Source organism: Pongo pygmaeus, chromosome 3, assembly GCF_028885625.2.
Source record: "Pongo pygmaeus isolate AG05252 chromosome 3, NHGRI_mPonPyg2-v2.0_pri, whole genome shotgun sequence".
Taxonomy (NCBI): Eukaryota; Metazoa; Chordata; class Mammalia; order Primates; family Hominidae; genus Pongo; species Pongo pygmaeus.
Genome location: NC_072376.2, coordinates 121,407,652 through 121,479,740, shown reverse-complemented (window position 1 = coordinate 121,479,740; position 72,089 = coordinate 121,407,652). Strand labels below are relative to the sequence as shown.

Below are 72,089 nucleotides of genomic sequence, written 5' to 3'. Positions count from 1 at the left end.
GTGGAGCGAGGTATTGAGGATAGGAGAGCATATGGGTTTGGCACCATGGGGTGGATAGGCAAAACAATTTGGTTGATAAGGAATAGATCCTGAACTAACTTGTAAGGCTTGTCTGGTTTTAGGACAGGTAAAATGGGGGAATTGTAAGGAGAGTTTATAGGCTTTAAAAGGCCATGCTGTAGCAGGCGAATTATAGCAGGCTTTAATCCTTTCAAAGCATGCTGTGGGATGGAATATTGGCATTGAGCGGGGTAAGGGTGATTAGGTTTCAATGAGATGGTAAGGGGTGCATGATCGGTCGCCAAGAAGGGAGTAGAGGTATCTTATAGTTGTGGGTTAAGGTGGGGGAATGCAAGAGGAGGACGCAAAGGAGGCTTTGGATTGGGAAGAAGGGCAGCAATGAGATGTAGCTGTAATCCAGGAATAGTCAGGGAAGCAGATAATTTAGTTAAAGTGTCTCGGCCTAATAAGGGAACTGGGCAGGTGGGGATAACTAAAAGGAGTGCTTAAAAGAGTATTGTCTAAGTTGGCAGCAATGAGATTCGGCTGTATTCCAGGAATAGTCAGGGAAGCAGATAATTTGGTTAAAATATCTTGGCCTAATAAGGGAACTGGGCAGGTGGGGATAACTAAAAAAGAGTGCATAAAAGAGTATTGTCTAAGTTGGCACCACAGTTGGGGAGTTTTAAGAGGTTTAGAAGCCTGGCTGTCAATACCCACAACAGTTATGGAGGCAAGGGACACAGTCCCTTGAAAAGAAGGTAATGTGGAGTGGGTAGCCTCCGTATTGATTAAGATGGGGACGGACTTACCCTCCACTGTGAGAGTTACCTAAAGCTTGGCGTCCGTGATGGTCTACGGGGCTTCCGAGGCAATCGGGCAGCGTTAGTCTTCAGCCACTAAGCCGAGAAGGAGGAGTCAGTCAGAGAGCCTTGGGCCAGAGTTCCAGGGGCTCTGGGAGTGGCTGCCAGGTGCGTTGAACAGTCCAATTTCCAGTGGGGTCCCACACAGATGGGACATGGCTTAGGAGGAATCCTGGGCTGCAGGTGTTCCTTGGCCTGGTGGTCAGATTTCTGGCATTTGTAGCAAGCTCCTGGGGGAGGAGGTTCTGGAGGAATACCTGGCTGCTGTGGTTCAGGCATTTGGAAGTTCTTGTGCGCTGGAGATGTGGCTGGGATTTGTCTCACAGTGAAGGCAAGGAATCGCAACTTTTTTCTATTATTGTACATCTTGAAGGTGAGGTTAATTAAATCCTGTTGTGGGGTTTGAGGGCCAGAATTTAATTTTTGGAGTTTAATGTCGGGAGCAGATTGGGTAATAAAATGTATATTGAGAATAAGACGGCCTTTTGACCTTTTAGGGTCTAGGGCTGTAAAGTGTCTCAGGGTTGCTGCCAAAGGAGTCATGAACTGGGCTGGATTTTTATATTTGATGAAAAAGAGCCTAAACGCTATCTGATTTGGGATAAAGAAAAAGGAGCATTAACCTTGACTATGCCTTTAGCTCCAGCCACCTTTTTAAGAGTAAATTGCTGGGCAGGTGGGGGAGGCTACTCACGGAATGAAACTGTAAGCCGGACCAGGTGTGAGGAGGGGAGGTGATAAAAGGATTATAGGGTGGAGGAGCAGAGGCTGCAGAAGAATTGGGACCTAGCTCTGCCTGGGGAGGAGGGGAGAGGTCAGATGGGTCTGTAGAAAAGGAAGATTAGAAAGACTCAGCAACACTTGGGGTTGGGACTGAGGGGAGAGGTGGGAGGGAAAGAAGGAAGATTTGGGATGAGTTGCATTGGGAACAGAGACTAGAGAGGGACCGATGTGTAAAAGAATGCCTGGATGTCAGGCACCTCAGACCATTTGCCCATTTTATGACAAGAATGATTTAGATCTTGTAGGATGGAAGAATTGAAAGTGCCATTTTCTGGCTATTTGGAACTACTGTCGAGTTTGTATTGGGGTCAAGTGGCATTGCAGAAGAAAATAAGATGCTTAGATTTTAGGTCAGGTGAGAGTTGAAGAGGTTTTAAGTTGTTAAGAACACAGGCTAAGGGAGAAGAAGGAAGAATGGAAGGTGGAAGGTTGCCCATAGTGAAGGAGGCAAGCCCAGAGAAAAGAGGGAGTAGAGACATGGAGGGAAGGGGTTCAGGGGTTCCTACCTTCCAGAAAAGTGGGAAAGGGGTTGGGGTGTGGAGATAAGAGGTCAGGGCGTGGAAATAAGGGATCGGGGCACAGAGATAAGAGGCTGGGGCAAGGAAATAAGGGATTGGGGCACAGAGATAAGAGGTCAGGGCACGGAAATAAGGGATTGGGGCACAGAGATATAAGAGGTTGGGGTATGGAAATAAGGGATTGGGGCACAGATATATGAGGTTGGGGTACTTGCCCCTCCTCTAGAAAAGCGGGACTTGCCACTCAGGGTGAAGGAGAAGGGGTTGGGGGTTTCTTGCCCCCCAGAAAGGTGGAGAAGGGGTAGAGACATGGAGAGAAGGGATTGGGGTACTTGCCCCTTCCCCAGAAAAGTGGGACTTGCCGCTAAAGGTGTAGAACTAAGGCAGGCACCCCTGCGTGGTCTGACACCTCTGAAACCTGGGTGAATAATCAGAGAGGCGTCCCTGCAATGATTAAACACCAAGGGAAGGCTGCCTTCCCTAGTCCATGACCGGTGCCGGAGTTATGGGTCCACAGATAAAACCTTTCTCCTTTGTCTCTACCAGAAAATGAAAGGAATTGAAATTAAGAGAAGGGAGAGATTGAAGTGTGGCGCCAAGATTGAAAGGAGAAAGAGGTTGAGGGATAGTGAGGGAGGTTGGAGAAGAGAGTAAAAAGAGGCCGCTTACCAGATTTGAAATTGGTGAGATGTTTCTTGGGCTGGTCGGTCTGAGGACCTGAGGTCATAGGTGGATCTTTCTCAAGGAGCAAATAGCAGGAGGACAGGGGATTGATCTCCTATGGGAGGTCCCCCGATCTGAGTCATGGCACCAAATTTGACACGCGTCCATGTGAAGAGACCACCAAACAGGCTTTGTGTGAACAATAAAGCTGTTTATTTCACCTGGGTGCAGGTGGGCTGAGTCCAAAAAGAGAGTCAGCGAAGGGAGATAGGGGTGGGGCAATTTTATAGGATTTGGGTAGGTAAAGGAAAAGGGGGTTGTTCTCTGGTGGGCAGGAGTGGGGAGTCACAGGGTACTCAGTGGGGGAGCTTTTGAGCCAGGATGAGCCAGGAGAAGGAATTTCACAAGACAATGTCATCAGTTAAGGCAGGAACAGGCCATTTTCACTTCTTTTGTGGTGGAATGTCATCAGTTAAGGCAGGAACCAGGGATCTGGATGTGTACGTGCAGGTCACAGGGGATATGATGGCTTAGCTTGGGCTCAGAGGCCTGACAGGGTGACCCAAGTATACCTTACTCCTTTCCACATCCTAACTACTAGATCTTCAACTGGATATCAACCCACACATACACACACACATGCACACATTGCTGAAGCAAATCAGCACGTTCCATTCCTTGGGCCACACTCTACAGACCATTGACCTAACCCGGTCCAGGCCAAGTGAGTGATGAAACAGAAGAGCTCTTATGTTATGAGGGTGTGAATTTGGAACTTCTATAAACACTTAGCCAGCATAAGGATAAAAGTGATACCTCCATATAGAGAAGAACATCATTGAACCACTGAAAAAAATCAACCCTAAAGCCTGCCCTTCCTCTGGACTTTCCAGTTAAATGGGCTAATTAATCTTTTTATTCATTAAGCTAGTTTGAAATAGGCTTTCTGCTTTTGCAAGCTAACATTTCCTAACAGGGACATATTTATTCCTTGCTGAATGAATGTAAACGAATAAATGAATAACAAGTAAAACTTCTTCATTATCACATTCTTCATAACACTATTCAGAACATTCTTTGGACTGATATTTTTAGTGTTGATTTCATCAACATATCTGCTTTTTTCTGAGTTTTTGTAGAAATCAGGAATATATAGTAATGTAAATTTAGAGCTATGTATGTCAAATAGAGATATGACAGAAGTGATTTTCTATATAGAGGGTTTGAGGGGCAGCAAGCCCAGTCAGATTGTCGAGAAGTTCCTGGTCTTGGAGGAGCTTTGCAAGGTGAGCACCTTGATTTACTTAGCTTATATGAGTTTGGGGGATGGCTTCAGGGCACTGATGGAGACTAGGAGGATGTCAAGGCTGCTCCTTGATGCCATTCCTTGATCAAAGATTGCTCCTGACACCTTTTCCAAAAATTATTTAGTGTAATTAAATATCAAATAAGGAAATGGAAAAATAAATTGCAGCACTGAAAAGGAACTCAGTCCCCAGCTCACTTTATAGTTGTTAATAAGGCAGCTAAAGGAAGGAGAATGTAAAAGGTAGAGGCTGTCCACCACTTCCCTAACTCCTCTTCACTTCACATATTCCATTTAATCGACTGCATTTCCATGAACACCCTGAAAGGCAGAGGACTGAGCATTTTTGAGCTTCCAAAATCATAGGATAGGCCTAAGCCACCTGCAGGTGACCTAAGAAAGCCCTCACAAAATTGCCGCCCTCACAAAATTGCCTCCCTCCCGCATTTAAACTTCTTCTCCAGACTCTTATCTGTCCTGCTATTCTGCCTGATTTGTCAATTTGTCTTACTCTACTGACTCTCAGAAGAAAGTGCAAAACACAGCCTTTTAGAGATTTAAAATTTCTGCTGACTTTTCATATATGCTAACTGCTGCTACTGCTATCTTAAATATTTTAATTAATTGTAACTATTTTATTCCTGGGTCCTCATTGTATTTTTTTCATCAAAAGCACCCTTTTATAACCATAAATATATCTAAGCATAGTGAACAATATTTTTCCTGAGCAGTTTATGTAGTATGTATATAAACCAGATTTGTACTCTCCCATAGCAATAATATAGAATACAATTGGCAAAATGCATGCAAGAGCTCACAAACAATAGACCCTACACTTCTGATTTTTCAACTGCTCGTAATTGGTGAACTCTTTCCTAATGGTGTTGGTAGAACTAGGCAGGCTCCTAGAGAAAAATGAAGATAGATCTTTAGTCCACACTTTACTCCGGGTTAAATCCTCTTAAGTAAAGGATTTACATTAAAAAACAAAAAACAAAAACAAAAACAAAAAAACTTGAAAAAAACTATGGAAGAATTTTTAAAAATATAATCATGAAGTGCAGAAAGCCTTTATAAACAAGTTGCACAATTCAGAAAACAAAAAAGGAAAAGATTGAGGAATCTACCATGTAAAAATCCATTTGTAACAGCTCTTAAAATTTTTAAAAACTTTGGAAATGGATGTATGGAGATTTATTAGCAAACTGTAGCTAGAGCAATGTAATTTTCATATTAAATATTCTATGTATATGTGTGTGTACATATGGGGGTGTGTGGAATAGTGGGATCCTCAGACAGGAAAACTGTCTTTCTCAAGTCACACTCAAGTCTACGTCCTCACACATTGTAAAACGTCTGATCTCCTCCTCCATTCTTGTCTGCACCTAGAGGCTGGAGAGAGTGGCAGCAACAGAGTAGAAACGACTCCCAGGCTGCCTATTAATGAGGGAGTGGAACCTAGTTGAAAGCTCCTTGCTTGGAGAATCTCCAGCATCGTCAGCCCCATTTGTAGCCACAACCAAACTGCCACCTCCAGGTATCTGAGCCCTCGGACAAGGGTCTTCATTCTATGAAAGCTCTCCCTCATCTGATAGGGTTGTTTGAGAAAATGGAGAGAAGAAAAGAGTGTGGAAATAGGAGGTACTATATAGGTACGATGTTATTATTCTTGACAACAGTAACAATGACAGGAGGCTTGCAAATTGCACCTGTGTTCACCTATTCATGCCAGGGTGGATTATCTGGCTGTCCCATGGTCCAGGGATTCTGAGGAAAATGGCTGGGACACAGCAGTGGTTAACTTTCTGATCTAGAAGGCCAGCAAGTGGTTGTATTTGCTCAACGAATTCCCCTGGGATGACAGAAGTGATCGTTAATGGTGGGAGGAGCCTGAGGTGGTGCCCAGAGCCGCGAGTGGGTGGAGTCATGGAGGACAGCGAGAGGGGCTACAGTCTCCGCCCACTTCTCGGCCTCTGGCTGAGCAGAGCAATTGCTGGGGAGCTGTGCCAGAGTGCGAGCACCCCCAGGCTTGATGCAACTTAGGCTTCACCAGTGTGTGAAAACAATCTGATGTACACGAGGGCGTAAAAGTGGATAATGGGCAGGGCTGGGAGGAACTGAGAGAGAGGTTAACTGAGGTTCACTTTCTTTTTTTTTTTTTTCCGGCCAGTGTTTTGTTTATTTTATTTATTTATTTATTTATTTATTTGTTTGTTTGTTTGTTTTTTATACTTTAAGTTCCGGGTTACATGTGCAGATCATGCAGTTTTGTTACATAGGTATACACGTGCCCTGGTGGTTTGCTGCACCCATCAACCCGTCACCTACATTAGGTGTTTCTCCTAATGTTATCCCTCCCCTAGCCCCCTACCCTGCAACAGGCCCTGGTGTGTGATGTTCCCCTCCCTGTGTCCATGTGTTCTCATTGTTCAACTCCCACTTATGAGTGAGAACATGCGGTGTTTGTGATAGTTTGCTGAGAATGATGGTTTCTAGCTTCATCCATGCCCCTGCAAAGGACATGAACTCAACCTTTTTTAATGGCTGCATGGTATTCCATGGTGTATATGTGCCACATTTTCTTAATCCAGTCTCTCATTGATGGACATTTGGGTTGGTTCCAAGTCTTTGCTATTGTGAATAGTGCCGCAATAAACGTACGTGTGCATGTGTCTTTATTGTAGAATGACTTATAATCCTTTGGGTATATATGCCCAGTAATGAGATTGCTGGGTTAAATGGTATGGAAATATTCACTTTCTACCTGTTCCTATTTGCTAGCATTGAGCTCATAGTTAAAGCAAATGAACCATCTACTGTCGTTTGGTAGGCAGATAACACAAGTAGCAAGTGGAGGAGAAAGCTAACTACCAAGTACAGTCTATCCAGCTCTAACCATTGCCTGCCTCCTGCAGGATGTCTGCAAGCTCTAACCATCTGCCTGCCTAGTGCAGGATGTCTGCAATCACTCCTCTGGGTGGAGGTTGAAAGAGACAGAGGAATTCACACAAAGCTTCCTGACCTGCCTTCTGAGCCACCTATTATACATAGTCTTCTTGATCTGGTCCCAATTTCCAGAAGGAAAATAATTTAGGCCAATTTGAAAGGGAAAGGAGTCTTGGGTAAAACATGGCGGCTCTTCTGTAAAGATGTACCCCGGTAGTTACCAGAAATGATTGGTTGTTGGGCTCTAGAAAATGTCATAGAATGGCTGGGCATGGTGGCTCACGCCTGTAATCCCAGCACTTCGGGAGGTCGAGGTAGGCAGATTACGAGGTCAGGAGTTCGAGACCAGCCTGATCAACATGGTGAAACCCCATCTGTACTAAAAATACAAAAAAAATTATGTGGGCCTGGTGGCGCATGCCTGTAATCCCAGCTACTCAGGAGGCTGAGGCAAGAGAATCGCTTGAACCTGGGAGGCAGAGGTTGTGGTGAGCCAAGATCACGCCATTGCACTCCAGCCTGGGCAACAAGAGTGAAACTCCATCTCAAAAAAAAAAAAAAAAAAGAAAGAAAGAAAGAGAAAGAAAATTTCATAGAATGAGAAAAGGAGGGGCATTGAGTTTATAAATACAGCAAATTGAAGCTGTAATTGATCACAAAAAAAGGTGTTTGAGTTCAACCCCTTCTTATTATATAGAAAGAAATAGAGACCTAGGGAGATTAAGTGATGTTCCCAGGGTTGTATAGTGCCCCTCTGAAGTAGACAGCTTTTGGTGGGTCTGCCAAGTCTGTAAGCTAATAACCTCCCCACACCTTCTGCGGGAATTTTCCTTAACACAAGTAGATCCCTAAGAGCCGTGTTTGTGCCCTGTGCACTTAGCCCACTTGCTATAACTGATTGGGCCAGGGATGAATACCCAGCTGTGTCAATCACTTGATTTGCCTCCGTAATTGAACTACCTATGATTAAGACTATGTGGCTAGAAATACAATTTGTAAATTCAAGAAATATCATTGTAAGTATGTTAGACAACCATATTCCCCTGCCTTGTATCTATGTACAAAGGAACAGAGAAACTGGGCAGCATAGTGAAGCAGCTGTGCAGAAATCAGAAAAACATGGAGACAGTGAGCCCTGGGCCTTCTCGTTCCCCTTTCCAGTCCCTCACTTAGCCCAGCTACATTCCTGCTCTTGAGTTCCATGGTGCCCCTTTTCTCCCTCCCCCTGCCCCTTTCCCCCCTTATATTAATTCAAGTAACTTGCTTCTATTACTTGCAACCAAAGAATACTAATTAATACCTTCCACACTAAGTGCGAGTAGATATTAGTGCCGGGATAACTCTTTCTGCTTGTGCTCTAAACCATCAAGCAGGGAGCCTGCCTGATCCTCTCTTCTCCTGTTGACTGCTGAGGAAACACTGACACAGAGAGACATGGAGAGCTGCTTTACTAGTCCAGAAGGATAAAGCACGGAAGGGACATTGCTAAGAACACTAGGATGCCCACTTGACGGGGATGCATATAAAAAGCTGGCCAAAGGGCCTAGGCCACAGCTCAGCTTGTCTGATGATCTGGATTACTGCCCTCAAACGCTTCTTTGGACAGCCTAGCAGTGGCTTTCTCCATTTCTCTATCTGCAATCCCATCACAACTACTTGCTGTCATGGCCTCTGTGTGTTCTTGGATCATGTTGTTATGGCCCTTTCTGCAAGCCTAGCTAATCTGGGTCCCCTCCCAGGAAACAAGCACTGTCTAACGCAGTTCTTCTGCTGTCCCTTCTACCTGACAGACTCAGGACTGTGGACCTGGCATTGTCCAGCAGGAAATAAAATCAAAAGACAAATCCCATATGGGGACCCCAGATCCCTGTATGAAGAAGTGACAAGCTCCAGAACCTTGTGACTCATGCTGGTGCTCATCCCTACTCAGCCTCAGCTGTCAGGGAGCAGAATTAGATTCATTTCACCTGATTTTGCACACGGATGATGCTATTTTGGAGCATTAGTCATGTATGTGTAAAGATGATGGTGTTTGTTGTTAAGAAATAGCGTTACTTCCAAGGCTGTTCCAAGATTTTTTAATCCAGTCTCTCTTTCTCTTTTTTCTTTCATAAATATAAATGCAGCATCAAGAAATCCACAGGACAGAGATATTTGTCCCTCTGTTAAAACGTATCATAGTCAAAAGAGCATGGACTTTGACCCAATCAATTATAGACTTAACTCTAATTCTGCTTTTGTGGCTTAAAAAATCCTTCCAAACCCTGAAGTCATGAAAACATATTCCAATATATTTTCTAAAAGCTTTATAGCTTTAACATTTCAGTATTTAATCATTCTAGCATTGACTTTTATATCTGGGGATTTTCCTCCATATGGTTACCCAATTGTCCCAACAACATTTATCAAAAAGACCACCTTTTTTCCACTGGTCTGCAATGTCACCTTCTTACATATCAAGTATCTACATGAATATGAGTTTGATTCAGGCTCTTTTCTGTCCCATTGGTCTATGTGTCCATTCTTAGGGCAACACCACCTTGTCTTCCTCAGTATGGCTTGTAAGTTTTTCTATTTGGTAGAACAGGTTTTCCTACTTTATTATTTTACTTCTAGACTGCTTCACCAATTCTTTGCCTTTTGCATTTCTGTATATATTTTACAATCAACTTGTAACAGTAATTATTGGGATTTTGATTGTGATTGTTGAGTCTATAAATCAATTTCAGGAGAATTGACATATTTATAGTATGATTCAATTTTTATAAAGTTAAACACTAGTGGTTCTTAGGGGTTGATAAGTTTTAAATATAGCAAGGAATTGATTACTACACAAGTCAGTAGAGTGGTTACCTGTAGGGAGATGTAAGGATCATCATTTTGGAAGGATACATAAGGAGTTTTATTTCTTGACTTGATTATAGTTGTATGTCTGCTTTATAATTATTTATTAAAATATGTATGTTTTTTGTTTAACTTTTGTGTGTATATTTCATAATGAAATACTTTTAAATTTCCAACTCTACCTCTTAGCTAGTTGTTACATTAGTCCTTGTTCCATTAGTGTCTTTCTCTCCTCAGCTTTCCCATTTGTCAAATGGAGCTAATAACTGCATCACAGATTTGTCTCCTCATACAATACAGTTGTCCCCCCTTATCTGCCCTTGCACTTTCTATAGTCAACTGAGGTTCAAAAGTAGGTGAATACAGTAAAATTATGTAAATATATATAAAACAGCATGAGGGTAACCACCCCGTGATTCAATTACTTCTCACTGGGTCCTTCCCATGACATGTGGGGATTATGAGAACTACAATTCAAGAAGAAATTTGTATGAGGACACAGCCAAACCATATCACTGGGATTACAGACATTCACCACCATGCCCGGCTAATTTTTGTTCTTTTAGTAGAGACAGGATTTCGTTATGTTGGTCAGGCTGATCTCAAACTCCTGGCATCATGTGATCCACTCGCCTCAGCCTCCCAAAGTGCCAGGATTACAGGCATGAGCCACTGAGCCTGGCCATTATATTTTGAGAGAGAAAGAGAGAGAGAGGCCAGAGTCACATAACTTTTATTATAGCATATTGGGGGATTTTTTATTTGTTTTTAAAGTGGAAACAAGTTTATTAAGAAAGTAAAAGAATAAAAGAATGACTACTCCATAGGCAGAGCAGCCCTTTATTACAGTATATTGTTATAATTGTTATATTTTATTGTTAATTATTGCTGCTAATCTCTTACTGTGCCTAATTTATAGATTAAACTTTATCATAGGTATATAGAGAAAAAAGCATAATATACCTGTATAGGATTCCATGCTATCCACTATTTCACACATCCATTAGGGGTCTCAGAACATAACCCCCGGATAAGAGTGGACTACTGTATTACAAATAGCACATAGTACAGTACTTAGCACATGATAAATAATTTTTTTAAATGCTGATTTCATTCCCCCTCCCCAAAAATCTCTAGTAAGCTTAGAGCCAGAGATGAGAGGACAACTTCTACAAGGGTTACATATTCAGGAGTGCCCTACATGCTGTCTTGGACTTACATTCTGTCCTGTACAAAAGCAATGTTGACTGGACAGTGAGGTTACCTCTTGCTCTTTCTGAAAGTCATGACGTCTATCAGTTTTATCACCTTAGGTGTAGGGCAAACTGAAGCTCATTCAATAATGCTTATCTCTAAACAAGCCTTCTGCCAAAGTCACCAATTGGCAGATGGTTTTCTCCCCACCCCTTTTACTCTGCCCTTGAGTCTAGAGAAAGTGAACCTGTAGAATTTGATCCCTACTGGTAAGCACTGCCAGATTGTAACAAATGGTGGTAGAATTTTTTTTTTTTAAGAATTCATCATGAATTGAGATCCCTTTAAAATAATGTCATAAAGCCCCTATGACATATAGGTTTTATATATATGTCCTTTGCAGATTTCGTGAGTTAGGGACGAAGATTGGTCTCTTAATAATAAAAACTAAAACAGTAATTGTTAACATATCTTGAGTGATTATTAAATGTGCCAAGTGTTTTGCTAAGCATTTTAGGTGTATTATTGTGTTTAACCCTTACATGATAATAAGTATTATTTTTCTTCCTCATCTGACAAATAAGTCAACTGGGCCTTAGAGGAGGTATAATTTACTCAATGTCCCACAACTAGTAGACTGGAAACATTTACTCAATATCTAAATTTGTGTAAGGACAAGTTATGAATTGAAATGGTAGATATACACACACACTCATGCATACAATCCAGCTCACGTGCCATGTGTTCTATTTCTACAATGAATGTCACAATAATAGTACATTCCCCAACATGTGTCATTTATCTACAGCTGATGGCCACATATCAGATAACTGATTCATCTGATTAGATAAACGGTGAAAAACAGAGAGAGAAAGAATTGGCAAATAACCATGATGTTATTGATGAATGAGTTCTCATTTATCACGGTAAAAATGAGATCATGGAGGAGGAAGAGCACACACCTTATAACCCCAGTTACAACAAGTACATTTTATAGTCAAATTGTTCCACCATCTGAAGGAAATAACATTACCAACTGCACACAAAATTAGCTGCTGGTTGGCCTTAGAGAAATTATCTGTGTAGTCACAAGTTATGCCTGACCCTAGACCATTAAGATCCTCTGCTACAAAATCTGAAACTAGAACAAAGAGTGGTTTGAATCTCTTTGTTTAGCCAGAAATGTAGCACATAAACTCAGGAAGTCTGAGGAAACCATATACCCTGTGCCTAGAGGAACAGAGAAATCTGTTCACCAGAGAAAGAGCAGTAAAACAGTTGTACACAAAGAAGCAGAAAAGCAGAGTTAGGAGAAAGAACTCGGAGAGTTTGGGGGTTTTTCATTCTAGCGGCCCTGGAATCTCCATCCCATCCTATCATCCTTTTCACTTGTATCCGTGTTGGTTGGTTATATATGTGTGTGTGTGTGTGTGTGTGTGTGTGTGTGTGTTATTTTTTGTAGAGATGGAGCCTCACTATGTTGCTCAGGCTGGTCTCGATCTCCTAAGCTCAAGCAATCCTCCCACCTAGGCCTCCCAAAGTGTTGGGATTACAGGCATGAGCTACCACACCCAGCCAGTTGGTTGGTTTTTGTCTTACACTAGTTTGAATGTAACCAGGAGGTTAAAAAGAAAATTCCTCCTTTTTTCCACAGCAGAGCTTAGAAAATATTTATTTGCCAGCAGAGCCCCCTAGCTTTCCTTCATGTCTGTCTTCACTGGGGCTTTTCACTCCTACTCCAAGCTTCCCTGTCAAGCTCCTCATGTGCACTTTGAAGGTCGTTTAATAACACACCTTACCAGCATTGTCATTTAGCCCTAATTCCAGACTTATATGGTGTCCATTTTCACAATAAACAAGATGGACACCAGAACCTGTCCCTTTTAAAAACAATTAAAAAAGTACAATTCTCTAATTGGCTAGAGGTGGGCATGGCATAACCCCAGGCTATTTTCCAAAACAGAATTAGAGGCTCAAGCCTGCTATTGGACAGAAAGAAAAGACAGAAAATGAAGGGAATGTAGACAGACGCATGTTGGACTCACCTGGGGAATTTTTAAAAATCATGATGCCATGGTCTCACCCCCAGAGATTCTGATAGAATTAATCTGGGAACCCAGCATCAGAATTTTTAAAACACCCCAACTCATGAGATGATTCTAATGAGCAGCCAAGACTGACAACCACTGATGTAGAGGGGAGTTGGACAGGTTTTAGGAAAAAAGAAAGGTGATGACAATTACATTGTCTAAACCTCTTACCCTCCACAGCATCTAGTTTCAAGTAATGACTCTCTATGGAGCACATGCTGTATGCCAGAAACTATGCTTTACATTTCTCCTCTCCATTCTTCAGAGGGACCCTGGAGGTTTTTCAGCTAAGGAAGCTGAAACTCAGTGAAGTAACTCCACTAAGGACAAACAACTTCTGAGTTGCAGAGTTTGTATCTTTCCTGATTCAATGGTTGTTCTCAGCCTTCTGTGTGCATGAGAATCATCAGGGGTGTGAGCTAACAATGCATTTCTTGGCCCTATCACACTGGGAGTATATTCAGTAAGTGTAGAGGGGTTCAAGAGTCTTCCTCCCCAGCACCCCAGGTTAATCTGATGCAGGTGGTTTACAGACAACTTTTTGAGAGTTTCCTGACTCTATTGTTTCCTCTAGCAGAGTGTCCCAAATATAGTAGATACTAAAGAAAAAGGAGGAAGGGACCCAGGTGCAGTGGCTCACACCTGTAATCCTAGCACTTTGGGAGGCCAAGGCAAGCTAATCACCTGAGGTCAGGAGTTCAAGACCAGCCTGGCCAACATGGGGAAATTCCATCTCTTCTAAAAATACAAAAAGTTAGCTGGGCGAGGTGGGGCACACCTGTTGTCCCAGCTACTCGGGAGGTTAAGGCAGGAGAATTGCTTGAAGCTGGGAGGCGGAGGTTGCAGTGAGCCGAGATCGTGCCACTGCACTCCAGCCTGGGCGACAGAGTGAAACTCTGTCTCAAAAAAAAAAAAAAAAAAAGAAAAGAAAAGAAAAAGAAAAAGGAGGAGGAGAAGAAGGGAGAGGAGGTGGGTGATGGACTTGGGACTTGGCTACAGGAATAACTGAGACAGATGTGACACAATAGTTAAAAATATTAAATGGTACACTTCACATATCTGTGAGGCTTATTTGTCAGTCTTTCTTTTTCATTTGATGTCAAAGATTTAAAATGAGGAATCCTGAAGGTCTGGTGCTTAGAGGCAGAGAAGGGGCAAAGCCAGCAGTTGGAAGAAGATGAGGTAGATATGTCCTTCTGCAGAGCCATCAGCGTGGATTAGATAACAGCAACAGACACATCCAGTTCCAAAGACAGGTCTCTTGAGCACAAAGGTGCTTTCTTGTTGACATACCTACTCTACGTAGCTTGGCTTTGACACTCGTGAATAAAAACATCCATTAACACACATAGGATCTCAGAGAGTGAAGCCTACAATTCCAGCTGGCATTTTAGCTCTGCATAGTAAATAGTACCATCCAGCAAGAAGAATCTCATACTTGAAGAAAAGATCATAGGCAAAGTGGCAAAAACAAACTAGATTTGGAGATTAAATAAGTCTTCCTGCATAAGCAGGAGAGAATCACTCCAAGTTAGATGCCATTGCCTCCAAAATTTCTGTATTGAAAAAAGAATAATTTCCAAGCTCCAGTGACACACAATATTTCATCCAACCACATTTGTGGCCAGTAAAGGAATCTGGAAAGTCCCTCAGACTCTGTTCTCTGCCAAGGGCAGAATTATAATGTTGACAAAGGGCCAAGCCACATCTCTTCCTGCTTCTCCCTTCTCCCCAGTTCTCTACCATCACCATAAATTACCTGTCAAACTGAGTAAAAACAGCTGAGCAGGGACCCAGAGATATAACTTCAGTGAACATTTCCCCTTACAACCAAACATGTGGACACAACTGGTCTATCATGGACTTTCAATATGTGCTTGTTGACTGAATGAACAAACTAATGAATGAATATATGAAAGAATGCATTAACCGTGAGACAGCCTGGGAATCAATGTTAACAATGTTATATAGCAGGAGAAAAAGTCAAATGCTTGGCATTGACTCAGAAATACTGTAGTAGTTGCTCAATAAATGACTGTTAAATGACAAGGGGTAAGTACTTACGAGACACTGACACATAAGAAGCATATTTATTCAAAATCCCAGGGCAATGTTCCACAATTTGCCTACTACTAAAAAGTATCTAGTATTCTTATTAAAAATACAAATCTTCAAACTCTATTTCTGCAGATCTGTGGCAAAGTCTGAAAATCTATATTTGCAAAATACCTAAGTACCCTAGGGCCACAGTGATAGGGTAGTTTGCTATTTTTCTTCAATCTACTAGAGTTTGACCAATTTATTCATTCATTAAACAAACATTTATTGAATTTTTACTCTATACTAGGCACAGAGTTAGGCACTAGGCATACGGTATGACCAAAAAAATATATAAGGTTTTCTTCCTGATAGGACTTATCCTGGGGGAGATTTGAAAGTCATTAGTAGTAACAAGATAACACTCATCAGCCTCTGAAACCAACACAAACAAAAACCACCTATATAAAGTCCCTGGACTGGTGAATGAGAAAGAGTAGAGGATACACACACACACACACACACACACACACACACACTCCTCTCTAAAAATGATTAAAATTCAAAGTTTAGGCAGGTGCTAGAATTTGTACTGACTACTTTTCTTATCATTCCCCATACCTTGGCTGGTGTGGCCTAAGAAGGGAAGCATTCAGGGTCACTTCAGTGACAAGAGGTGACAATGGGGCCAGGGCTAATGCTCCCTCATGACTTCCAGAACAGGAATGCATCTCTCCCTGGGACCTATGGGACTTGACTTAGAAGAGGTTCCAGAAAATAAATGTTATAATTACTGCAACAGATGAGTGAAGCTTTCATTGCAAGCTGAAGAGCATTTGTTGTGAATGCCTCCTTAGGGAGGTGAATGTGAGCCTGGGGCCCTAGTGTTTCTATCTTTATCTCCAGTAGAAAGTAGGCAGGGCTGAAGTGCAAAATAAGCACCAGTTTTGGAGTTAAGGAGAATTGGAATCCCGACTTCTCCACTTATTTATTGGGTTAGTCAAGGTAATTCCTTGAGCCTCAGTTTTCTTGTCCCTCGGGGTCACTGGGGTCATTAAATGACAAAATACATATAAAGTGCTTAGCAGAATTACTGGACCATAATAAGCAATTCACAAATCTTTGCTATTATTTTCATAGGTGTGCAAAAAAAGGTAGCAAGGATCGCCATCTGTATTTACCTATATCTGTGCATATTAATTTTGTAGCTGTCATCTTGACAAGTTTCCTACTTACAGAAGCTTGGAGTTTTCACACTTGCCTTCCAGATTTTCTGTATATGAGATATTCATGAATTGGGGAAGGTTATGAAAGTCGAAAAATAAAATAAAGATATTCATGAAAAACTTTCCTTATTCAAAGGTGTAAATGTGAGGACCTAGTGGGTTTAACACCATCAAAGGAGGATCCTGGAAAGACATGGCTAAAGACATGTTTCTGGGGAGTTCATTTTCACCTGTAATCCCTGCCCAGTGAGAATTGTTTCTGGTATGTAAATCATTAATGTATTGATTCTTTGGCTAAAGAGAGAGTGGAAAGAGGGCTGAGAGTGTTGGTGGATCGCAGAACTTAAACTTTGAGGAAAAGATGGTTTCAATGGTGAAGGGAAGCACCCAAAGTGTTGGATACAGGAGGCAAGCAGTAAGGATGTGGGGTAAGGGGAGTCCCAAAGGAAGAGAAGATGATGAAAGAGAGGGCAGGACACCTCTCTTAGGTCCTTGGGTACTTTGAGCATTGCCTGGGTCTGACCCCGGCATTGAACACTGCCAGGTCATTTGTTTATGGGTTCATTTGTTTGTTGATTCAACAGATATTTATTATGCATCTATTGTGTAGCTGTTCCTCATTGCAGGTATATAATAAATGATTGGACTGGATTATCAGGTTGCTCCATGTAATGACTGCCTTTGGGCAGGTTACTTTACCTCCATGCCTAAATTGACTAATTGGTAAAGTGAGTATGATAGTAGTATTTACCTCATAGATATGTGGTGAGGATTAAATTAACACTATATATGTACAGGGCTAGGAAGAGTGCCTGGCAAATGGTAAATTCTCAATAAATGTTAGCTACTGCTTACTGTTAACACAAGGCCATTTGGGTGTCAAGCTAGGAATGCTATTTTTAGGAGATTATCAGTTTTTTTTTTTTTTTTTTTCTTTTGAGACAGTTTCACTCTTGTTACCCAGGTTGGAGTGCAATGGTGCAATCTCAGCTCACTGCAACCTCTGCCTCCCAGGTTCAAGTGATTCTCCTGTCTCAGCCTCCCAAGCGGCTGGGATTACAGGCACTGGACACCACACCCAGCAATTTTTGTATTTTTAGTAGAGACGGGGTTTCACCATGTTGGTCAGGCTGGTCTCAAACTCCTGACCTCAGGTGATCCACCCATCTCGGCCTCCCACAATGTTGGGATTACAGGCGTGAGCCACCACACCTGGCTGAGATTATCAGTTCTTTCCACTACACTTCCCCTCACAAAACACACTCCAGTTCAAGAACACATGATTTATACAGTCAGTTTAGCTTTCCCAGACTTCAAAATTTCAGAGATTTTTCCTTTTCATTCTCCTATATACCTCACATAAGATTCTCCTGTTTGGCCTCATTTTTATTCCTTTATTTAATTTTAGCAGCTTTAGAATTCCTGTTTTTGTTTAGAGTATTCATTTTTTTCTCAAACTTCTTGCGTTCTGCACAGGAATGAGTCCTTACTTCTCTGACACCTATGATTGGAGACAGTTTAAAGAGTTCAAATAGAAAGCGCTTGCTAGATTTTTTTTTTCCTCTCCTCTCATCATTTCTTCTAACATGACTTTTTGTTCTTAAAATCTATGATACAGGTTAAAAATGGCTGGTTCATCTCAAGGTGATTGATAGACTTTAATTCATTCATATACCTCCAAACTGATGACCCTCACGGGATTCAACACAAGATTTACTTATATTTGAGCTATGTCTACAGTTTTCTTCAAATCTACCTGTCTCCATTTCCCCACTAGAGAGAACGGAAATCTCGTCAAATTCCTGCCGACCTCACAAGGGTGTTATAAAGGTTAATGAGGCAATTTCCCAGCAGTTTTTTGAGTGCCGAGAGTGTATGAATTTTATCATTGCAAGATTATTGAGGCTTTCCGTGCTTATGAAATAGCAGACATTCCCCTCAAACTATTAGATAAGAGTTCTTACTTTTAATTTTTCATATTTGGTAAACTCAGCTTCTCTCATCTTTAGAGTTTTGTTAAGCATTTTGTTAATATTTTGATGAGATGGATTCTGAAAGTATTATATAAATCAGAATATATAAATACAAATATTTATATACATTTATGTGTGTGTAAATACTTGTGTACCACATCAGTGATTTTACATATAATACTAAAAAATTTTCCAGATAAAAGTTTCTCAAAGAATAAATATTAAAGATTTGAGAAAGGAACACTTAACTCTCACTAAACCCTCCATCCAATACCTGAATTCCCCCCAAAGACATCCCAACAGTTGTTGTCCTATCTCTGCGTACATCTCTCCATCGACAATGTGTTCCATTCTGTAAACTTCTTATCATGTAGAGATTCCCTCCTTTTGCTAGGAAAGGGCTGTGTCATGTTGTCTCCTCTCCCCTGAAATGTCCAACTCTTCCTCCATCCTCACTAAGCCTTCCTGCTCTGCTGAGGAAACTGAAGCAATCAGAAGAGAACTTCCACAGTCTCCATCATGCTATATTCTGCTTTCACTCCTCTTTCTATGGTTGAATAAACTTTCTGTGCTCCTAGCTAAGGCCATTCTCTCTCATCTACTTTAGGACATTGCACCAGCATTCTCCTTGCTGTCACTTGCGTCATCCATTTTTCTTTCTCTACCGAATTACTCCTATCAGCATGCAAATGTATTGTTAATTTGCTCGTCTAAAAATGACTTTTTAAATCCCACTTGTCCCACCAGCTAATATTCATTTCTCTTCATCCCTTTTCAGTAAAAGTCCTTATAAGTATTGCGTATACCCACTGATCTGATCTCTCTCCTTCCATTCTATCACAAACACATCATTCAAGTTTCCGCCTCCACTGCTCCCTTGAAACTACTCTTTTTAAGGTCACCAGTGAACCTTGCATTGCTAAACCTGACGATGATTTCCCAGTCCTCACCTTACTTGACCTAGCAGGGTCATTCTTTCCTGCTTAAATACCTTCTTTGCTTGCCTTCCAGGACTTCACATTTGCCTTGTTTTCTTCTGACTTTTCCAGCTGCTCCTTTTCAATCTCCCTTGTTTGTTCAGCTTCAAAACATATCACTTCTAGCCCCACCCTGACTGTCCCTACCCTTATCTAAGCTCCTATTATCTGTCACCTACATTATTGCAATTAGCCTCATAATTGATCTTTCAGCTACTGCCCTTACTGCTTTAACAGTAGCCAATTAATGCTGTTAAAATATAAGTCAAGGCCAGGCGCAGTGGCTCATGCCTGTAATCCCAGCACTTTGGGAGGCCAAGGCAGGTGGATCACCTGAGGTCAGGAGTTTGAGACCAGACTGGCCAACATGGTGAAACCCCATCTCTACTAAAAATACTAAATTAGCCCGGTGTGGTGGCACATGCCTGTAGTTCTAGCTACTTAGGAGGCTAAGACAGGAGAATTGCTTGAACCTGGGAGGTGGAGGCTGCAGTGAGACGAGATCACACCACTGCACTCCAGCCTGGGCAAGACAGCGTGAGACTCCATCTCAAAAAAAAAAAAAAAAAATATATATATATATATATTCATATTATATGTCAAGCTGAGTTATTTCTGTTCAAAACACTCCAGTGGCATCCCATCCCATTTGAAGTAAAAGCCAAAGTCATTATCACGTCCCACCAGGCCCAATGTGATGTGACCCTGTGTTATCTTTCTAACCTCTTCTCTCCTGCTACTCTCCCCTTGTTCACTCAACTCCACCACACCAGCTTGCTCACTGATCCTTGACTCACCAGGTCCACTCCAACTTCAGGACCTTGGTACTTGCTCCTTTTTCTACCCTTCCCTAAAGGACTGCATGATGAGCTCCCTCACTTCTTTCATTTCCTTACTCAAGAGTTACCTTCTTAGTAAGGTCCTCACTGGCCATCATATCAAACACTGTGAACCTTCCCACTCCCCTAGCTCATATTCCCCTTCTCTATCTTTTTCTTCCTTATCAATTCTCATATCTACCCATAGTTTACTCATTTGTTTATTATCTATCTTCCACACAAGAATATAATCTCCATGAAGACAAGAATTTTGTTGATTTATTTACTGTTTTATCCAGTGCCTAGAATTATGTCTGGAAAACAATAATCACTCATTATAAATATTTGCTAAACAAATGAATGAAGTAAATAAATAAAACCATTTATTAAATCTAGTATATTGTTAAGAAGATAAAATCCAAATACTGATATCAAAACACCTAATCCATAGATGGATTAGGCCATCTATGTGCCCTGTAGGCTCTGGTGTTACTGAAGCACCTGGCTGAATGCACTTCACCCCAATTCCACAGCATCACTTGCTGGCGACATTCTTCCCTGCAGTAGCTTGGTATGTGCCCAGAGAACACTGGCTCTTTCCCAGGAGTTTGCCAATCTCATCACTGTTAACTAATCAACAGAGGCAAATAGGATTTTGTCCTTTTTCAATATTCAACTAGGTTATCAGGTCTCAATCTTATTAGCTTTTGCTTCTTAGTCTTGTTCCCAAATCCATCTGGTGATGATTTCTATTCAGACTTAATTTAACTCTTAGGGAACTGGCTGCATTATAATTTTCTGCTTCTCTAGTTTGCTTAAGTAAGATATCATTCATCAGTCAACAAACACTTATAGAGCTATCAGGTTACAGGCATTGTATAATGGATGCAAAAATAAATAAGGCCCAGTCCTTGCCTTTGAGGAGATCAAAGTCTAGAAGATGAGGGAGACTTGTAGACAGACTCCGTACGTTAGAAGCTCGGTGATAAACAAAGCGTTATGGAAACACTGAGCAGAGAGCAATTAAGTCTGCAGAAGTGAGTTTTGAAGGATGGCAAGATGCTTTCTGAAAAGGTAAAGTGCATTGTAGTCAAAATAACTGCACAAGATTCAACGCACCCTCAATGTCTCCAGCTTTGCACAATACCACATGAGCCATTTTCTGCTTGCCTTGAGGTTGAACAGTGTTCCAGAGCTCCAGTTTAAAATAACTTGAATTTTTACAAAATTGTATATATTTCATATTCATAGCATTTGATCCATCCCCAGGAATTCTCCTCTCTGGAGATCATCAGCCTGGATAAAGTAATCCAAGGTGCCTACTTGGTACATTTTTCACTGTGAACTCACAGACTATTAGAGCTATGAGTTTGGAGACCAACTTTACCCAAACTTGACCCTCTTCACTGCTGAGAAAGCCAAGGCCCTGAGAAGGTGACAGCCTTCCCAAGTGTGCATGGTGATTTAGGTCACCTCATCTCTCAAAAGAACCTAATCTGAAGATGTATCAATTCACGCAACACATGTCCAGCATCAAGCCTGTTTTACTTCCCTCCAGACTTGAAATAGGCAACATTGCTCTGTTCTACTGCCCTCTCCCATCTTGGCAATTTGATTGCCAAGGGTCTATGTAGCCAGGAGAAGCCAGTGTCAGCAGTCTGACCTAACCACTTCCCCACATCTTAACACAGTCCTTGAGTCACCCCAAGCTTTGCTTTTAAAAAGGTTCCAGTGTGTCTTGAAGGTCTATGAGTCAAACTTCATACCTAGGTCTTTGTCGGGTGTTAAAGCCTATCACATCTCAGCAGTGCAGACTTTTTCAGATTCTCCAGGGTGTTCCTCACTGACTCAGATTCTCCAGAACTTGCCTAGATATAGAACAAGAAAAGGAATGACATGTTCCCTGCTCAGTACTTATCTTCCCTACCTGTCTGTAGCTCTGTAAAGTAAATGTACGTAGCCCAGCATCATCTAATGTGAATGTTTGGCTCTTTCAGTTTCCATGCTCAAGTTGATGTTTGGCTCTTTCAGTTTCCATGCTCAAGTTGCCTCAGTTAATGAGGACTTATTTAAAGTACCAAAGGGAAATAAGAACAGGAAGCCCTCTTAGCAGTCAAATCATTGGCCTGTGCAGTCACTCAGGATACCATGGTAGACTGGTAGTCTACCAGTCTGAGTCTGGGCCATCCAGTCATCTCTGCTCTGCTGCCTCCCTTATTCCCCTCCCCTCTGCCTACTTTTTCATCCTTTATTAATGCTTGGTCTACCTCTTCTGCTGCCACCAGTCACCATTTAAAAATATATGATTAAATCATTTTTCACAGTTTAATGCATTTCATTTCTGTTAGTCTTGATATAGGCCACTAGTTGGTCTCTTTCTCACTGCCTTGGTCTCAGGGAGCATCTGCGGATGGGGTGAGATCAAGGCCGCCAAGCCACAGCACATGGAGATCTGGACATAAAGAACTACCTGTAATCAATCGTCTCAGAAGGGGGCAGGGTAAATGCAGGCCAAATGGCAGGTCTACCCCAAATGGCCTGTTCCATACACACAGTTTCAAACTCTGTGGTTTCTTTGAACTCTTCCCTGAAAAACAGCATCTGTGAGAAATGTCATGTAGAGAGGAAAGTATAAGAGCCATACACGTGCATGAAGTAGGCAAAATTCCTTATCTTTTTCAGTTTCATCTTCTTAAAACTTGGGCTTAAAATACCCAACTTACAGAACTGTTTGAAGGACTTAAAGTGCTGCACACAAGGCCACACACTGCAATACGAATGTTCATTCCCTTCCTCTAAAGCATACAATTATGCATGTCAAGTGTTTAAACATGGTCTGCTCCTCCCTAGCTAAGCCATGGTCTGGCTACTCCTTTGGATCCAGGCAAGGGAGAGCAATAGTAACACCTCATGTCTGCTGACAGCTTTACCTATGTTAACTCCTTTATATATAAAACTCCTTTATATATATAACTCCTTTATATATAATATATATGTGTATATATGTATATATTGTGCATATATATGTGAATTGTATACCCTGATTCATTTATATATAAAATATGTGTGTGTTTGTATATATATGTGCATATATATATTGGTGAAAATAAATATATAATGTCAGGGAGACAAGTGTTATGAAGGAAAATGAATGAGGGTAAGGATATGATGATATATATGTATATATATTTTATATACACACATACATGTGTGTGTATATACATATATACACATATATACACACATGTATATATGTGTATATATGTATGTATATACATACACACACACACACACATATATATAATCTTGAATGTAATCTCCAAGAGTTTAAGAACCTGTGGTTGCTCACTGTTATATTGCCAGGGCCTGCAAGTATACTTGACAATTAGCAGCATCCTTTAAATGTTTGTTGAATAAATAAATTTAACCCACCAATGTCCTATGATCCAGGTATTATGATTACCCCTTATTTCAGGAAAGGAAATTTAGCACTGAGTAGTCAAGCAAATAGCCCAATTCACATGGCAAATAGGTGGTGGAGGGCAAATTAAAACCCAGACTGACCCCGGAATCCCCATGCTTCACCATTGTCCTCCATGGCCTCTTGGCATATGGCACTGCCCAGGTGCACTGAGAAGAAAGCCTTTCTTTCACTCTGCTTATTCGAATCAGAAGCAGACCTAGTTCTAAAAAACAGAAACAATTGTTATTTTATGAACTAATGCTATTTATGATCACCAGCAGCACAATTTTTACCCGCCTCCCCACTACAAAAGGAAGCAACATGGCAATCACTATATCCAAAAACATACCTGGTCAGGGACCATTGTCAGCTCCAGAGAAACAAACCACCTAGAACCTCAACAAAAGTGATGAAATACCAGCATCTCAGAAAGTTAAAGTGGATGATCCTTCACAGGGGTTGCCCAATGGTGCTGTAATCTGAACTATTGCACAAATAAAGGTCTTTTGACAGCTGGTTTGTGTTTTTCCAAAAGATGAACCATCAGTTCTTCACAAACAATAAAGAACATGTCCCACATTGACGTGTCCTGAGAGAGGAGTGTCAGGGTCACTTCATTTACAGCCTGTTGAAACTGTCACATCAAGATTGTCACAGAGGAAAAACTTTCAGCTATGTCTAAGGCAACAAAAAACCTTCAAAAACAGAAGTGGCTGGCTAAAGTTGTGTAGTAATACTTTTTTCTCACAAGTAAACATGTCAATAGAAGAAGAATAATATAATTTAAATGGGATCAGAATTATAGTATTTGAGCTAGACTTATATGACTTCCCTTTCATAACAATTTATGAAATGTGACTGATATTTATGGAATACTGAAATTTTGGCCTAATAGCTATATTCTAAGAAATATAATTATTCAAAAATATATATTTCTTTACAGATAAATACATATCATTTGGGATTTACTTCAAATCAACCTGGGTTGGGAGCAGAGGAATCAGGGTATACATTGATTAAACAAGACTGGTCATACATTGATAACAGGTGAAGTTAGGCAATGGGTAGGGAGAGGTTTATTAGTACTATTAACTTTGCTTTTACTTATGTTTAAAAAGTCCACAAGAAAAGTAAAAAGATAAGCAAATAATACAAACAACCTTTAAACAAGACTTACTTAACCCCTACAATGTGCACACTCTGCTCTGTACAATGGGTTGTGCAAAACCAGGTTCTGTCCTCAAGGAGCTTAACAGCCTCATAAAGGAAAGACAGCAAGCATGAACTCACTCAACAAACTGAAATCCAAAGTGAGTGTCAGTACCCTGAGAGACAGAGAGAGAGAAAATGCAAGGGGCTCAAGTTCCAGTTGCCTGGTTAGGCTGTGCTAATTGAAACAGCTCTTTCATTAAGAGTTGCAATGCTATTCCTACCTAACTTGCAGTGCCCATGACGCTAGTCATATAGAATAAACATCTGTTATCTTGCATGTTGTGGGATATGGAGGAAAAGTAGAGAAATTAATTTTCTTCTTGATCAGGATATAGCTACACTCAAGTATACTATTTTAAATAAGATACAAATACTTGGCTAGGAAAAAAGCTGGGGGTTGTAATGACAGACATAATAAGTGTAGTAGGGATAGTCTCAGATAGAGATTTATAAGAATTACAAAAACTACCTGAGACTAAAAGAGAGTTTAAAATGTTGGGACAAAGTTGGGTTATTTGCAGAAACTCAACAAATTTTATAAGGCTTCAAAACAGATGTATTGTGATGCTTCATAACTATATATTACTGACTGTTGCTAAAGGTTAATGCCATTACCTGGATTTTTAAAACAGTTTGCATGGCAATGAATATAATAAGAAAATAAAAAATAAACATATAGGTAGGTACAGCCATTTGATATAAATCTGAACTCATTTCAGTAAATGAAATGGCAAAAGACGTGGCACTATCTAAGAAGCTGAACTAATTCATTTCACATATCAAAAAATAATACTAAATGATAAAGTATATAATGAAACTGTGTGCACAATGTCAGTAAAGTAATACATAGCATTAAAAGTGATCCACTTAATTATGCCAACCTTGAAATGCCTTACCAACTAAGTATATGTTGAGAAAGGCAATCCACCATGGGCCCTGAGCATCCTCACACCTTCTTGCTGGGTATGTAAAGCATGCAAGGCCGTGACTGATCTTTACCCAGACCATTGCTCAGGGTTGTGCTTGCAGCAAGCAACCTTGAGGAATAAGATAATATCTCCCTCCAGACAGACAGCAGGTTTGCTTACTATAAAAGCAGCGTATTCCCCAAGCTTAGTGCTCCCTGGCTGCCACATGAACCAGCTATGTGTAAACATCAACATAGGCCTTTCTGCATTGCCCCTGTGGGACTTGAAGTGTGTTGGAAAACCAATGCCAACATAAAACTCATTTTACTTGCTCCATTGTGAGTAATAAAGTCCTTTCTCTCTGATCCAGAAGTCTCATGTCTTCTGCCAGTATCCATGAAATAGTAATAGGCTAGCTTATTAGCTTGCAAACAGAATAAAATTCCAGGTCCTGACATTGCATTAGCTTTGGAAAAACGTAACCAGATTATAAAATACACCGAAGCACGAACTGTAACACAAGTCAGCAGCTCTAGCAATTTACTAAATGTTCATTGGCTCAAGTGGCATAGATGGCAGACAAATTAGTTGAGAATTTATTTTACTTGTAGCATCTCACATGATCTAAACATTTTAGATGAAGAAGTCATTTCCTAACAAGGTGTGGGCTATGTGACTGGTTTTTATGTAGCTTGAATGTGTGTACAGTCCTGACCTCTATTGTCAATTATTTGTTAAGTATTCATTAATCAACTACATGTCAAATGTGGCAGCTCATGTCTGAAAATGACTCAAACCTGATTACTTCTTATATTGATTAGTGAATTAGCCAAAGATGCCCCAAAGATGGCTGAACAGAGATAGCTAACATGAAGTTTTGGAGGACTTTTACTGACAGATCGTCAGGCAGGCCTCAGGGGCTCCAACTGATAAAATTGCCTCTATGGTTCTAGAAGTTCCTCAGCTTTACACGATCAGAAATGCAGTTTTGCGTGCACTTTGAATTATTCAGTCTCAAGAACATGACCATATTTATGAGATTTAATTTGTAAATTCCAATCCCAATTTATTACATGAGGGTCTAACATGATGTTTGTCACAACCAAAGCCCTGTCTGAGGTGGCCTTGTGACCACACACCTCTAGCTATAACTGCCTGGATCGGAAGTGGGCTTCCAATGTGTGGATAACCAAAGCATGAGGCCTGGCTCAGAAAGATAAACTAGATGAATTATAATTATTAGTAGACTGAGTCTGCTACAAATGAATCTGAAGCTGAAAATATACATAGATAGAGACTACAAAAAAATCAGGGGACTTAATGTGTAGAGATGAAGTTAGGGATATAAAGAGTTAGGATTAGTTCAAGTTGGCTGGGAAAGGTGGCTCATGCCTGTAATCCCAGCACTTTGGGAGTCCGAGGAGGGCGGATCACGAGGTCAAGAAATTGAGACCATCCTGGACAATATGGTGAAGCCCCGTCTCTACTAAAAATACAAAATTTAGCTGGCATGGTGGCATGCCACCTCTAGTCCCAGCTACTCGGGAGGCTGAGGCAGGAGAACTGCTTGAACCCAGGAGGTGGAAGTTGCAGTGAGCCGAGATTGTGCCACTCCACTCTAGCCTGGCGACAGAGATTGCGCCACTCCACTCTAGCCTGGCGACAAAGCAAGACTCTGTCTCAAAAAAAAAGATTAGTTCAAGTTATAAAGAGGAATAGACAATGAGTAAGAAAGTTGTCAGGGAAGATACTTGGCAGAAAAAATTAACTCCAATTGTCCTGGGATGCTTAGATGCTTATAGCAAATCAGCCAATTCTTATATTTTCCTGAAGGGTTACATTGAGTAATTCATTGAATATTTATTGAGCACTTATTATGTCCAGGCACTGATCTATGTCTTGCCTTCATGTAGCTTATATTCTAATCTAGATAAAGAAACAAGTCAATTATATAGTATGATAGACAGCACTGAGTGCTACGGAAAAAAATTAGAAAGGTAGAAGCTGTAATTTTTAAACAGAGAAGGAAGGGAAAGCTTCATTGAGAAATGACCTTTGAACAAAGACTTGAAGGAAATGAGGGAATGAGCCATCTGGGTAGAGGGAGAGGAAAGGCCACAAGGCAGGCTGTGATTGGTGTGTTTGAGGAACAGTAAGGAAGGCAGTGTGGACAGAATGAACTGGAGGACTAGGAGATGAGATCAAAGGATGGAGAGGGGGAAGAGGCGATGTACAGGGCCTTTGGGGCCACTATTAGGAGTTGGGCTTTTATCACGAAGATTTTATCTGAAAGATTTTAATCAGAGGAATAAAACTTTAGCCAATCAAATCAGGAAGTGGCTTTAGTGAGTAGAGCCAAAACAGTGGGAAATGAGTGAACCTAAAACGTCTCTTAAAGAAGAGTTTGAGACACTTCTTTCCTTTACTGAAGTAATCTTGCCAAAGCCTCCTTCTAATCTGGACAGTGCAGGAGAAACCTTGGTTTGGGGGATTTTCTTTTTATGGTCTGGCCTGATCCTCCTGCTTCTATCTCCTGTCTATCTGCAGACCCACCACAGCACAAGTGAACAGATCCCCGGGGATCAAACGTAGCTCACCTTGATTGGAGTTGGGTGTTCCCCAAATTTTCAGTTCCACATTATTATGATTTCTCAGCTTATAATCCAAGATAGCGAATCACCTCTATTTTAGGAACATTTTACCAGCTTCATAAAGGGGTTCTCGTTTCCCATTTTTCTAAGTTTATAGTATAGCTTACCTCATTACTGAAGCCATGAACCACCTATGTGAGTAAATTTCCTTGATTTATCTTCTCATGCCTGAATTTAGTAAAATGAAATATAAAAGCTGCATTATCAAAAGAAACATATGTACATATAATCTTGTACATACAGTTTGGGTAGAATTAAACTAACATGCTTCCAAAGGGAAGTTATATGAAAAAATACTTTTCTAAATTTCAAATAAATGAGGCCATGTTAAATATCTATAATTAGTCATAGGTAAAGCAATGGACATATCCTTTGTAAACTTTGAAGCATTCTCCAAAAGTTATTTCTATATAAGTCCCCAAACATATGTCAAGATATATATAAGATATGTGTAATATATAATATTATGTATTGTTTGGCCATGGTGGCTCACACCTGTAATCCCAGCACTTTGGGAGGCTGAGGTGGGTGATCACTTGAGGTCAGGAGTTCCATATCAGCCTGGCCAACATGGTGAAACCCCACCTCTACTAAAAATACAAAAATTAGCTGGGCATGGTGGTGCGTGCCTGTAGTCCCAGCTACTCGGGAGGCTGAGGCACGAGAATCACTTGAACCTGGGAGGAGGAGGTTGCAGTGAGCAGGGATTGCACCACTGTACTCCAGCCTGGGTGACAGAGTGAGACTCCGTTTTAATAATAATAATAATAATATATACTAACCATTGTGCATATTGCTCAGATGCAAAGACAAGTGAGACTAAACTGATAAAACTTCTAAGTGCTACAACAAGTGGGTATGAATATATAGCTAGAGGTATGGTGCAGAAAATTTTGTAAAGTAACTAAGAAACAGAATCAGACCCTGAACTTAGGCACTTTCCAATCTAGTCAACTCTTTTTTAAAAAATATTAAAAGATTATTATTCCTTTGAGGCCAAATAAGGACACGTTCCTAGAAGACTCCATTGCGGTTAGGAGCAGAGGCTCTGGATCTCTACTGCAGGCTTGCCACCTAGGACCTGTGCAATCTTTGGCAAGTGACTTAATCTCCCTGAACCTCAGTTTTCTCATCTATGAAATGGCCTTAATTGTACTATCTCATAGCATTTTATGAGGATGCAGTGAGTTAATATGAAAAGTGCTTGGAACAATATCTGGTACACAGTATGCTCTTAATAAATGTTATGCTCTTAATAAATGTTAGCTATTTTTATTACCCATATTTCCTTGAACAACAAAGCTTGTCACAATCAAAGAATAGCTTCTCAAGGAGAAGAATTAGGGGTTAAAAGGGTTAAAAGTTCTGAAGAATGAATCAGCATTTTTCTCTCCCTTGTCTTTGCCTGTCTGTTTAGCAACACTGATTAACAGCTCAGAGGAAGAGGTCCAGAATGAACTTGAATGACAAGGAAAACAACTAATCTTCCCTAGGCAATATCCTTATTAAAGTTTCACTTTAGTAACAACCAGGTTTTCACTGAGACAGGTTGGTTGGAGTGGGGTGGGTAGAAAAGGAAAAAGTAGGCCAGGCACGGTGGCTCACACCTGTAATCCCAGCACTTTGGGAGGCCGAGGCAGGCGGATCACCTGAGGTCAGTAGTGCGAGACCAGCCTGGCCAACATGGTGAAACCATGTCTCTACTAAAAATACAAAAGTTAGCCAGCTGTGGTGGCAGGCGCCTGTAGTCCCAGCTACTCGGGAGGCTGAGGCAGAGAATTGCTTGAACCAGGGAGGCAGAGGTTGCAGTGAGCCGAGATCGCGCCACTGCACTCAGCCTAGGCAACAAATGAGACTCCATCTCAAAAAAAAAAAAAAAAAGCAAAGAAAAGAAAAAATAGATCTGCCTCGACATGCGAGACCCAAAAGACCCAGAGATACAGATTCCTTTTCTGGGCCACTTGTCTGCACTGCTGAAAATGTTAACCAGGTGTGGCTCACAGGCAGTGGCACACCAAACCACATGGTCCAGACAGATGATGAGCATGCTGTGATTACCTGCACAGTTTACTCAGCCTCCAGATACCTCCATGAAAAGGCATGTACACCAAGGGGGAATGTGCCTTTTCCAAAGGGACACATGTCCAGGTTTACTAAGTGGAAGAGCTAGTAATTTGTCCTGGCTTCTGTCTGAGAGATTATCTAAGTGTTTGATGAATCTTATTTGATTGTTTGAGCAGTTTTAAGTGGTATTGCCAGCTTAAGTTCAGCCCCTGTCTTGGGACATCTATAACTTAGAAATGTTAAATACAACATAACTGCTAAACTACAATTGAGTGTGGCCTTTTATAAAATAATAACCAATACTGGACAACTATAAGAGAGTTTTGAGAGAGGCAAAGGGAAAAAAAATTTCAGGAACATCTGGATTTTTCTACTCCCTGTTTTGAAGCATCACTTAATTGGTACCTAGGGAAAAAAAGATGGTACCTATTTATAGATAAAATATATTAATAATTAAAAATTTATGTATAATTTGAAAATGTTATCAAACTTCTCATGACTTCTGTACCCTATTTATGATCACAATTGCTTTTAAAAATACATTTTCCAGCTACTGAGCTCCTGGGCAGTATTTGGAGACCACAGAAAATGAGACATATCAGCTTCTTCACAAAAGAGTCCTGGACTGCTAAGGTCACTAAACCCCAGGCCTCTCAAATCATGGCAGCTAGCACTGGGAAACACCTCAGAAATCACCTAATCCAGTTTTTTACAGGGAGAAGTTTCTTCTTAATAAAATGGTAAGTGGTCCTTTGAAAACTTTACCACATGTAAAAATAATTTGAGATAGGCCTAAGAACATTATTCTGTAAATCTAAAGCAGCAGCAGGATTATGCTTAGGCCAATGCCTGGCACATTATGGTAGGCGCTCAATAAAGGCTTCCTACGACCAATAAATGACTGAGCCAGCAAGTAAACTTAAGTACTATTCAGGTATCAAGAGCCCCATCTGCTGGTCAAAGAGAATTCATCTGTAGCCCTGCAGATAGTGATAAGAAAACTCATGTTTCAGAAAATTATAAAATATTAAAAGGAATATCAAATAGGAAAGGGGTATTAGGGATCATCTGCTAAACCCACTTACTTTACAAATGAAGACACTTGTTACAACACTGACAAGTTCCCAACCAGAAGCGGAAAAAGTCAAATACTGTAGTTTATCAAAATCATAGTTCACACAGAGTAATCTGAAAAACATTGACTGTCATACAATGAGTATGAAATTTTGTGAGGTGAAAATAATCTACATATTGAAGATGCTTTCTGGTTTAAAATTGCTTCCTGCTCTTCTCAGGAAAAAAGGTGATTATGAGAGTTTGGACTTGTAGTTAAACTAATGTCCAAATGGAGTTTCCACCATTGCTAGCTATTTCTTGGTTGAAATATCTCTGTCTTAATATCCTTCATCCTTAATGTGTGAGTCATAATATTCTACCATGAGGATACAAGATCACCTATTTAATGTATACTGGTGGGCACATAGTAGGAATCCCAAAATTGGAGAAAAAGAAAGGGTGGCTGTGGGTGTTGCTACTATTAATACTGTGGACTAAAAATAACTTTCCTACATGCCTCACACCGGGATTGTCAGAATTGAAATAATGTATGTAAAAGTTCTTTGTAAACTGAAAAAGCGTAATACAACTAGAAGTTATTGTGCTTAGACACAGAGATAGTGATGTACCAAAGATTACAATTTTAATCATCAATTTAACAAAATCTTAAAAAAAAAAAAAAAAAAAAGAATAAGGCTGTGCATGGTGGCTCACGCCGGCAATCCCAGCACTTTGGGAGGCCGAGGTGGGCAGATCACCTGAGGTCAGGAGTTCGAGACCAGCCTGGGCCAACATGGCAAAACCCTGTTTCTACTAAAAATACAAAAATTAGCCGGTCCTTGTGGTGTGTGCCTGTAATCCCAGCTACTTGGGAGGCTGAGGCAGGAGAATCACTTGAACCCAGGAGGCGGAGGTTGCAGTAAGCCGAGATCACACCACTGCACTCCAGCCTGGGTAACAGAGCGAGACTCCATCTCAAAAAAAAAAAAGAATAAATAAGTAACATATCTTGGATAAGCTATGTTTTAAAAACACAAGCTTTCATTTGCTGCCTGGAAAGATTGTTCTGGGCTCTGTTTCCTCTAAACTCAGCTTAGAAACCAAACAAACCTGAGTTCATCTGTCTCTTCTTATATTTCACAATATACAGTAGAAGACAGTTGACTTGGCACTTTCTACTTTCTCCCTAGCTGGATCCATGAGTTCATTAGGTGCCCTTTCTATGCCCTCCCACTACCACTGCCTCACATGGTTAGAGCATTAGCAAACTTTGCCTTTACCTAACAAAGGTCCCTTCTCTTCAGCCTCTAAGGTCATTGACCTCACTGTCTTGAAGCATCAACAGATCAACAGCTCCACTTTCTTTTTTTTTTTTTTTTTTTTGAGATGGAGTCTCGCTCTGTTGCCCAGGCTGGAGTGCAGTGGCGCAATCTCGGCTCACTGCAAGCTCCGCCTCCCAGGTTCATGCCATTCTCCTGCCTCAGCCTCCCGAGTAGCTGGGACTACAGGCATCTGCCACCACGCCCAGCTAATTTTTTGTATTTTTAGTAGAGACGGGGTTTCACCGTGTTAGCCAGGATGGTCTCGATCTCCTGAACTCGTGATCCGCCCACCTCGGCCTCCCAAAGAGCTGGGATTACAGGCGTGAGCCACCGTGCCCGGCCAACAGCTCCATTTTCATTGTCTTCTCCAGGCCTTTCTGGCTTGCATTTTTCATCTTCAAGACCCTGCAAGTTTCAATCCACTGTTTGGTCCTAAAGCCACACATTCATCCCAGTTATTGATTGCTCATTAAAAGCAAGCTGAATCTTTAGTGGCTGAAAACAGTTTATTCCTATTTCCCAGGGTCCTGCAGGCTGACTGGACTCAGCTGAGTAGTTCTCCCTTGGGGTACCTCACACAGTTGTAATCAGATGGCAGCTGGGCTAATGTCCATGAAGGACTGGCAGTTGATTGTAACAGCCAGCTCCGAGCTCAGCTGATTTGACAGGATTGGCGACATGTAGTTTTTCCATGTGGTTTGAGGTGCTCATGATCCTGCAGCTGGGTTCCAAGGGGGTGCATCCCAAGAACCAGCATTCTCAGAGGCAGGAAGCAGAAGCTGCCAAGCTGTTTAAAAACTATGCCCAGCACTGGCAGTCACTTTTGCCATCTTTAACCAGGAAAAGCGGTGACAAGGTTGGCCACATTCCATGAACAAGAGAAATCATCTTCTTCTCTTAATAAGGAGCAGCAAGGTCACTTTGTATAAAACATATGAGTTAAGAGTTACTGCTGCAGTCACTTTTGGAAATGACAATCTGCCATTTATAGATGTTTTTAAAAATTCCTATCAACTCAAAAATAATTAGAAAGAAGGGAAAATAAACCTTGAAAAGTTAGACAAATAGAATAAAGTGAGGAGGAGATATAGAAAAATCCAAATATATAATACAGACAGTCCCCAACTTACAATAGTTAAATTTATGACAACTTTATGACAGTGTGAAAGTGTGAAAGTGATAGACATTCAGTAGAAATCATACTTCCAGTACCCATACAACCATTCTGTTTTTAATTTTCAGTACCATTTTCAATAAATTATGTGAGATATTCAACACTTTATTATAAAATGAACTTTGTGTTAGATGATTTTTCCTAACTAGGGGCTATGTAAGTGTTCTGAGCATGTTTAAGTTAGACTAGATTAAACTATGATGTTCAATAGATTAAGTATATTAAATGCATTTTTAACTTTCTATATTTCCAACTAGTAATGGGTTTATTCGGACATGACTCCATCGTAAATTGAGGAGCGTCTATAATCATAATTCCTGAAAGTAGACTGAACTCACTCATTAAAAGACAAGATTGACAGAATAAAACAAAAATAAACAAATCTATATGATACTCATAAGCGATACCCCTAAAATATAAGAACGAAAAAAGTTTCAAAGAAAGTTATAGAAAACAATACATGGCAAAACAACATCTGCAAAGGGTTGAGTTAGCTATATGAACATGAGAGTCCATCAACTTTGAGACAACAAATTACTATGCTATGAGGAGGGTCACTACACAATGATGAAAACTTGAATTCACCAGAAAGATATGACAATCAGATTTTGTAAAACTGACAATATATTTAAAAATTATAATCACGGTAGAAGATACAATACACAACTTTATTATTATTATTATTATTATTATTATTTTCTTTTTTGAGACGGAGTCTCGCTCTGTCGCCCAGGCTGAGAGTGCAGTGGTACGATCTCGGCTCACTACAAGCTCCGCCTCCCGAGTTCAAGCGATTCCCCTGCCTCAGCCTCCCGAGTAGCTGGGACTACAGGCACACACCACCATGCTCGGCTAATTTTTGTATTTTTAGTAGAAATGGGGTTTCACCGTGTTGGCCAGGCTGGTCTCGAACTCCTGACCACAGGTGATCCACCTGCTTCGGCCTCCCACAGTACTGAGATTACAGGCGTGAGGCACCGTGCCTGGCCCACAACTTTAAATTATTGATGTGTCAAGCAATAACTCAAAAGCAAGCAAAACAAAATGATATTTAGGTATTCATATATATGTGTTAACACTATAAAAAGCAAAGAAGTGCTTTTATATGCATTGAAATACAAAGATAAAAAAGCAAAGATGTGATAAACACCAATTCAGGGCAGTAGATGCTTCTAGAAGGAAGGCAGGGAAGTGGATAAGGATAGAATACAAAGATAGTATTAAGAGTATTGGCAATATTTTAATTCTTATATTGGGTTATAGGTTCACAGGACTTTATGCATTTTATTATGCTTTATAATGTATGACTGCTTCATATATGTTTGAGTATATTAAATATTATAAAGTAAAATGTATGTAAAAGGAGGCCATGCGCTGTGACTCACACCTATAATCCCACACTTTGGGAGGCTGAGATGAGAGGATTGCTTAGCCCAGGAGTTCAAGACCAGCCTGACCAATATAGTGAGACCTCATCTCTACAAAACAAAACAAACAAAAAAATTTAAAAACTAGCCAGATGTGGTGGTACATGACTTTAGTCCCAGCTACTCGGGAGGCTGAGGCAGAAGGATTGCTTGAGCTCAGAGGTCAAGGCTGCGGTGAGCCAAGATTGTGCCATTGCACTCCAGCCTGAGAGACAGAGCAAGACTGTCTCAAAAAAAGAAAAGAAAAATGACATGACATCAAGCTTTATAGGGGAAACAAAGGAATGTAAAATGACAAACTATAACTTAATTGAATTAACAATCTGAGTCCTTTTCCGTAATCCATTGCTTTAAAAATTTTTTTCTTCTGTCATTTTTTTTCAACCTGATAGGGGCTCTTAAGCTGTGTCTCTGGATAATGTACCTTAGGACATTCATGAGCTCCCTGAAATAACAGGGAAAACTCTGTGTGTGTGTGAGCGTGTGTGTGTGTATGTGCATGTGTGCGTGTGTGTGTGAGAGACAGAGAGTGTGTGTGTGTGTGGTAGAGGAGTAACAAGGAAATAATAGCATCCACCTCTCAGTGTTATGATACAGCTGAAAGGAGCTAACATATATAAAGAGTTTGGCACCGTTCATGATACAGAATGTACGTGCTCTGATTTTTTCTCTTTTTATTGTAACTTTAATCAAATCTTCAATTCATCCATGACCCAAAAGATTAAGCATCACTCTTAGAAGAAGCAACTCCTTCCCTTGATTCTGTGTATTTGGATCTCATTTATCCATTGTAAATAAGCAAAATGATCATGAGCTCACTTTTTCCACTGCAACATACAGGCACATAAAGAGTTAGATTCTGGAGACAAGTTAAAAAGCTTACACCTTCAAAAGAAAAACTAGCTTTAAAATGTTTCCTATTGAAATATTTCTTACAAACATACATAAAGTGCACAAATCCTAACTGTACAACTCAGTGGGCTTTCCCAAAGGGTACACGCTCATCTAAGTAGTATCCAAATGAAAAAACAACATTACCAGCAACCCCCTTTACATCCCTTTCTGGTCACTACCCCCACCTCTCAAAGTAACCATTATCCATAGGAAAGATTGACTTTTAATAATGAATTAGAACATAGGATAAGTGTATGATGACCCAGTTGAAAGTACAAGGGTTTTAGAGCTAGACACACTTCAGTTCAATCCCAGCTGGGCCCTATTACAAGGAGACAATAATATCTACCAGAATGCATTGTTGTCAGTGCTGGAACTCATATGTATAAAGTACCCAGCATGGTACCTTCCCTTGTTGACTTAGTCAGCTCTTTCTTGTTATGATATTAAAAGATCCGGGAGGTGTGTGGGGTCCTTGTTAGGGTAGAATGAGATGATAGATGTGAGGCCACTTTTGAAAGTTGAAATATGTTATTATACAAGTGTAAAGTGTATGTGAAGAGATACAGTACAGCAGTTGCCATGGAGGGTTAAACTTGTTAGCTATTTTCCTATCATCTCAGTTAAAATAGTGCAGACAGTGCTGGGGACTCTGATTTATAGCTGTTCCTACCTATTAACCTGGTTAGACCTTGAGTGCTCTGTGTGCTCACACTCCACTGTCAAGAGAAAACTTTTTTTCTGAGATGGAGCAATTGCCAACATAAGCACTTAATGACACGTGCAAAGGTTCATCCACGACAGGAGGCATCTGAAGAAATGGACTTTATGAAGAGGAGGTGCCATCCATTACCCAAAGGCAGCTCCTTGGCCTTCAGTCGAGCGGTGGCGTCATGCTGCTTTGAAACTATTTCCACCCTGCAACAGATACAACATAAATCATAAAAACACTGTTTTCAATGAACATAGAAGTAAAAGCAGACATTCCATGATTCAACTATATTTATCATACCTGCCAATGTATGCACATTTATACCACTTCCATCTCCAGAGGAGAATGTACAATCATGCATTGAAAAAAGTATGCGGTGTGAGTGGGAAAATAACTACAGATAAGTGGAGCACCTCATATGTTCCAGAGGCTGTGCATTATCTCATTTAATTATCAGAACATTCCTATGGGGTAGGTATTGTTATCTTCATTTTACCAAGAGGAAAGTGAGGCTTGGAGAATATTTAACTTGCTAAAGGTGAAACAGCTGGTAACTGGCAAAGGTGGCATACGAATCCAAATCTAATTGGTTAACATAGCTCAGGAGAAGTATTTAGCCACCAAAATGGCTATATTGGTCTAATACAAGCTTTCTAAGAGCAGTACATATTCTTTTGGGGACTTTATTTTCAAATTAACATAGAGAACCTAGACTGCAGTTAGACAAGAGTGATCATAAAGGAACCAGACCTCATGTTTCTGAGCCTGAAAAACTAGAAATAGCTAACCTGAGAAAAATGGAGGCACATGACAGGATTTTGATATTTGAAACGCTGGCTATCATTATGGTGTGCAGCTAAGTATGTTCTGTATAGGCACAAGGGTGGAACCAAAACCAATTAACTAAAACAAAAAAATAGCTTTCTAAAAGAAAAGTGATCTGAAGATGGAATGGGCTGCCTTGAGGTGTAAGGAAGTTCCCATCACTGGTAATGTCAACAGTAGTTAGAACACACCTCATTTTGGCTAATGAAATTATAATTTGAATTTTCTTGTATATTTTATAACAAATTACCTAAACTAAATTCCATAAACTTGATAACAAGTGGACTTCGGGTAATCTTGTAAAGAGGTAGCTAGACCACTGGGTGCAGCAGGACTGAGGGATGGGAAAAGAGAAAGGAAGAAGTAGAAGTTTATAGTCAAGGGTGTGCCCTATTAAAAACTTGACTTTTTAGGCCGGGTACGTGGCTCATGCCTGTAATCCCAGCAGTTTGGGAGGCCGAGGCGGGCAGATCATGAGATCAGGAGATCGAGACCATCCTGAAACCCCGTCTCTACTGGAGAAAAAAAAAAAAACTAGCTGGGCGTGGTGGTGTGTGCCTGTAATCCCAGCTACTCGGGAGGCTGAGGCAGGAGAATGGTGTGAACCCGGGAGGTGGAGCTTGCAGTGAGCCGAGATTGCGCCACTGCACTCCAGCCTAGGCGACAGAGTCAGACTCCATCTCAAAAACAAACCAAAAAACAAAAAAATTTAAAAAAAAACTTGACTTTTTAAAAAAAGCTTTAAGATATAATTGACATTTTTTAAAAACTACACATATTTGGGCCAGGCCAGGTGACCCACGACCTGTAATCCCAACACTTTGGGAGGTTGAGGTGGGAGGATCACTTGAGGCTAGGAAGCCCAGTCCAGCCTGGGCAACATACGGAGACCTAAAAAATGCGAAAAATCAGCCAGGTGTAGTGGTGCACACCTATAGTCCCAGCTACTTGGGAGGCTGAGGTGGGAGGATCACTTGAGCCCAGAAGATGGAGGCTGCAGTGAGAGCCGTGAACACAGCACTGCACCCCAGCTTGGGCGACACAGTGAGACCCTGTCTCAAAAAAATAATAAACTACATGTATTTAAGATGTGCAATCTGATAAGTTTGACCTTTGTCCTGGAAACCATGCCACAATCAAGATAATGAACATATAATGTGGAATCTAGAAAAGTTGAACAGTAAAATCGTGGTTACTAGAGGCTGGATAGTGGGGGAATTGGAGAGATGTTGGTCAAGGAGCACAAAATTTCAGTTAGGCAGGAGGAATAAGTTCAAGAGATCTACTGAACATCGTGGTGAATATAGTTAATAACAATATATTGTATATTTGAAAATTGCTGAGAGAGTAGATTTTAAGTATTTTCACCAAAACAAAAGGTAAATATGTGAGGTAATTTACACATTAATTAGCTTGCATAGCCATTCCACAATGTGTATATATATATATACACACGCACATCATGTTGTACACTGTGAATGTATACAATATACAATTTTTATTTGTCAATTAATTAACTTTGAAAATATAAACTTAAAATACTGTCAAACATGTTGTATAGATTAATCTTGAATAAGACTGACTTATTTTCTTCAAGTCAGACATTTTAAAAGGCCAGAATTATGAAACATTAAACAGAAAAATATTACCCTCACTTCCTTGCTAGGTATGTCCTTGGTGATGTAGGGCTGGGCTCACAAAAGAGCACTTCCAACACTACTGTTAATAAATTCAGGAAAAGATGCCATGTGGCATCCTATTTTTAAAATCTATATTCACTAATGAGTATATATGCAAAGTTATAGCTGGTCTTCACTTGAAATGGTACTTCATAGGCACGTTCCTTAACTTTACTTATGATAACTAAATTTATGGAGTACTATACTTTCTGAATAGAGCCCAGAGTTTTGCTCTTTGATAAGCTGTGTCAAGACAAGACCGTTTTTTATCTCCCCAGAATTCCCTTGGCTGTTTTCAAGTCCCACAGACTGGTAGACTATGTGAATTAAAAAGAATTTTTGTCATCTAGAAAGCCAGCTGAGGGGAACTGATCAGCCCAGTAATGTTTTCAGTGCCTCCACACAGATAGAACCCAACCTCTCTTGGTTAAAAGGCAGCTGGGCCTGTGTCCATTCAGGAGAGGATCCTAGTACTATACTTGTAACCTTTAGTCAAGTTAATGAAAAACTTGGCATATGGGGGGATAATCTTTGGCATATGTTTATAATATCCCCTGTATTTTAAAATTTAAAATAATTTTATTAAGATATATCTTGGAGTCCACATTTTGGGTCAGTTTTTCCAGTTACTACATGATCTTTCAAAATAGTTTCAAATCTCTTATTTCAGGAAAAATAATTTGTAAGTATAATTTAAGTATTATAATCCTTCCTTCCTTCCTTCCTTCTTTCCCTCCCTCCCTCCCCCCCTTCCCTCCCCCCCTCCCTCCCTTTCCTTCCTTCCTTCTTTCCCTCCCTCCCTCCCTTCCCTCCCCTCCTTCCCTCCCTCCCTCCCTTCCCTCCCCTCCTTCCCTCCCTCCCTCCCTTTCCTTCCTTTCTTCCTTCCTTCCTTCCTTCTTTCCCTCCCTCCCTCCCTTCCCTCCTTCCCTCCCTCCCTCCCTTCCCTCCTTCCCTTCCTTTTTTTCCTCCCTTCCTTCCTTCCTTCCTTTCTTCTTCTATCTTTTTCTTTGCATTTTTAGCTACTGGAAGGGGCTGGGGCCCTGGTGATGCCCTGAGGCATCCTGTTCAATTGATCTTAATGAGCATCTTCCCATTCTTTTCATCCATGGGTTTCTGATGGTATCCATTTTTTACATCCAATTTTTAATACTATTGATTTCCTTCATAAATTACCAAGGTAGCCTACACTTTTTTAAAAAGTAAAATATAATGAAAATATCCATCACCCAAAAAAGTTTCCTTATGACCTTTTGTCACTCCTCCCTCTCACACCTCCCACTCTGCTCCCCAGACCTCACCCCCACAACCATATACAACTAGATACAAGTTATTTGTCAGATATATATTTTGCAAATATCTTCCAACAGTCTGAGGCTTGCCTTTTAATTTTCTTAACAGTATCTTTTGAAAAGCAAAAGTTTTTAATTTTAATCCAGTCTAGTTGATTTATGTTCTTTTCATTTATAGCTTATGCTTTTGTGTATCATATTTAAAAATCTTTGCCAAACCCAAGGTCACTACATTTTTCATCCATGTTTTCTTCTAGAAGTATTATGATTCAGCCTCTTGTATTAAAGTCTGTGATCCATGTAATTCATGAAGTTTTGTATATGGTGAGGTAAGCGTTGAAGCTTTTTTTTTTTTTTCTGCATATGGTTATCCAATTGCCCCAGCACCGTTTGTTAAAAAGGCTATTCCTGCCGGGGGCGGTGACTCACACCTGTAATCCCAGCACTTTGGGAGGACAAGATGGGCAGGTCACCTGAGGTTAGGAGTTCAAGAACAGCCTGGCCAACATGACAAAACCCCATCCCTACTAAAAATTAGCTGGGAATGGTAGCAGGCACCTGTAATCCCAGCTACTCAGGAGGCTGAGGCAGGAGAATCACTTGAACCCAGGAGGTAAAGGTTGCAGTGAGCTGAGATCATGTCACTACACTCCAGCCTGGGCAACAGAGAGAGACTCCGTCTCAAAAAAAAAAAAAAAAAAAAAAGCTATTTGTTCCTCATTGAATTGCCTTGGAACTTTTACCAAGTCAATGGGTCATATATGTGTGCATCAATTTTTGGACTCTCCTCTGTTTTATTGACCTATTTGTCTATCCTCAGGTAGATTAACTTTCTTCAATCATTTCAAATGTATTACAGCTGCTTTAAGGCCAATCTTATGGACTATCATGGTAAACATATGATGTGCACACCCATTGTTGGGTGTAGAGTTTTGAAAATGTAAGTTGAATCAAGGTGGTCGATAGTGTGATTCAGGTCTTCTAGGTTCCTGTTAATTACTTGTCTTGTTGTTCTATCAATTTCTAAATAGAAAATGTAAAAATATTCAACTCTGAGACTGCTTCACTCTCCAATTTTGTCAATTTTTGCTTTGTATATGGTGAAGGTCTGTTATTAGCTGCATACAAATCTATTATTGTAATGTCTTACTGCTAAATTCACTCTTTTGACATTATGAAATTGAAATATACATTTTTATCTCTGGGGATCCTTTTTGTTTTGAAATCTATTTTAGTAGACATTAGTATAGTCAGTCCAAACTTCTAGTGCTACTGTTTGCATAGTATATCTCTTTTCCCATTTATTTTGTGCTGTGTCTTTATATGAAAAGTAAGTCTGTCATAAACAGCATACAATTATGTATATGTGTGTTTATCCATCCTGACAATCTTAACCTTTCAGTTAAAGTGTTTAGTCTCCTAACATTTAATATAATTACAGATATGGTTGTTTGAGCCCACCATTTTACTGTTTTCTATTTGTCTCCTCTGTTTTTTGTTTCTATTCCTCCTTTCCTGCCTCTTCTCAATTTTGTATTATGTGAGGCTGGGCACAATGTAATTCCATCACTTTGGGAGGCCAAGGCAGGCAGATCACTTGAGGTCAGGAGTTCAAGACCAGCCTGGCCAACATGGCAAAACCTAGTCTCTACTAAAAATGCAAAAATTAGCTGGGTATGGTGGTGTGCACCTCTAATCCCAGTTACTCAGGAGGTTGAGGCATGAGAATCATCTGAACCCAGGAGACAAAGGTTGCAGTGAGCCGAGATCATGCCAGTGTACTCCAGCCTAGATGACAGAGTGAGACTCTGTCTCAAATATATATATATATATTTATATATAATAATAACATATATTATGTACTATAATACAACCTTGCAACTGTAGGCCCAAATCCCATCTCTAATCATTATGCTATCATGTTGATATGTATTACATCTATGTATATTATAAACCCCACAAGATACAGTTGTTATTCTTACTATAAAGTTGTATGTATTAAAAAGAAATTAGGAAAAAAATTAAAAAGCCTTTTGCATTGACCCATATATCTACCATTTCTGACACCCTCCACTGTTTTATAAGGATCTAAATCTCCATTTGCATCATTTCCTTTCAATCTGAAAAGCGTCTTTCTTTTAGTGCAGGTCTTTGGACAACAAATTTTTTGTTTTCTTTCATTTGAAAGTTGTATTTCATCTTCAGTCTTAAAGAAAATTTTCATTGGTTATAGAATTCTGGGTTAAGCGACTTCCCCACCCTCACCTCTACCCCAAGCCCAAAACACTTACTATCTGGCTCTACTTAGGTCCTGGTCTAAAGCAGTGGTTCTTAAAATGTGGTCCTTGGATCAGCAGCATCAGTACCACCTGGGAACCTGTCAGAAATTCAAACTCTCAGACCTCATCCAGACCTACTGAATCAGAAACAGTTACTTCACACTTCACAATTCAAATAAACATTAACAAATAGAGTATAATCTTTCTAAGCAAAATATAAAGGTACTTAACTAGGAACTAAATTTGTAGGGCCTAGCAATCTCTGTGTTAATAAACTCTCTGCTCTGTTTGAGACCTGTTGGTCTACAGTAGTGTTGTCCAACAGAAATAAGCAAGCTGCATATGTTAATTTTCAACTTTTCCAGTAGCTACATTTAAAAAGATAAAAAGGTGAAATTAATTTTGAGATTTAACTCAATATACACAAAAATTTCAACTAGTAATCTACATAAAAATATTGAGATATTTTACTTTTTGATATGAAGTCTTTAAAATCCAATGTGCATTTTATACTTACAGCACAACTTAATTCAGACTAGCTCCCTTTCCAATACTCAATAGCCATACATAGCCAGCAGCTACTCTATTAGACAGCTACCACATAATGCAATTATATTTGCTCTTTGAGATGGTAGCATTGTTTACTTTAAATTTACTTAATTCTAATTATTGGAATTAATCATTCCAATTTGAATTACTTAAAATTCTAATGATGTGGCCGTGTGTGGTGGCTCACACCTTTGGGAGGCCAAGGTGGGTGGATCACTTAAGGCCACAAGTTCGAGACCAGCCTGGCCAACGTGGTGAAACCCCATCTCTACAAAAAATACAAAAATTAGTGGGGTGTGATGCCATGTGCCTGTAATCCCAGCTACTTGGGAGGCTGAGGCAGGAGAATCACTTGAACCTGGGAGGTGGAGGTTGCAGTGAGCTGAGGGCGTGCCACTGAACTCCAGCCTGGGCAGCAAGCAAGACTCCAACTCAAAAAAAAAAAAAAAATTCTAATAATCTTAAAGTGACACCTTTTTCAATTAATATGTTAGATAAAAGGATGGCTCTAGTGTTCTGTAGCACAATAGGGTGACTATAGTGAAAAATAATTTATCGTATATTTCAAAGTAACTAAGAGTGGAATTGGAATGTTCCTAATGCAAAGAAATGATAAATTCATGAGGTAATGGATACCCCGATTACCCTGGTTTGATCATCATACATTGTATGCTTGTATCAAAATATCACATAGACCCCATAAATATGTACAATCATTATGTATCCATGATAATTAAAAATAAGAAAAAACCCAAAGACACACATGGTGTATGAAAGCATCTTAGCAAATTTACCGGTGTTATAAGAAATAAAAAATATGGTGAAAAGCCAGTACTATCATCCCTTGGTGCATATTAATGCTTCTACTGTTCAGACCCTGAAGCACAAGCCAACAACCTAACCCAACTCTTTGAATGTATTTTCCAACATGAAAGAACACTCCAGGTAAATACATCAACCAAACTGGTCAACTAGTCTTTTCTCTGGCACTTCTGGACTTTGAATCTGTTATGGAATCAAGAAAATTTCCCCTGTGGTGGCTGAAGGCGTCAAGCATAATAATCAAGATAGGTTAGCAGTCATGATTCTCACCACTCTGAACTGGAAGTGACCAGTTTTATAGAAAGGAAAGCATTACACAAGCCCATACAATATATTAGAAATGATCAAGAGTCCTTCCAGTACCACATTCCCCGTTCTAGTACTCCCTGCTGCACTCGTCTTTAGTATCACGATTCTCCAGTATCCTATTATCCTCTTTAAGATGGCCTGAGTTTCTCTTCCTTGCAATTAAGTCTTAGTATGTAAGAAAAATGAGTAAAAGATCTGGACAAACATGTATTAGTGCTCAAAACTTTTAAGCAGTTTAGTAACCCATTGTTCCAAAAACAAATTACAGCCTTCCCTTATCTCAAATCTGGGTTTAGGTGTTGCTCCTACAGCAAAGAGAATTTGCCTATTTGTGTGTATTCACCAGACTGTAAGTTCCACCTGGACAGATGCTGTATTCTTCTTGCTCATTCTGATGTAATTCAGCACCTGGCACATGCCTTCCTTTGAATAAATAAATGTACATTTCTTATTACTATGTTCAAAGACTGATCTTCTGCACCAGCAAATAGCAGCACATAATGAAAACAACTGCTCTGCTATTTAGAGCAAAATTCAAGCAAAAATAATAATCTTTTTCTTCCAACTTTACCCTTCAGAAACGTACCATTTACTGAGCACCTAAGTTACTTCTAACTTTGCAATTCAAGTAATCACAGTATAATCATTCTAAGCAAATTATATAGGATTTCTTCATTTTAATTCTATAAATAGGATGTTTTCTTTATAAATTTTTGGCAGAGATGTGCTGCTCAGATCTCCCCTCAAGAAAGGACTCGAGGCCCAGCTGCAAGGACTTGTTACCCAGCTGTGGCTAGCTGATAGCCTCGTTATTGGCTTTGTCGGAGTTTACCTCAACTTTTTAGCCAGGTGAGGTGATCCGCAGCCAATTACCTGACAATGCAGTGGGACAGTGGTCTAGCCATTTCTGCCTAACATACCACTCTATCAGGGAGTCTCTGCTCCGAAGCTCCCACTGGGCTGACAGCAAATTTGTCAACTCTGCATCACTGTCTGACAGTTTCCCCTAATTCTGCACCCTTCCTTCTCCTTTCGCTGGAGTTAAGCTCTACTAAAACATTTTGCACTTCTAGCTACACTTTAGTATCCTCTCCCTGGGGGATCTTTCCTGTGACAAAATCAAAGATTCATTTATTTCTAACTTAATCTGTAAACTTAATCTCTCACCCATTTAACCTCTTTTATGTTAATAATGCTTGGCACGCTTTCCCTCACACTGTGACATTTTGGTTTCATGTCCCCAAAACATTTTAAACCTAGTACAATGAGTTTGTTTCTTCACATAATCATCATGCTTTTACCAGCAAAACATTTTACACATTGATTTAAAAGTTTGTATTATTGATATTTTAAAATATAATTATTTTAAAGATATTTCACTTTATTTGGTAAAGATAACATTTATTATTCCCCCGAAAAGCCTTAAGAGCTTTGAAACAGAAAAACAACAACAAACCTTAACAACACCATCTTATGGTACTTAACTAGGAACTGTTTACTACTCAATCAATATGACAAAAAGCAGACTTTTGAAGCCATAATCACCCATGAGTTACTTCCTGTCCACCCAGTTTGAACAAGGTTTTAAAATACAGCAAATGACCAAAAAAAAAAAAAACCAAAAACCAAAAACCAAACCAAAAAGTTCTTACTATTGAATCAAGTCTTTTAAGTTGATAAGTGCATATAGGTCGTTTTCCTTTCTCAAGGCTTTGGAAATACGGCAACCTTTTTCTCCATCTCTCCCATTATTCTCTATAATACAGACCTTCACTTGCCTTGCTTTTTTTCCCCTTTGTTGAATTTACTAGTATCTGACAGTTTAAAACACTTTAAGTCTGCTGATTTCCCCACAAGAATGTAAGCTCTATAAGGGCACAGCCTTTATTCATTTTACTCACCATGACATCCTCAGTGCTGCCTAGCATGAAAAAGGTACTCAGAATTTTTGAATAAATAAGTCCTTTTTTACTTAAAGAATGGTTATAATTAAATCAGCCTTGGAATAAGCAGGAAAAAAGCTCACTTGAGAGAAAATTTCACCATAAACTTGAAGATCTTAGGAAAGAATGAATTGAGCCATCAGAGAAGTGAAGCCCATGGCCAGCCAGGGAGAACCGAAAGGCCTGGATAGAAGAAATTAAGACCAGATTGGTCCAGAGATTTTTTTGTTTGTTTGTTTGTATTTTTAGTAGAGATGGGGTTTCACCGTGTTAGCCAGGATGGTGTCGATCTCCTGACCTTGTGATCCGCCCGCCTCGGCCTCCCAAAGTGCTGGGATTACAGGTGTGAGCCACCGTGCCCGGCCCCAGAGATGTTTTTACATGTCCTCACCTAGCACATTCACACTGACAACTCTGACATAGATATGCAGCCTGTGCTTGAATATTTACAAGGATATAAAGATGCTAACTCTCAAGGCATCCTGCCAACCATATTTTGAATCTTAGGCTACCAAAAGTAGCTAAAGAAAGTCATAAGATAGGAATGAATGATTAATAGACCAAAAACTTAACACTGTCAGTTAAAAAACAAATATAAAAGGTATTAATTAGAAAAAGTATTTATTTCTGCTCCGTTCATACATCTTATTGTTCAGGAAACAGTTTTACATACATATCTGAAATAATCTACCATCACACACTCTAGTTAAAGGCAAAGGACCATAGGTAAAGCTGATCAGCTGTCTAGAGTTCTCAGCTTATGGAATCTTGCTTCTGGATTTTATGTTAATTTCTGAAAATCAGAAATGTCATCTCCAAAAAATGTTAAGAGGGTTGTAAAAAATAATCACTTTATTTGATATTATAGTTGTAGATATGGAGTATATTTTAAGAAATGAAAAACTAAAAAGAAAATGCCACTCAACATCATTGGTATAGCAATAGGTCAGCAGGAAAAAAAATTCTGTGATAAACTTGTCTCTTTAATACCAAGAAGAAATTCTAGTCCAAGCTCCAATACGCTTCCTGTTTTTTCACTAGATATTTCTTTTACTGCTGCTCTTCATTCTTTTCCACATTTCATATTAGAGGATTGGTACAGCCTTTAAAACTTCATTGACAGGAGCAAATCCAGTATCCACTGATGTCTTCTCAAAGGCACTCTAACCCATCAGATAGCCCCTGCAGAAATATAAGCACAAAAAGTGAAAAGAATTGTTTTTATATTCTCTTATTATTATAGTATTTCAAAATGCCAAAATAAATTTTATGATATATCAAATAACAATCCAAAAATATAATTGCGTGATTCTTCATTATGGTCCTTATTTCATATTTTGCCCCCCTCACCCCAATATACAAATAAATTACTGAGCCTCAGTTCTACTATCCTTCCCTCTTTTTCCTTTTTTTTGAGATGGAGTTTTGCTCTTGTCACCCAGGCTGGAGTGCAATGGTGTGATCTCAGCTCACTGCAACCTCCGCCTCCCGGGTTCAAGTGGTTCTCCTGCCTCAGCCTCCCAAGTAGCTGGGATTACAGGCGCGTGCCACCACACCTGGCTAACTTTTGTATTTTTATAGAGACAGGGTTTCGCCATGTTGGCCAGGTTGGTCTGGAACTCCTGACTTCAGGTGATCTGCCTGCCTTGGCCTTCCAAAGTGCTGGGATTACACGCGTGAAGCCCGGCAAAGTTTTTTTTTTTTTTTTTGAGATGGAGTTTTGCTCTTGTTGCCCAGGCTGGAGTGCAACGGCGCAATCTCGGCTCACTGCAACCTCTGCCTCCTGGGTTCAAGCGATTCTCCTGCCTCAGCCTCCCAAGTAGCTGAGATTACAGGTGACCACCACCACATCCAACTAACTTTTTCTATTTAGTAGAGACGGGGTTTCACCATCTTGGCCAGGCTGGTCTCAAACGCCCAACCTCAGTTAATCCATCCACCTCAGCCTCCCAAAGTGCTGGGATTACAGGTGTGAGCCACTGTGCCTGGCCCTTCCCTCTTAAAGTTACAAAGCAGTAAGCTAAACAACACAGAATAAGAAAAGGAAGTAAAGAAAAGAAAATGATATCTAAAAGTTAAAGTTAAGAGTCAGAATCAATCTATTTTAGACCCTCAGAAGTGCAACAAAATCAAAATGTTTTTTATGTAAAGAAACTGGTTTGGATTTCTAAAAACTCTAATATTACCAGAAGAGAAGTGGGAGAATCAGAAGCTCTTCAGGACTAGGAGGTGAGCCTTTGAGACTTCAAAAAACAGTGTGCACAAACATCTGCCCCTGAACCTCTAATACTTTAGGAAATGTCTGGATAACAGTTAGGAGCTTTAGCTGTACCTGCTGGTAAGGTCAAACTTCATGCTGGTCAAACAGAAAATCCTTTTATTAAATGTGCAAGTTAGGCCCTGAAATCCCCTTTAAATTAAAGCATTAAATCTGGTGTTATAAAAGTTCCAAACCTTTCCTTTGGCAATAAACCCTTAAAGTCTATTATTAATTAAGAATCTACAGGATCAGGAAAAAAAAAAAGGAAAAATTATGTACAAGTATCCACATTAAGAAAGGGTTGGGCTGGGCATGGTAGCTCATGCCTATAATCCCAGCACTTTGGGAAGCCGAGGCAGGTGGAGTACCAGGTCAGGAGTTCGAGACCAGCCTAGCCAACATGGTGAAAACCCACCTCTACTAAAACTACAAAAATTAGCTGGGCGTGGTGACAGACGCCTGTAATCTCAGCTACTTAGGAGGCTGAGGCAGGAGAATTGCTTGAACCCAGGAGGCGGAGGCTGCAGTGAGCCAAGATCGTGCCATTGCACTCCAGCCTGGGCAAACAGAGTGAAACTCCATCTCAAAAAAAAAAAAAAAGAAAACAACAACAATAACAAAACAAAACATCCTGGCTAACACGGTGAAACCCCATGCTCCAGCCTGGGCAACAGTGCAAGACTCCGTCTCAAAAAAAAAAAAAGGTTTACAACACCCTATAGTCACTGATGGCTTCAGAACGCCTCTTCTTTTGACCCTGCTTCTACTTACTGCATGAGCCTGGCAAACCTCACTCAGTTTCCTCATCTGTAAAATGGAGTTACCTCAAAGGGTTTTAAGGATTATAAGAGAATCTACTCATATAGTAATTGCTACTCATAGTTACATGCACTTGACAAATGTTAGCTGCTATTTTTAGAGTCCCAAGTTTCTTCACTGGTAACGTAGGATTTAAAAACTACTTGACAATACTGAGGTCTCCTCCAGTGCTTGGCACACAGCAAACACTCAAAAATGTGACTTCCCACCCTTTCAGCTTCTGAACTCACTTGACACCCTGTATGATTAGACTCATATTCAGCCAATGCAATCAACCTAGAACTCACACACTCTTTTCTTTCTACTATATCAGCCTCGCCAATCCACACACTCTGAGTAAAGAGAACTTTCATCTAACACAACCACCTTGACAACCAGATACTTCTCACCTCCTCCCAAATCCAAAACTGAACAAAAATTTAAAAATAAAAAGGTTTGGCTGGGCACAGTGGCTCACGCCTGTAATCCCAGCACTTTGGGAAGCTGAGGCAAGGGGATCACGAGGTCAAGAGATCGAAACCATCCTGGCCAACACGGTGAAACCCCGTCTCTGCTAAAAATACAAAAATTACCTGGGTGTGGTAGTGCACGCCTGTAGTCCCAGCTACTCAGGACGCCGAGGCAGGAGAATCACTTGAACCTGGGAGGCGGAGGTTGCAGTGAACCGAGATCATGCCACTGCACTCCAGCCTGGCAACAGAGCCAGACTCCATCCCCCACAAAAAAAAAAAAATTAAAAACTAAAAGGTTCTTTGGATATATACATTGAATTTAAAGACTTCACATAAATTTGCTACTATAATGCCTGATGTGTCACAAAAAGGATACTTTAAAACATAAGCTTCAGAAGAAAAAAAAGGTTCAAGAAGATTTTAAGCAAGCATCCACTAATATCTGCACTCTGTAGTAGAAGTTACCCAACAGCTAGCTTACACTATGAAACAAGGGTACTAAAGACTCATTAGGAGTAACTTCTTGTCATTTGCATATACCTATATGTGAATATACACTTTGTATTCTATCTCTTAATATAGCTATATATTATGGTATCCTTCCTTGTAACTAGTGGGTGACCCATGCTTGTCAACCTATATTTAGATAGAAAAGAATATTTAAATAGACATGTCCTGTTCAAAGCTGCCAAACTTAAAATAGTTTTACCTTAAGGACAATTTTGGAGATACTAAGAAATATTATAATGCTGTAACGATACCATATTAGAAAAAAGAAAAGAAAAACAAATACATTACTATACTTCTTGGTAAGAAATAAAAATAAAATTGTTGAAATACACTTACTATAATATATACTCAATCATTTAGCCCCCTCTCATGACCCAGAAAATTTCACAATCTTATATTCAGGCCTGTGAGATTTTTACATAAGTAAAACTGTAGATAAATACAATAAAAAGGTAAATCAATAACTCAAAAACCAACTAGAGACAGGAGAAGCCACCATGAAGGACCTTCTATTTAATCTTTATTTTAAGGCCATTCTTTCAATAATCACTCAGTGCCTCTGTATATTAAGGCAAGCACTGTGCTAGGTTAGCACTAACAGAAACTTCTCAAAACACTACCACATTCATTATTGCATTTAACCCTTGCAACAATCTTAAAAAGGTGTGTGAAACAAGGATTAGTCTCATTTTACAGATGAAGAGTGTGACAGCAATTAAGTGGTTTGCTCAAAATCACAAGGCCAGAAAAGAACAGAACCAGCATTAAAACACAAGTCTCCTCACTCCTGGTCTACTACCCACTCCAATGGTCCTAGAAATGGAAACCTCACTTTCTTCTTTTAGAAACAGTAATGGTTTATTCAGGCTGCGCACGGTGGCTCATGCCTGTAATCCTAGCACTTTGGGAGGCCGAGGCAGGCGGATCAAGAGGTTAGGAGATCGAGACCATCCTGGCTAACACAGTGAAACCCCATCTCTACTAAAAATACAAAAAATGAGCCGGGCATGGTGGCGGGCGCCTGTAGTCCCAGCTACTAGGGAGGCTGAGGCAGGAGAATGGTATGAACCTGGGAGGCAGCGTTTGTAGTGAGCCGAGATCACGCCACTGCACTCCAGCCTGGGCAACAGAGCAAGACTCCATCTCAAAACAAAACAAAACAAAACCAGTAATGGTTTATTCATTTATTTTTGAAACTGTGGCCATAATCTAACTTGAAACAGAACTTTTAGGACTCTATCTTTAGAATGAAAACATTGACATTGATTAACACATTATGATTGAGAGTACACCTTCTCATTTAATCTTGACAACTGTAACTCCCCAAGGTATATTGATACTTCATTTAACAAGTTTGGAACCTGAGGCCAAGAGAGTTCACAGAACTAATCCAAAGTCTCAGAGCTATTAAGTGGCAGGCCAAAACTGGACTCCAAATTCCTCACCCTCTCTACTACACATGGTCCTCAGCAGCTGTACAAATGTTTTGTTTCTTTAGAATGAATTACGTCCCTTATTTGCTAAAAATGAACCTCGGATATCAGCTTTTTAGTCGCTGAAACAATCCAGCTGCTAGTTTCTCTACAGCCTTAACTCTCTAAAATATAACTCCAAATCTGGAAGGAAATGAAAGAGATTCTCAAACATCTGAAAGTATGGTTACAAAGCCAAGCCATTAAGCTCTCCTTCAGCCAGAACTGATTTAAAAGGTAATTAATAGCTAGGTTATCTATTCCCTCAAGTCATAGAATAACCAGCAAACTGAAAAGAAGAAGAGGGAAAGGATGAAATTACAATAGGTATATACTGATCACCATGACAAGTGACAGGCCAGCGAAATCAACAAAACTGAAAAGTAGTACTATGCATAACAGAAATGTAAAATGACCCTCAGTGGAGAAGGTTAAATTATGTTTAATCTCAGTGTCCAGCAAATAACAGTTATCAAATAATATTTGCTACATACAAATGTGAGTGTTAACATGTAATACAACAAACACTTTAGAAAGAGGTCTGTCGAAAATGAATACGATGTTTTAGTATTTATGTATTTTCAATTACATGGAATCACATATATGTATCATATCATTCCCTAAATGATGTTAGTTTAAATATTATTACATTCATATTTTTTATTCCTTTCTCCCTTTAAGAGAACTTGTTTTCTGAACTGATCCCATGATCTCAGGATTTATCCAGAAGATCCTTAGCTTTTCTTCTCAAGCTTAATAAACACTAGGTGAAATTGCTAAAAAGCCATTTTTGCCAGCTGAAATAAGGCAGACCTTTTGTCCTCAATTATATGATAGTATCTATTTCAAGTAGTTTTATACAGCTTTATAACAGACTTGCCTGAATGTAGGAACCCATCCTTCCATCTCCAATTGAACACCTCGCCTGACTTTAGGGCATTACCATGCCACCCACCACAGGCCACCTTTTATTTTTATTCTTTTTAAGATTCTGCTTTTGGCCGGGCATGGTGGCTCACGCCTGTAATCCCAGCACTTTGGGAGGCCGAGGCAGGCAGATCACTTGAGGTCAGGAGTTCGAGACCAGCCTCTGCCAACATGGCAAAACCTCGTCTCTACTAAAAATACAAAAATTAGCCTGGCATGGTGGCACATGCCTGTAATCCCAGCTACTCGGGAGGCTGAGGCAGGAGAATGGCTTGAATCTGGGAGGCGGAGGTAGTAGTGAGCCGAGACCGCACCATTGCACTCTAGCCTGGGTGATAGAGCAAGACTCTGTCTCAAAAAAGGAAAAAAAAAAAAAAAAAAAAGAAAAAAAAGATTCTGCTTTTAAGTTAAAGCTGCCCTAAGAGTGGAGGCTAAAGACAATCTAATGAAGATTCATTATTTTTTCAGAAGAATCAAGTTCAAACTTGTACCAGTCTTCTACTCAGTAATCGAACATTATTTCCTTTAAGTCTATGTATATTTAAAATGCAGTGAACATACAGATGCATACATACATGATTTCACATACATTATCTAATAAGTTATATTAGAATATTTTCATTTTCACAATGAAAATTACTCCTTTGAGACTGTACTAATAAAAATATTAGGGACTACAGTTTAATTTTTTCCTTTTAAATGTACTACTATGTGTGCAAAGTTAATAAACAATCATTCTTTCTTTATTTTTTTTTTTGAGATGGAGTCCCACTCTGTCACCGAGCCTGGAATGTAGTGGCACAATTTCAACTCACTGCAACCTCTGCCTCCTGGGTTCAAGCAGTTCTCGTGCCTCAGCTTCCCAAATAGCTGGGATTACAGGCGTGTACTACCACGCCCAGCTAATTTTTTTATTTTTTAGTAGAGACTGGGTTTCACCATGTTGACCAGGCTGGTCTTGAACTCCTGACCTCAAGTGATCTGCACACCTCGGCCTCCCAAAATGCTGGGATTACAGGCCTGAGCCACTGCGCCCAGCCAACAGTCATTCATTTTTGACGTTTCTTCAAAACTCAAGACATCAAATAAAACATGTTTTAATTAGTAAAATTATATCAATAGAGGAAACATCAGGTCTTTCAAAAAAGCATAAATCAGAAAACAGAACCAGTAATACTGTTTCAGTGCTACTGTTTTCTCCTTTTCAAAGGCATCTCTTGCTAAAGGTAACATCTTTGTAAAAAAGAATTCCACCCTGGAGGTTATCATGGTGCATCTTATGATACAGCCATCCTTTATCTCAGATGCTAGAAGCTAGAAATGTAGTTGATTTGGAAAAACCAGTGGCTATTGGTGTTTTTTTGACATCTTTTTTATTGTTGTGGTTATTCCACTCACTATAATCAAACTGTTAGGTTATCATAGATAATTTGCATGAAAGAAGAAAGATACACCCTTTCCTTGCTGGGATAGTAACCACAACCCTGTTGTGTGTAATACAGGCCAACAGTCCTTGCTCATCATCTCCTCTGGGGCCTGCAAATATTCCAGGAAAGACAGTATCATTACTTCCATTTCTTATATAAAACTGTCCATTGTCTCTCCCCACTCCATACCCAAGGTACCAGGCATTAAGAGCTGCAGATGAGAAATGATATCACAAAGGGAACCATAAATTCATCTTAAAAATTCAAATCCTAGACTTAGCTGCATAACAAGACACAGAAAATAGCAATTTTCTGTTTGGACCACTGTCCTGTTTTGATTAGATCCAAACATAATCTACAACTGAAACCCAGAAAGTATACCCTTTTTCCCTAGCCTAAAGGTTGGATTTAGTCAACGGTGTTACATACTAGCCTATAGAATGCAGACAGGAAGACAAATGTTCACATAAATGATTGCAAAAGTAAGATGAAGGCAATCCGGAGTATTAAACACTTGTCAAAGCTTTTCTGTCAGTAGCAGATAGCTCTATTATCCTGCAAGTCAAATGCCAAAGCTAAAAGATAAACACCTATTTTCTTAATAGACTCATTCCTAGGAAGAGGACCTAAAACTATAAAGAAGGAAAACACTATGTAGAATGAAAACAGTAGGTAGAATGAGAACATATTTGATTCCATAAGCAAAACCAGGACACTTTCTCTGTTCTGACACATGCCTCCAAAGGTTTCTTTTGTTTTGGTTGTAAATTTTCTCTTCTTTTCTTTTCTTTTTTTGAGATGGAGTCTTACTCCGTCACCCAGGCTGGAGTGCGGTGGCGTGATCTTGGCTCACTGCAAGCTCTGCCTCCTGAGTTCACGCCATTCTCCTTCCTCAGCCTCCCGAGTAGCTGGGACTATAGGCACCTGCCACCATGCCTGGCTCATTTTTTATATTTTTAGTAAGAGATGGGGTTTCACCATGTTAGCCAGGATGGTTTCGATCTCCCGACCTTGTGATTCGCCCACCTCAGCCTCCCAAAGTGCTGGGATTACAGGCGTGAGCCTTTCAGTAACCTCTTTATTCTATCTGGGAGTCTCCTCTTTTCTTGCTCTGCTAACGAAAACTTCAGTCTTTTCTATACCAGTATACCTTACCAGGCTATGGTGACTTACTTCCACTAGGAGCAGAAAAACAAGGAACAAAAAGAAGAGGCTGGAGTACCTTAGTCTTCATACAACTTAGCCAATGGCCAGAAATGCCTTCCCCAAATGAAATAAGAGCTGCTGGCCGGGCACAGTGGCTCACACCTATAATCCCAGCACTTTGGGAGGCTGAGGCGGGTGGATCATGAAGTCAAGCGTTCCAGAACAGCCTGGCCAACATAGTGAAACCTTGTCTCTACTAAAAATACAAAAAAAATTAGCTGGGTGTGGTGGCAGGCACCTGTAATCCCAGCTACTTGTGAGGCTGAGGCAGGAAAATCTCTTGAACCTGGGAGGCGGAGGTTGCAGTGAGCCGAGATTGCACCACTGCACTCCAGCCTGGGCAACAATGAGAGACTCCATCTCAAAAAAAAAAAAAAAAAAAAAAAAAGAGCTGCTGCCAGAGGAAACTGAGGCAGCTATATGGCCACACAGATATTCAGCTGACAAAGAACTCCATGCTTTCCCTCCCATCCTGCCAGGACTAAAATGGGAACATGATGATTGTGGGATCATCATGTACTTTTGCCCATTCTACTCCACGTGTGTTACAGACAATGGACAGGTTAAGTCACAGAACAAGTGAATTTGTAAAATTCAAACACACTAAGAAATCAGTATAGTTGACACTTGATGTTTAACACAGTCCCTAAAAAATAAAATACTAAAAATAAAATACTAAGAGCTAATATTTGTGGTACGCTTGCCCAAATTTCCTGTCGTTACTGTAGTTACTAATGCATCCATGAATTAAATTAGAATATATGGAAATGTGATTGTATTTGTTCACATTTCAAGTAAATAGTCTTAAACAGAATTATGAAAGATGCCATAAACCATCTTATTTTTCTTCTAAAGATATTGAAAAGTTTTCTGAATCAAAATAATCTTTAAATACACATTAAACACACACACATACACACACACACACACACATACATATATAAACATTCTTTTCCTATCTTTTTGAAGGGCAATAACTCTCTTTTCCCTTACAAGGCATAATGGGTTTTCTTCCCACCAATATTCAAAGAGCGGCAACAGTGAGTGATCTGAAGCTATTCCCTACCATTAATACTACTGGAATCCTGTGTTACAAGTTAGCCAAAAGGCATTTTAAAGAAACAATGACAGCTGGGCGTGGTAGCTCATGCCTTTGGAATAATCCCAGCACTTTGGAAGGCCAAGGCAGGAGGATCACCTGAGGTCAGGAGTTCAAGATCAGCCCGGTCAACATTGTGAAACCCCATCTCTACTAAAAATACAAAAAATAGCTGAGTGCTGTGGTGCATGGCTGTAATCCCGGCTACTCAGAAGGCTGAGGCAGGAGAATCACTTGAGCCCGGGAGGCAGAGGTTGCAGTGAGCCAAGACTGTGCCATTGCATTTCTAGCCTGGGCAACAAGAGTGAAACTCCATCTCAAAAAAAAAGAAACAATGACTATCTTCAGTCATTGATGCCAGGACAAGGTAACTAAATTTTCTCTCACGAACATTCATGCGGATAACAACTAAGAAGATCTATTAGTTTCAATTTTTATTAACTATAGCTGTAAACTGACCAAGTTACAAATATATTTGGTTTCTGGATTTTTCACCCATGTAAATGAAAGTTAAATTAAATGTCCCATGACTTTACATTTTCCAGGTAATCATTTTACCAATTTGCAACATAAGTTGCTGATTACACAAATAACTTACGGCAGTTTCATTCTCATGAATACTCTAGCCATGAAAAAACTCAATAGGACACAGACGAATCCAATGAACAGAAGAAGAAATCTATTGAGTTTTGGGATATTTGGTGCATTCGATCGGTCCAGGATTATGAAACCTAAACCTCCCATTGTAAATAGGAAGCTGGATGCAAGTCCTTCCATAATATATTGTCCATTTACTCTGGAAAAGAAAAGAATGACCATAGAAAGATAATAAATAGAAATGTTTCCCCTTAAATTGAAATTCCTATTTCCGTTTTTGTGCCAAAACATTTTTGTACTGTATTTCTTATTCTTACCCTCACTACTATTTTACTATACCTCTGGATATTCATCTGTCCATTCAACAGATATTTATTGAGTCTATTAGGTAGCAAGCACTGTTTTAGGTTCTGGGAGATACAACAATGAATAAAACAGACAAAAATCTTTGTCTTCATGGAGTTCACATTCAAAAAAAGTTGTAAAACCTCAACTAACACAACCGTTTATGTAAAATAAATACTCATATTTTACGTATATGAATGCTTTACCCAGAACTTTAGCTTAGCTTTTTTTTTTTTTTGAGACGGAGTCTTGCTGTCGCCCAGGCTGGAGTGCTGTGGCACGATCTCGGCTCACTGCAACCTCCACCTCCCAGATCGCTGGGACTACAGGCACATGCCACCACGCCTGGCTAATTTTTTGTATTTTTAGTGGAGACGGGGTTTCACCGGGTTAGCCAGGATAGTCCCAATCTCCTGACCTCGTGATCCACCCACCTCGGCCTCCCAAAGTGCTGGGATTACAGGCGTGAGCCACCGCGCCCGGTCTAGGTTAGCTTTTTTTAAAAGTTATGCTATTCAAATTTCTACTATCAATTTCAAACTAATTTTGAATTGGTTAGATGTGTTTCCTGAAGTTTTATGTTAATAATAATAAACTTCTTGTTTCAAAAGGAAATATTTTAAAAAGAAACTGTTCTTAAATAAGGCTCCAAGAGCCCTATAAGAACTTCAGTGAACTACAAACCCCTATAATTATATGTAAAAGTGTGTGTGTGTGTGTGTGTGTGTGTGTGTGTGATTTTTCTAGGGATACAGAGCTTTTATCAAATTCTCATAGTTCAGGGACCTCAAGAAGAAAATTTCTCGTTAAAGGGATGATTATACATAGGCATATGTAAACAGGGTGTTTTTTTTTTTTGGTCAATTGTTTTCATTGAAAACACAATATATGTACCAAGTTCAAAATTCAAACAGTGTGAAAGAGGGCACTATGAAAAGCCACCCTACCATCAACCTGTCATTAACTCCCCTCCACAGAGAATACTAATAAATCTTTCCAGAAATATTCTATGCATAAATAGCATTACTGCAAATATAAACATATAGCTATGTTTAGGTAGATATTTATCAAGTAAATTTTAGAAAGCAATATAAGCATTGTTCAGGTGAACAAAACCACACTGGAACGGGGTTTCACTGATGAAATAGAACCCTCAAGTCTCAAAAATACTTTTGTTATTTAATGGTATAGACCAGGGTATAGTCCAAAAATATTTTCTTAAATACCCATATAGTAAATATCTTAGGCTTGCAGGGTATGTGGTTTGTGTCATACTTATTCAACTCAGCCACTGTAGCTTAAAAGCAGCCATAGATCATATATAAACACATGGGCATGCTTACCTCCAATAAAACTTTTTTGGGGAAAAGAAAAAAAAAGCAGCTATAGTTCGCTGACCCCCAGAACAATCTATAAATGTAGTTTAAACTGACACCCTACTGTAAATTGGTGATACATCATTATGAAATACTTTATTTCTTAATAAATAAATAATATACTCTTGTTCTCGACTCACTTTCTGCCATTTCAGAATCCAGCATTTTAAAACAGCTGTTGTCTAAATACACATGCATCCCATAGGTTTTACTCTATTTTTAAATAAGTTGGCATACTACAGCAACCTTCTTTCCCACCACCAAATCATTCGAAAAGGTATCTTTTACCTGTAGGCCAAGAAAGCTACTGGCCTCTGATGCCCATGTTCATCAGTCATAGAACCGACACTTGGAGGTTCAACAATAACATCATAAATTATTCCTATAAGAAAAACAACAGAACAGATTAGATTGTATTACTAATTTTTGAAAACAGGATTACAGTTTTCATTGTCTCTTAAGGTTCATTTACTTTTTTTTTTTTTGAGACAGAGTCTCACTCTGTTGCCCAGGCTGAGAGTGCAGTGGCGCCACTTGGCTTACTGCCAAACTCTGCCACCCAAGTTGAAGCAATTCTCCTGCCTCAGCCTCCCGAGTAGCTGGGACTACAGGCGCCTACCACCACGCCCAGCTAATTTTTGTATTTTTAGTAGAGACAGGATTTCACCATATTGGTCAAGATGGTCTCGAACTCCTGACCTCAGGTGATCCACCTGCCTCAGTCTCCCAAAGTGCTGGGATTACAGGTGGGAGCCACTGCACCTGGCCAAGGTTCATTTACTTTTAAATAGGAATGCTTTGATTGTATTATTATAACCAAATGTGGCCCAACTCATCTAAGGTTCTGATAAATCATTCAGACATTCAACTCAATGTTTTAGAATTACTTTGAAAACTGTATGATATCTAAATGAAGTACAAATTTCATAAGGGAAATTCATCCAATAAGAGTTGCTAATACTCAGGAATGACTTTAAAGGGGATTTAAAACTAAAGGCTCTACTTCAGTTCAGAAAAATTGTCTCAGATATGCTTACATTTGTTTCTATAAATTGAAAAATAACTAGAGAAATTGCTTAAATGTAAAACAAGGAGACATTTTAAAACCACGCCATCAGGCAGAATGGCAATTCTAGAGATTCATAATCATTAACATTAGTGTCCATGATTATGTCATAATGTCATCGTGATCATTAACATTAATGTTCATCAGCACTAATAGTTTTCTCAATCTACCACTGTCAACATCTACTCTACCTTCTCCACTGTTCTCAAACATCTTCATCTCCAGCTTTTCTTAAGCATAACAAGCCTATCTCCCTTATCCTAGCCTGACAAAACAATCCTATAGGAATTCCCTTGTCTTTTCCCCACCAAATCTACAAATACCTGGTACCTGCATCCATCCTCACCTCCTTCTTTCCAGCTACAAAGAGGAAGATTCCCACCTCCTATTATGTGGGATCCCTTTTACAATTATCAGGAGTCCATTCCCACTTGGACTCTCGGGGACTTTATTTCTTTAGATATCTCTCCTCTCTCCTGTATTTTCAAGCTCTCCTTCCCTACATCAACCCTCCTTGACTTCAGATCCTCTTAGCTAACATCCTATTTCTATCTGTGCTTTCTGAAATGGAGTCAGACTTTCTTCTGGAAGACTTAGGCAAACTTGCCATCTCCCCTTTCTTACTTACCCTTCATTCTTCAACTCAATCCAATCTGGCTTCTGCAACCATTGATACTGCTCTTTCTAAGGTCACCAATGATCTCCATGTTGTCAAATTCAATGGACACTTTTCAGTTCTCATCTTAGAAGACTTCTCAGAAGCTCTCAATCCAGTTTACTAAACCAATTTCTTGAAAAACACCTCTTCTTACAGCTTTTGTGATATTCCTCTTCATGTTTTCTTGCTACCTCTCTATTGGGCCTCTTCTTTTATAAAACCACTAAATGTTGGAGGCCCTCAGGGATTGGTCCACTGTCCTCTTCTACTTCTCTCCAAAATGAACTCCCAGGGCTTTCAATTTCATGTGCTAAAGACTCTCAATGTGATGTGCCAAGGCCTCTCAAATAATGCCAGTACCATTAGAATTACATGTAAGCTCTTCAAGAACAGGGACTTTGGACTTTGCCTATACTCTTCAATGTCTCATGGGAGTTCCAGAAATGTCTGTTAGTTGACCAACTTCAACACAGACCTCTTTTCTCAGGTCTAGACTCCCATCTGCACATGTGACATATCCAACTAATTTTACCCCAAAACAACTTCTGGTGCACCATTTTCCACCAAAAACTTTGTTTTTTCAATCTCAGGAAATGATACTTCCATCTATTCAGGTGCTCAAACCAGAAACCTGTAAGATTCCTTCCCACCTCATTCTTCCCCTACACCCAGTGAATTCAAGACCTACTGAATCTACTTCCAACGTATCTTTCATTATATTATCCTAATCTCCACTACCATAAACCTTGTATAGTCTAAGTCAACTACAAAGGCCACCTAATTGGTCTTTTGGTCTCACATTTGCCCTACGTTTCCCTCTGCCCAGCATATCCTTTCCCCGAACTCTGCAGATTTTGGCTTACATATCACTTCCTCAGGAATCACATCCAATCCAATCCAGATGATGCTTCCAACTCCCTTTATTTTCTCAAAAACCTCTTGTTCTTTTCTTTCACCGTATTTATAACCATTGTTTGTTTGTTTTTATTTTTTGAGAGAGGGTTGGGTCTTGCTCTGTCACCCTGGCTGGAGTGCAGTGGTGCCATCACAGCTTACTGCAGCCTCAGCTTCCCAGGCTCAGGCGATCCTCCCACTTCAAACTCCTGCACTGTAGTCCCAGCTACTTGGGACTACAGGCGTGCGCCACCAAGCTCAGCTAATTTGGGGGTTTGTTTTTTGTTTTTGAAACAGGGCCTTGCTCTGTTGCCCAGGCTGGAGTGCAGTGGCACCATCTCGGCTCACTGCAACCTTCACCTCCCAGGTACAAGCAATTCTCCTGCCTCAGCCTCACAAGTAGCTGGGACTACAGGCGTGTACCACCACGCCTGGTTAATTTTTTGTATTTTCAGTAGAGACAGGGTTTCGCCACGTTGCCCAGGCTGGCCTCGAACTCCTGGGCTCAAATGATCCAACTGGCTCAGGCTCCCAAATTGTTGGATTACAGGCGTGAGCCACTGCGCCTGGCCTGTTTTTGTGACCATTTTTAATGGACAAAAAAATTATGTGACATTTAACATGTCTCATCTATGACATTATAAGCTTCAGGAGGTCAGGGTCCTTATGTTTTGTTCTATTATCTCCAGTACCTAGTGCCTGAAACTTAACAGGGACTCAGTATCTATTTGCTGACTATTTGTCAGCAACAAATAGTTTATTTATAAAGGTGCACTCAGTTTTTAGAAGAGACTTCTTCCCTTCCAGTGGCAAAACCAATTCATCATACAAGATACCTCACAGACCTGGCCACTAAAAGGCATCCTTTCCACTTTCCCCCCAATGGTTGGGACAGAGAATCTCCCCATTACAATAATCAACAGGGAAAAAAAGAGGGCCACAAAGAAAACTGAGGCTTCTCGCAAAGAATCCGACTCCAAGGGAAGTAAGGGTTACAGGAAAGAACTAGCATTATTCATTATTATTATTGAATAATGACTTTTTTTTTTTTTTGTCCAACGACCTTCGTGAACTGTGCAAAAATATGGAACGCTTCACGAATTTGTGAATTTGTGTCATTCTTGCACAGGGGCCATGGTAATCCTCTCCCTATCATTCCAATTTTAGTATATGTGCTGCCGAAGTGAGCACTCAATAATAATACTGAATTATTCTATATTATTTATTTTTAAAAGTCTATTATTTTTAAAAGCCACATGCATTTTAAATTTTGTTTATTCAGTACAGTAGCTATTAAGTTGATGAGCAAATATTAATGGTTAATGCTAATGCAATGCTAGATAGTATCTTGTTACCAAAAAAGTATTTAAATGTAACTCAAATATTTAAATGTAATTTATTTAAATGAACATAAGTTAATTCTCACTATTCTAGATTGGGGGAAGGGGGTAAATTCAAAGGTGCCTTCTAGAACTCAGCTCTCTCAGTTTGAAGCCTCCCCCTTCAGTGCCAACTATTCTCACAAAACATCTATGAAAATAACAATTATATGGCCACTCCCTTAAAAGTAGAACTACTTTTGCTATCCCAAATCCGTAGCTTTAATTTTATAATTTCCAGGTTAAATACACTACTTCCCAAAATCTAAATTAATTTTATAATTTCCAAGTTAAGTACACCACTTCCCCAAATCTAAATGTACACAGTAGCACAGTCCTAAGTATATCTTGGAACTGTGGCCTGAAAGGGTAGTGGCTCTGAAAAGACTGTAGCCGGATTGCCAACTCACCAGCACATAAGGCAACGCCCCTTTGCAATTTTCTATTTGAAAAGGACAGAATAAGACGACAGACAATTCAGAAGCGTTTAACAGTAATGCTATTTATCTTATTTTTTTAATTCTCAACTTCTGCCCACTGAAATACAATATCGTCTGCAAGTCTCATCTCCAATCTCAAATATTTATCAAACCTGTGATTTCAGAAAATTCCATTGATATTTATTGTAGATCATGCAAAAGGCAACACAGAACCGTAGGTTTGAGCCAACAAAACTAAAGATTGTCAAGTCTCTTCCAAGATTCCAGGACAAAGACAAGTTTAAAAGTCCCACAAGCTCTTGACCAACCATGGAAGCGAAGTTGGGCAAACTAGACTTTCCCAGGACCTTTATCAAACAACCAACATGGAAACGGAGTTGGCCAAACTAGACTTTCCCAGGACATTTATCAAACAACGTATGGCAAGCAATAAAAAGAGCAACAATTTGGCCTTGAAAAATATATTTGACTTGGATCCCTGGGATGGGAGGGCTAGAAGGAGAAGAAAGGCAATGGAGTGAGAACACGAATTCTCTCAAGACAGGGCGTGAGGGCGAATAAACTTGGACGTTAACACTCCGGACCCCAGAACTCCCCTCCACCCTCAGAAAAGATCCAAAGCAGAGCTATGCGTCCCCCGGGGCTGAGAGTCAGCGGAACAGACGCGCCTCCCGGGGCGGGTCAGTTCTCCGCGCCTCAGCCTCTCGGGCCCGACAGCCCGAGTTACCTCCGGTGATGAGGAAGTAAGACACCACCACCAGAGCATACACAGTCATGGCCGACGGCATGTGCAACCAGGGCGGCTTCTTCAGCTTCAGGTTGGGACATTCGAGCACTAAGAACGGGACACGGTACAAAGTCTCCATGTTGGTGGTAGCGAGGGCCGTTCTCGGCCTCAAGCCCCACGCGCCTCCGGGAAACAGGCCCGCCTTCCCTAACAACTGCGCGTGCGCGAGGAAAGGACCACCCCCCCCCCCCCCCCCGCAGATCCGTAAAGCTCGGAGGTGGTTACTATACTCATAGAAGAAAATAAGAAACTAAATAAAACAAATAAATGATAGGAATAAAATGTTATAAATTATTTAATCTAGTTAAGCTTAATTTGTGATAATGTACTCTACATTTTTCCAATGGATATATAGGTGATTTGTGTACCTTCAAGGACCTGCGGGACTTCTAACGTGGCCAAGCCGGAGAAGCGGAGGCCAAGGAATCTAGCTGAGCCCCGCCCACTCGCTGTCGCAGGGGATTTGAAAGTTGATTGGACAGGGGGCGCTCCCGGTTCCCAGAGCGGGAGATGAATGGGAACTTTTGGATAGAAATGCCTTTTATATTAGAGGTTTTTTGAAGGGATAGGAAAAGCCGGAGGCTGCTGAGCTTTTACTTCCCGATATAGTCGTGGTAATAATAAGAATTAATAATAATTGCTAAAGTAATATGTTACCAATTTTTTTAAACATCCAGCCTGGATCACAAATGTCAACAGGACATCTCTACGGGGATGCCTTAATGCTGATAGCTTGGCATGACCATAATACTATTTTGAATAACTCATCCTCTCAACTTTGCTCTTCCCTTGGTCATCTGTATGTCGGTAAAAGGTAAAATCCCTCTGGCCAAAAATCTTAAAGTCGTTTGGATTTCTCTCCTTACTAGCCTTCTGCATCCAAAATGTTAGTAGGTCTCTTTGGTTGTACTACCAAAATATCTCCAATTCATCTGCCCCTCACCATTCCACCACTGACACCCTAGTGTGAGCCACCGCCATCTCTGGTCTGGGAAACATTTACAATCCAAATAGATGAAAATATATGATGGAGAATTAGTCATTAGGGATGGACTAGAAGGTCTAAAAGATTTTTTGTTTTCTGTTTTGCTTTTCTTTTTTATATAATCTTTTAAGACTCTACAAATGTTAACTTCCTTTTGGAGCAAGAGTTAAGAGTCACTGATTACATAAGTCCAGAGCATATTGACACATTATAGAGCCAATGTTTTTATATTTTTTTATTTGCTTCTAACTAAGCCTGTGGTTTTTTTTTTTTTTTACAGGATGCCATTTATTGGTTCTGCACTTCTAATTAGCTAACAACTCAATTGTTAAGAAATTGTTTGAAGACCATAATGAAAATACTATCAAAACATTGTAGTATCCAATTCTAAGTACAGTTGAGGCTTGCTGCCCTTACTGTTCATTAGTGACAGTCTCCCCCAGAGTCATATTACCTATGTCTTAACAGAGCCACACGAATCTTAGGTTATGTAAAGGCCAGTGATAACACCAATAATGAATGCATTTACATCAGAACCAGCGTTTATATGTAGGAAGTTTCTCTGGGCACTGTAAAGCAGAATGTTTCTGAGATTCCCACAGTTTTATAAGTAAGGAACACTTTGGAACAATTAAAATATTTTGCTTTGGTATGAAGAAAAAAATAAAAATAAAATATTTTGCTTTGGAAAAACATAGGGATTAAAGATTTTTAAATTTCCTTTATAACTTAAAAAGGAATCTAACATTAATTAACCACTGCTTGGCAGGTACTATGTTAAGTGATTTACATTTGTGTTTATATACTCTTCATGACAATTCTGTTAGGTAAATACTAGTATAACTGCTTTACATATGACAAAACTGACTCCTGGGAAGGGAAATAAACTCAAAAAGTGTAGTATAGTCTGTGACTGGATGAGACCTAAAAGGCAATTGCTGTAGAAGTAAAATAGATTTAAGAGGTTTAAGATGGTATACGTTTATATACTTATCCTTCTTCCTGTGTATACTAGGGACACATAATTTTTACATACATTGTGGAAAACATAGAAATTATTAATATATAATTTTTAAATGAAAAATTAATTTCATAAATAATAAAATTGCCAAGTCAGAACACACTGCATTCATCTATATGTTGAATTATTACTATCACTTTCCAAAAAGTAAGTTTGCTGCAGGAACCAATTCATTATTATTTTTTAATCTCTTAAGCTTTGAAATATTTTTCGACATGGGTTTGTAATATTCTATAAGCCACGTATAAAAGAGACTTTTCATGAGTAAGATATGCATATCTGTTATCATCCATGTCCTAACCCACAATTCCTACAGAAAAATGTTCTATTTAAACATAACATAAACTCTGTAACTGAAAACCAAAGAAATAATGAATATAGCAGTGGGCATTAGAGCATGCCCTTAAATAAACATATAATCTAATCATTCGGTGGTTTTCTATTTATAGATGAAGAAGGACAAATGTTGAGAGAAACACAGTTTACAATATAATATGCAGTAGAGCTGTCATCTTAAGCTACACATAAAAGCAAATGTTAATAGTTCTTACTGTGCTCAAGCAAATATATATTCGAAGAAGAAAAAAGTGTAAAGATGGTATCTACCAAGCTTTCTGTGTTCATTGTAGAATATTTTAATAAAAAGCCTTGAAGTCAGAAATGGTTCTGCCAGCCAAAAGAGAGGGCGAGCTCCACAAATAAGTTTTTAACTAAATTCTAAACAAACCAGAATTACAAAGGCTACAAATATTATTGATTTCTGTTTATTTAAGTATGTGTTGGCGAGGAAATTAGTAGCTTTGTTTTTTGTAGGATAATAATACTAATATTAACCTGGATTTTTATTTATGAAGACATTTTGCAGTTTGGTTGACAGCGTCTTGAATTATGTTCTTTCCCGCTAGGTTCTGTATAAGCATGAGTATGAAGCACTATTATGTCTCATGATCTAAATAAAAACTCTTTCTAATGAAATATTGTGGGGTTTGGTGTTATTGTTGTAGTTATTTTACATTTCGAAGGTTGTTTTTAAAATTATATGCAAGTAATGGCTGGGCACGGTGGCTCACGCCTGTAATCCCAGCACTTTGGGAGGCCTCCTCACCTGAGGTCAGCAGTTCGAACCCAGCCTGACTAACATGATGAAACCCCATCTCTACTAAAAAATAAAAAATTAGCTGGGCATGGTGGTGTATGCCTCTAATCCCAGCTACTTGCAAGGCTGAGGCAGGAGAATGGCTTGAACCCGAGAGGCAGACGTTGCAGTGAGCCAAGGTCGCGCCATTGCACTCCAGCCTGGGCAACAAGAGAGAAACTCCATCTCTAAAAATAAATGAATAAACAAGTAAATAATGAAAATAAGAAATAAAATTATGCAAGTAAAACACAGGAACCTGCCCAATGTAAAATAATTAATTTATTCAAATATTAGAGACACATATGGAACAAGTTTCCCATTATCACTACTCTAATTTTAGTTCTCCTTCCAGAGGTAGTGAGATCACTGAGTTCTAGAATGTACAATTGGAATAAATGTACTCAGCAAATGGAAGAATCACCATATTGGTTTCCTGACCCATATTATGAGGGCTTTTATGGCAGGAAAGTCTTAAGTGTAACCAGTAGAACTGCTTTTACCTACAGAAATAATAAATCTAAAGTGACTTCAGTGACTGATGTGCTATCAAAGACTTGAAAGATGCTGAGTAGTGATTTCTGCCACATTTCGCTCAATTAACTTGGCCCTTGCAAAAGAAAGACGGACCTTGGAGAACAACAGTGGATTACTGTAAATTTAATCATGTGGTGACTCCAACTGCAGCTGCTATTCCACTTGTGGTCTTGTCGCTGGAGCACATCAACACATCTCGTGGCACCTGTTAGCTGTTCTGGCAAATGCTGTTTCAACTTATGCCTATGGTAAAGATCATCAGAAGAAGTTTGCTTTCAACTGGCAGAGTCAGCAACACACCTCTATTTCAGAATTATATCAATTCCCCAGCTCTATGTCATAATCTGATTTGCAGGAACTTTGATTGCCTTCTCATTCACAGAATATCACACTATGACATTGCATTGATGATATGCTAATTAGATATAGTGATCTAAGTAGCAACTACAGTAGATATATTGTTAGGACAAATGCATGTCAGAGGATGGAAAATAAGCACAATAAAATGTCAGGGTCTCCTCAGGGAAATGTCTAGGGGTTAAGTGATCTGTAACACATAGAATATCTCTTTCAAAATAAAGGATATTTGCTGCACAATGCTCAATGGACAGAGCACTTGCAACATATACTTCATTTGGTCATACCATTTTGATGTATTTGCTGAGCAATCCAATAAGCTGCTAGTTTTGATTGGGATCCTGAATAAGCAAAGGTTCTTCAATAGCAAACTGCTCTGCCACTTGGGCCATACAACTTAGTAGATCCAATATTACTTGTAATGTCTGTGGTAGATAGGCATGCTTTATGAAGCTTTTGACAAGCCACTATAGCACAGAGCCTTAGAGCTTTGGCGCAAACCTATGTCATCCTCTGTCGAGAAATAATCTCCAGGCTTGCCACTGAGATTATTTCACAGGCAGTCATTGACAAATGACTCCAGGCTTGCCACTGAGCCTTAGTAGAGATGAAACTATTGACCATGGGCAACAAGCTACCATGAAACTTGAACTACCCATCATGTGACAATTTGGCATTGTCTAATCTATCATCCAATAAATGTGGGTGTCTACAGCAGCATTCCATCATCAAATGAAAGCATTGTGCATAAGATCAAGCTCAAGCAGATCTTGAAGGTACAAGTAAGTTATACAAAAAATAGTTTCAAATACACATGGCCCACATTCCTGCCACATTGTCTCTTTTCTCTCAACCTATATCTATGGCTTTATACCTTCAGGTAACCTATGACCAGTTGACTGAAGAAGAAGAAAAGCCTGATTTACAGATAGTTCCACACAATGTGCTGGCACTCTCTGAAAGCAGATGGCTTTGCACAACAGCCTCACTTTGAAGGAGAGTGGTAGGCCTGAAGGAAAGTGGGGAGGAAAAATCTTCCCATTGGTCAGAACTTTAGCAGTGTACCTGGTTGTTCATTTTGCCTGGAAGGAGCAACAGCAAGAATTGCAGATCAATCATTTAGTTAGATTCGTGGGCAGTTCAATCATTTAGTCAGATGGTTGAAAAATGGGAAGGAACACAATAGGAAAATTACTGAGGAGGTCTGGAGAGGCATGTGGATAGACCTTCCTGCAGGGGTACAAAATGTAAAGATATTTGTGCCTTATGTGAGTGCTTACCAAAGAGCAGTCTCTGCATAGGAAGATCTTTATAATTAGGTGGACAAGACGGCCCATTCTGTGGACATCAGTCAGCCTCTTTCCATATCCATTTGTGACCTTGCCCAAAGGACCTACAGACGAAGTGGCCATGGCAGGAGGGACGGAAGCTATGCATGGCCTTTCATTCACTAAGGCTGATCTGGCTAGAACCACTCCTGAGTGCCCAGCCTGCCACAGGAGAAACCAACAATGAGCCCACAATATGGCACTATTCTACAGAAGGATGAGCCAGACCTGCTGGCAAGTTAATTATATAGGACCAGGTCCAGCAGGCACTTGGTTTTTACTGAAGTAAACACACTAGAACAAAGTTTCCTTCCTTACGCATGATGCTGCTACCAAAATAACTATTCTGTAGGCCTAGGGAATGCCATAATCATCACCATGGTTTATTATACAGCATTGCTTCTGGCCAAGGAACTCATTTAACAGCAAATGAGTTGTGGCCATTGGCTGATGTTCATGAAACTTACTAGTCTTAGTATGTGAAATGGTGGAATGGTCTTTTGAAAACTCAGTCATGATGGCAACCCCTTTGGGAGCAGGTCCGTGTCTTCTAAGATACATATATGCAGTAAATCAGTAAGCAACATATTTCTCTCACAGTTAGAATTCACAAGTCCAGAAATCATGTGTAGGGAATGGGAATGGCTCCTCTCACTTTTACTCAACTTAGGGCTCTACTGATCTAGAAGTATTAGTACCAAAGAAGAATACTTCCACCAAGGAACACATTAATGGTTCCATAAATTTGAGAGATGAGACTGTCAGCTAGCCACTTCACAAGTCCTCGTGCCAATGAATCAAGAAACAAATAAAAGAATACTTTATGGGCTAGGCAGATTTATCTTGACAATCAAGAGGAAATTAGATTGTCATCACAAAATAGCAGTAAGGAGGAGTATGCCTGGAATGTGGTAGATCCCCTGAGATGCCTTAGTAATCCCCTATCCTGTGATAAACTTCAATGGAAAATTACAACAATCCAATAGAGCCAGGACTGTTAGTGGCTTAGACCTTTCAGGGATTAAGGTTTAGGTCACTCCAACAGGCAAGAAACAACAACCAGCTGAGATTTTTGCTGAGGGCAAAGACAATATGAAATGGGTAGTGGAAGAATGTAGTTATAAATACCAGCTATGACCATGTAAGCAGTTTTAGAAATAAGCACTGCAATAGTTAGGAGTATTTTATTTTGATACAAATATATTTTTGTGTATATTAACCAATTTTTTTCAGGCTCCCATTCTCCTAGTCAAATGTAATATACAATTTGTTGATAATATTTAAGCTCTCAGTGTTTAAGTAACTGGATATCAAAGAGGGAATATTGAATCACCTAGAAGAGAGATGATTATCACCCAAAAATGGATAAAAGGAGTTTGTTTCCTGTTTTGGGGAGACAGCATGTTTCAATTGTATGAGGGATAGTTACATTGCTAGGTGAAAGCATAATGTTATTGCTCTCATTTAAAAATTAAGCAGGCTGGGCACAGTGGCTCATGCCTGTAATCCCAGCACTTTGGGAGGCCGAGGTGGGCAGATCATTTGATGTTAGGAGTTCAAGAGCAGCCTGACCAACATGGAAAAACCCTGTCTCTACTTAAAATACAAAATTAGCTGGGTGTAGCCTGGTGTGGTGGCACATGCCTGTAATCCCAGCTACTTGGGAGGCTGAGGCAGGAGAATCGCTTGTACCCGGGAGTCGGAGGTTGTGGTGAGCTGAGATCACACCATTGCACTCCAGCCTGGGCAACAAGAGAGAAATTCCATTTAAAAAAAAAAAAAATTAAGCTAGGCTGAGTGCGGTGGCTCACGCCTGTAATCCCAGCACTTTGGGAGGCCGAGGTAGGCAGATCATTTGAGGTCAGGAGTTCAAGACCAGCCTGGCCAACATAGTGAAATCCCGTCTCTACTAAAAATACAAAAATTAGCTGGGCATGGTGGCCCACACCCATAATCCCAGCTACTCGGGAGGCTGAGGCAGAAGAATTGCTTGAACCCAGGAGACGGAGGTTGCAGTGAGCCAAGATTGTTCCACTGCACTCCAGCCTAGGCAACAGAGTGAGCTTTCTCAAAAAAAAAAAAAAAAAAAAATTAAGCCAAATATGGTTCAGAAAGGTATATAGAGATATTTAGTTGACAAGGAATCAACTGTGGTGGATTTGTATTGTGTTAACTTAGCTAAACTGAACTACATCT

At 39.8% G+C, this 72,089-nt stretch overlaps 1 protein-coding gene and 1 pseudogene across 2 annotated transcripts; both read right to left on the bottom strand.

Annotated features, from left to right (window-relative positions):
- Positions 1 to 47,420: 47,420 nt before the first annotated feature.
- On the bottom strand, positions 47,421 to 64,702 carry OSTC (oligosaccharyltransferase complex non-catalytic subunit). 2 transcript variants are annotated; one of them, XM_054485696.2, is made up of 4 exons: positions 64,471 to 64,702; positions 59,595 to 59,688; positions 57,587 to 57,784; positions 47,421 to 47,998 (listed from the first exon to the last, which is right to left on the bottom strand). In XM_054485696.2, exons 1-4 carry the CDS (start codon positions 64,607 to 64,609, stop codon positions 47,980 to 47,982), a joined length of 450 nt encoding a protein of 149 aa, XP_054341671.1. In that variant the 5' UTR covers positions 64,610 to 64,702; the 3' UTR covers positions 47,421 to 47,979. The 2 variants fall into 2 exon arrangements, with proteins under 2 accessions (XP_054341671.1, XP_054341672.1); XM_054485697.2 differs by lacking the exon at positions 57,587 to 57,784 and having other exon boundaries at positions 64,471 to 64,677.
- LOC129035905 (U6 spliceosomal RNA) lies at positions 63,003 to 63,115 on the bottom strand (annotated as a pseudogene).
- Positions 64,703 to 72,089: the final 7,387 nt, after the last annotated feature.

What these genes read in the sequence shown, in the direction of transcription:
- OSTC (XM_054485696.2), bottom strand. Translation starts at nt 64,609, where the DNA reads ATGGAGACTTTGTACCGTGTCCCGTTCTTAGTGCTCGAATGTCCCAAC. An exon ending in TTACTTCCTCATCACCGGAG is followed by an intron (nt 59,689 to 64,470) that starts GTAACTCGGGCT and finishes TTTTTCTTATAG; the next exon opens with GAATAATTTATGATGTTATT. An exon ending in GTAGCTTTCTTGGCCTACAG is followed by an intron (nt 57,785 to 59,594) that starts GTAAAAGATACC and finishes TTTCTTTTCCAG; the next exon opens with AGTAAATGGACAATATATTA.